The sequence below is a fragment of the Carcharodon carcharias genome, chromosome 13 (genome assembly GCF_017639515.1).
Source record: "Carcharodon carcharias isolate sCarCar2 chromosome 13, sCarCar2.pri, whole genome shotgun sequence".
NCBI classification, from domain to species: domain Eukaryota; kingdom Metazoa; phylum Chordata; class Chondrichthyes; order Lamniformes; family Lamnidae; genus Carcharodon; species Carcharodon carcharias.
Window position 1 is genome coordinate 38,737,007 of NC_054479.1, and position 72,089 is coordinate 38,809,095.

Genomic DNA, 72,089 nt, shown 5'->3' on the forward strand with positions numbered 1-72,089 from the left:
ATGCTATTCGTTCCTCCTTATCCCATTGCGTTCAGCATCATTTTACTTAGTTTTCTCTCCTCCTTATTGAAGGTTAGGGCCAATAGCTAAGGTACTGATAGGTTTCTGACACATTGCCCAATTGGTTAGTTTAAGCTTATGAGGGCTGACAGAGTATTTGACCATGACATCAAAGTGCAGCCCAATCTCACTTAATAGCAACATACTGTTAGTGGGTGCTATTGGTTAATGATCAGGACAGCAGATGCTGTCATCCCAGGGATGCTAAGTTAGTCATAGCAAGCTTCATGGATTAGGCTCCGAAAGTCCTAGTGGACTAAATAATGGAGAAATACTGGATCTTACTGATGCAGGAGGCCCAACAAGACATGTGGGTAAGATGGAGTATGTGAAATAAGTGTGTGCTATTTATAGTACCATGGGGGAAGTCTGGAAAATGGTATGTGACTGAAAAGAATACAAAGAAAATACTATGAACCAGTCGCACACACATGTTTGAAAATAAAGGGAAATGATAATTATTAAGAGGATGTGCAAAACAATGGTGCAGGCATGCAGGGAGGTAATCTGAAGGGTACAGTATGAAAGATGGTATATACATGCCAACCTAGAATACTAGTAAAAGTTGACCAATAAATATTCCAAAAAAACAAGTGTGGCTGATTAGGGTCTAAAAAGGGAATCATCTTGGAGGCAGAGGGCATGGCTGAAGTAATAAATGAGGTATTCAAAGTTATGAGGGATTTTGATGAAGTAGATATGGAACTGGGTGAATAACCAGAGAACAACGATTTAACCTGATTGGCATTGGACCAGAGGTGTTAAGAGGAAGTTTGCTTTTTGACATTGAATTCTTGTGATTTGGAGCACATTACCTGAAAGAATTGTGGAAAGAGGTTTGATAGTAACATTCAAAGTGACATTGGATAAATACTTGAAGAAAAATAGAAGTTGCAGGGCTACAGGCAAAGACCAGGGAAGTGGGATTAATTGGATATCTCTATCAAGGAGCTGACACAGACATGAGATGCCAAATAACGTCCATCTGTTTTTTATCATCCTATAATTCTATGATTCCTTGCTCTTCCACATCGACCATCCTCATCTTGAACTAAAAATGTGAGAAAGTATTTTTGTAGCCAGAGCTAAGATCATCCATGTAGCTGCTGTTGTCTTCTTTTATTGCTCCTTAACTCTCTCTTCCTACTCAAGACTTAACTTTCTTTTCTGAGCTCCACTCAAACAGATCTTCACAATTCTCTGCAATTCCATCTCTCAGCATGTTTATATCACCCTTGTAGCTTACCGTTTGATCACTTGATTCCCTTCCACCCAGGTCTTTGTCATCCAATGTCACCTCCTCAGCTGCATGTTTGATGACACCATCAACCTTCTGACATTGTTCATACTGCCTTCAAAGACACCATTATAACCACATTCCTCAAGAAATCCACTCTCAATCCTTCCATTCTGTCTAACTACTACCATCTCCTATTTCCCTTTCATCTCAAATTCTTGAAACGCCTAACATGTACACTCCAACCTCTTCCTCCACTCCCTGTCTGCTTAACATCAAGATATGATTGATTCAAATTTTCATCCAGCTTATATGTTGGCAAAACGGAAACCATCCTTTTCATATCTTAGCAACGCATATGTGCTTTTGGCCTTGGCTCCATCAACCTTCATGGCTGCCATCTTGGAGTGCACTAGGAAGAACAGAATTTTGCTGTGCTGCTCAAGTATAAACTAGCTTTGACATCCAATCCACTGCCCAAAAAGGCTCAGAGAAGAATTTTAGGGAACAGAGGGAGACCTTCATTCCATGCCCTAGTTTTCCCCCATTAATAATAATGATGAGTGATCAAAGGATTCCAAAAGTATCGAACCAGTAGTTGGCAGTGCCAATGTTATATTATGTGATGTGTTGAAAGCAAAGGAGCACGATCTAATGTTTCACAACATCCCAATAATGCCTTGAATAAATTGTAGCCATTTGTCCCTTGTCACTGAATGCATCATATGAAGTAGGTTGTATGAGCATGGGTGATTGACGTTATTTGAACTCTTATTAAAAAGATGACAAGTAAATATAGTTCTTATACAACTATACATGCAAATTATTGAAAGTGTGTTGCCAACATGGGAAATAATTTAATTAGATAGATGGCTCAAATATAAAAACTTTTCCAGGTTCATAAGTATGGAATGGCAGTCCCCTGGTAGAGACAAAAGCTGGTAAAATAACTGAAGGATCTGACGTTGTTCATATGAACCAATAGATACCTGGTGCTTGATATTCCTCCCCCTCAGCAGAGTACTTTACCGCCCCCTCCCATCCCTGCTGAACAAATTCAATCCCCTCAGCGCAGCTAAACAAACATTGAGGTTAGAGTTCATGTAATCAATGAAAATCTTAAGACTGGAATTGCTGAATCAGCACTGGAACTATCAGTATCCGAGTGAAAGGAGCCACAAAGTTAAACAGAACAAAGTGCTATGCACCTCCCCACCCAGTACCCAGGCAGGTATCAGCCTTCTGCTGCCTCTTGTCTACTCAATTCTTGCCAAAGGAAGATGCCCAGAGATGGGAATAAAATTCAAACTGCAGTCTAAGCAATGATTTGCATTGGTCTAACATTACTTCTTTGCATGTATTCCATATCCTTACTTATAATAGGCATTTATAAAACATCTTGTTTGCTTTTTATTTCAAATCTTTAGCAATTTCTCTCGTGTTGGATCTCGTGGGTCCTCATCGCATGCTTACTGTAAGTGATGGCTGAGTTGGCACTACAGACAGAGTTGATCAGCAGATACCTCTTAGTTGGAACACATTATGTCTATTTACAAAGGTACTCAGCAAATACACTTGTGTGCTTTCACGTCAAACCCTATCTCCATACTACTAACTACAGAGGTAGCCCACACTAATCTTCTATTGGTTATATGATCTTCCTTAACCGCATTCTTCTTAAAGATATATTACACATTAGATAAAACCATAATTACCACACCTCATCTCTTTTAAAAATTTATAGATCTTACTCCTTAAGTCTCTGCTTCTTTACTTTATTCCACTTCTGCTATATTGACTTCACTTGGCCCCACTTCCCCGACCCCGAATCATTGCTCTTAGCCTATCTCCTCATCTCAGCTTTTCACAATTTACAACTCACTCGATGTTCCTAAGTCCACACCCTCACTTTAACAAAGTCCTCCAAAGAAGACTTGACATTTTCTAACTTGCTTTCAAATCCCACCATGGTTTCTCCCCATATTCCGTGAGTAAATTCCTCCAGCCTTGTATTTCCACAAGTTATGTTATGGACGTCCATTATGAATTCTTCAATTCAGAAAAAATAAATGAGGAAGCTGATTGAAAAAAGAGAGGAAACTAATTCCAGCCACAATATTAAAACTGTGATGATCAGTAGTTGTTCATCTACGGACAGGCTAGGATAAATCTGTTAACAAGGCTTCTAACTTTAGACTTGCCTGCTTGCAGCGTGGAGACATGTTTTGACTTCTCTGAAAACTGTCACTCAGAAATCTATGGATCTTTGAGCTTGGAAAATGTTCCTCCACCTAGGATGTTGCAGTCTTTACAGATTGGTCCCACTTTACAACCCTCAGTTGCTGGAAGTTTAACTCTTCAATTTACTTTTCATAGCCGTTCCAATTATTAAGTGATTAATTGAAGTCAACTGTCACATACAAGTGCCATTGTTGGAGGCTTACAACAAACATCTAGTGTGAGCAATGAAATAATTACATGATAGCCAGATCAGCTTGATGTTGCTGAGAGCTCTTATGCTATATATCTGGAGATCATTATGATAATTTCAATCTCTAATCACAGCTTTGTGCAAGTGAGACACCATCAGAAATCACTTCACCTTAAACGGTAATAGTTAGAATTGAAATGTCTACCAGTAATAAATACGTTCACAAGAAAAGAGAACAATTATAAGCAATGTAAGTTCAGTGTTCAATATTGTACCCAGTAAATCTGTACTAATTATATGGTAATTAGCTAATTTAGCAAATATGCAAATATGGTGATTTTTTTTTAAAAAGTCCATTGATTTTTCATTTCAGAGTGGCTTTTTTCAGTTTTGCTAAAACAGTTCCCTGATTTTATCAAATCTGTTGTGAAACAAAAAGTTGACTTCAAGATTAACAGTTTTCAGGCCACAAGTTACATTTTATAAGACGTTGTTACTAATAAGGAACCAAATATTTAATTGTTGTTGGCTTTCTGTTACTTTACCATTTACTTAGCACCTGGTTGTGCTACCATGAATCATAGGGCCTGTTACCACATGGAGATTTGGCCTTCAAAGTTGTTTAGCAAATACCACAGCATTTATCTGGACCTTATGAAAGCTTTGGGTTATTACATTATTTTTGTGTAAAACATGCACAACTCACTGAGTTAATGACTCCTTTCATCATTTCCAAAAGGGGCTGCTTGATGGAACTGGAGCAGAATATTTTTACTTAAGACTCACTGAGCCGTTCTCTGGAATCTTTCCAATTTATATCAGTGCTGTCACAGTTGTTATCTTCTTACCCTGGAGAGAAAGTTGGATTTAGGTTGTACGTGGCTCTGCAATATAACTTGTTAAGACACCAGAATAAGATTTATAAAATGAATGGCAGAAGTAATCAAAGCATTTGATCTGAAATTGAATTTTTGATGGAAACCCACCCGAGGAAAATAATAAAGAACAGAGGATTCGCAAATAGAAAGATTAAGAAGTTATTTTAAAATGTATTTATGTTCTGGCTGCTACATAGTATTTATTGAGGCCAAAGACTGAAGTAGTTGCATTCTTGAAAATCAAGCTTTACCTGACATTCAGAGATTGGACACCGATTTGTAACACTTTTCCTCTATTCTTCATTAAGTCTGAAAAAGGTGCTTGTTGCATTTTTCAATCTAAGATCTGATTGGAATAAAGAACACTTGGATTGGAATAATGTTAACAGGCTGTGCTGTGCACAACACTCGAATTTAAACAACTGAGGGAACACTAAAGCTTTTGAGATATGTAACATAAATTTGGTATAAACACATATTTAATGATCAATTTGCAGTTCTATTTGTTTTAAATGTTAACATTTAAAAATTGCAACTTTAATGTTTCAGGAACTGTCCTGTAGATTGAGACTGTTATTTGCAAGTAACGGTAACCAAACTCTTATCAAAAGCGTTGCAGTTCCTCTCCCCACGTTAGCTACCATTGTTTTAACATTAATAATGCTGTGCGGCAGCACCTCCTCTGCTGTATTGTGTCAGGTATTTTCAAATCAGCCCAGAAGAAAAAAGAATATTAGAAGCACAAGGTGAGAGTCTGAACACCCGCCAACCTGTTTGCACTTCCATAAATCACACGAGAATAAACCATCTATTGTATTGGATTAATTTTGTGTCAAGTGAACAAAACTGCAGCTTTTAAATAATTTAAAACATTACTTAGTTCGGCCTTAAGGCTGCAACATAACAAACTGTTGTTACTTGCCTTTAAGTTTGACCCAGAGTTTGCATGAATTGGAGGCTTTTTTATGCATACACAGTGAAGCACAAATTTTGTTGTATAAAATAGCTTTTGTAGAGCTTTTACATTACATTGTACTAGGAGGAAATTCTGCTTCCACTACAATGCAATATTTTGGACAGAATATTATTAAGTGAACTTTTTACAGTCAAGTTGGTCTTCTGCATTAGCAGTCAGGAGATTTCTCATCTTTGAACCACACCATCTGCATAGTAACATCATCAGCAGCCCAATGCTGCTGCAAATAAGACACCAACATTATATTTATATTGCACTACTCATGCAAGATGTTGCAGTGCTTTACAATCAGGAGAAACAGGATACAGTAGAAATGGAACATGAAAAGGGGATTGGTATAGAGAATTGAAGGCACAGGTGAAGAGGAAGAAGAGAGGAGGAGAGGGGAAATTCTATGAATATTACAGCTTCCGTTAGATGAGACAGTGGATGATCAGTAGGCCTTTCTCTGTCTATAATTTTCAAATGTATGAAAAGCTTTGTTAAGTGTGGTTTATGGTATCTGGTTAGGCTTCCCATCTGTTGCCAAGTCCAGAACTAGATCATCACTTGAGTTCTAATATTTGCTTTACTATTGATCATAAATGAAATGATAATCTTGATAAGTTTAAAAATAAATCCATCCCTGTGATCAGATATATAAGTAAATAACAGCAACTAATAATATAAAGACCAAAGGATAGTGATTCGTCTTGGGTGGTGGCACAAAATGGGCAACATCGGATCAGCCACCATTATACACAATGCCTGATATTTAATTCTATTGACTGCAATGGAACTGAATATCCAGCACTATGTAAAGTGGGTGGCTGATCTGATATTGCCTGCTCTATGCGCTACTGCCAAGATGAATCTCCACCTCCTGTGTCACTTTTTAATTTTAGATGTCTGCTGATATTTCATTCAAAAAACAGTCAGATTATGAACCATAGATAAGAGCAAAATACTGCGGATGCTGGAAATCTGAAATAAAAACAGAAAATGCTGGAAAAACTCAGCAGGTCTGACAGCATCTGTGGAGAGAGAAACAGAGTTAACGTGACCTTTAGCCCTTACCACAACCATTTACACTCCCTTTGTCTTCTTGTCCATGACATCTTTGTCAATCTCTCCTTAGCCCCCACCTATTGTTGGCCTTCTGTCCAGCTTCACCTGCTCCAGCCCCCTTAAACAGCACAAATTTCATCACATTTCTACTCTTTAACTCTGAAGAAGGGTCATATAGACTCGAACATTAACCATGTGTGGCTCCTCCTATATCCAGAAGTATATATAATTGAAGGAATATAAATATGAGCATTATCATTTTTCAGGCTTTAGTTAGTTGACAAAGTTGTTGAAGGATTTTATTTTAACTCTCTTTTTAACAGCATATTTCAGCAAAACATGTGACAGCTAACAATTCTCTTATTAAAGTGGTATTCAAAATTCTGCCCCAACACCATCTATTTTGTTTACCTAGCTAATATCACTGCCTACTACATGAGCTATTCCATTTACCGATGTCATTAGATGAAAGTTAAAGCACAACAACATCAATTTGATAACAAAAGTTAAAGTATACATTCAGGATTTCACAAAAGCACTTTAATCCATAGGTGGGAGAATAGCCACATGCCATATCAGTTGCAATGATGTCACACAGAAGCAACACAGATATTTTCATCATTCAGTTCCATGTGAGTTACATTAATGACAAGTGTTCATAGCAAACACAAGCCTTCTGAACACTTTCATTGAGATCCTTTTCATAAAATAATCTATTATTTCTTAAGGTTTGTCACATTGTATTATGGACTTATTTAAATCAAGCTCTTGGGTGACATTTTAAGCTATCCATGGTCAAAGACATTTATGGCACAAAGGAGGCCATTCAGCCCATCGAGTCCATGCCAGCTCCCTGTAGACCAAACCAGCCTGTCTCATCCCTCAGCTTTATCCCTGTAGTCCTGCAAGTTTATTGCCTTCAAGTACCCATCCACTTTCCTTTTGGAATCATTGATTGTCTGTACTTCTGTCACCCTTGTGGGTAATGAGCTCCAGGTCATTACCACTCACTGCGTAAAGGAAGTTATTCTTAATATTCCCCCTGCATCTCTTGGTGAAAACCTGAAATCTCTGTCTCCTAGTCCTTGTACCAATGGTTAATGGGAACTTCTTCTTCTTAGGCAATTCCTTGGGATCGATTATGAACTTGTTTCCACTCTAATTCAATGGGTTTTGAGATGGCTGGTAAGTCCAAAGTGCAATCTTTAGATTCAGCCATTTACAGGGCAGATGGTACTTGAAGGGTCGGGCGGATGAGGTGTTTGGAAATTTGTAAGATCGCTCCAATGCCTCTGCTTCGCTTCTAAGTGCTCCCATCAAAATCTCACGATGTATTTGCTGCCTTCCAGAATAAACCTTCCTCATTTTGGTTGGTCAAAAGTCAGGGACCCCCATAAGTCAGTAACGATGTTTGAATCTCTTTAGCTGATGACATCCCTAAAGTGTTCCCACCATCCTCCTGAGAATTTTTCCTTATCTACTTTATCCAAACCTGCCATAATCTTGAACACTCCCATCAAATGTTCAAGGAGAACAACCCAAGCTTCTGGAACATAAGCTTATAGCTAAAATCCTCCCATCCCTTGAACCAGTCTGATAAATCTCCATTCCACTCCATGGATTCCCACATCTTTCTTAAAGTGTGGCAACCTGCACTGGACACAATACTCTAGTTGTGGTCTAACTAGAACTCTGTAAAGGTTCAGCATAACTTACCTGCTTTTGTTCTCAATACCTCCACTTATGAAGTCTAAATCCTATTGGGCAGAATTTTACGGCCCCTCCCACTGGTGGGATTTTCCGGTCCCGCCAAAGTCAATGGGCTTTTGAATGGCTCATTGCATTTTATGGCCCCACCCCTTCCACGATGGGACCATAAAATTCCACCCATTGTCTCTGCTTCCACTGCCTTTGTAGGAAGCGAGTCCCAAGTGACTAACACTCGCTGTGTAAAAAAAAGTTCTTCCTCACATCTCCCCTGCATTTCTTGCCCGAAATGTTAAATCTGCATCCTCGAATCCTTGTAACATCAGCCAATGGGAGCAGCTTTTCTTCGTCTACCTTATTTAAAGCTGTCATAATCTTGAACACCTCTATCAAATCTCCCCTCCATTTCTTCTGCTTCAAGGAGAAGAATCCTAGCTTTTTCAACCTAATCTTGTTGCTAAAATCCCTCATCTCTGGAAGTGTTCTGCTAAATCTCCTCTGCACTTTCTCAAGAATCTTCACTTCCTTCGTAAAATGTGGTGATCAGCACTGGACACAATACTCTAGTTATGGCTTAACCATGCTTTATAAACAATCAACAAGACTTCCTAATTTTGTTCTCAATACTTCCGTTTATTGTAAGATTGTAGCGGTCTTGACGTTTCTAATTAAAATCTCTAAGTTCTGAACTTGTAATTTCGAACACGAGCCCTCAGCTGTGCCTGACCTAACAAGGTGGGAATATCTAGTATTTATGAATCAAGTAGAATTTATTCAGCAAGATTTTACACACACTTGACAAGAAACAGTGAAGACAACATAGAAGTTCCTTATCCCTCAAGCTCCTAGGATTCCTTGAGTGTTGCCAGCACAGGCAATGTCTTCCTCTTCATCTATCTCTGAAGTGATGTTGAACTGTGACCACAGAAGCCACGGTAATACTGCGAACAAAGATTCCAATTTTCCAACTTTTATTCCCACTTCTCATTATCCTGGAATCCCTTATTTGGAAATAGTCCAAATTCACCTCTTCCACTGGCTTAGAGTGCGAGTCATCTCGTGTCACCCTCTGTAACTAGAGTCATGTAGGCTAAAGACAAATGTCCATCCCTTTTCTCCTGGGCCCCAAGAGTTTACATTCAATTGCAAACAAATGATGTATCCTTTAGATACAGATTACCAATATATAAACAATGTCACATCCTTTTGTTATTAGTACATCTATCCTAAACATTCACATCAATGTACTCTAAACCATTCCACAAATACTAAGACCATTAAGTACAAATGTTAAAAACACTTCTTACCATAATGTCAGAAAAGAAAGAAAAGTTTCCCTTTAACACAGATGTTTTGCCCCGCAAATACGGTTAATCAATTAAATCAATGAATGGGTTTTGTTTGAAGATAGTGTCATCCTCAGTTCAAACTAATTTCAATTAATTTCTTCCTACATAAAGCTGCTGAATCCAGACTGTCAGGCAACGTAAAGTCATAAAACCATTGAGTGTAGTTTCTCACAAACAACAGCTGCCATCTTGTAAAGTGTCCCAACTGCTTTGACTGCCCATTATCTCACCAACAGAAATTTACAATGAACTATTTAATTTCAAAAGTGGTTAAATAATAAAATTCATAGATCTTACAAACCAACAATGAGCCCTAAAAATTAGTAATATTATCAAAATCTTACATTATGAAACCCTAGATCTAATATGCTTTGTTAAATACTCTCTCAATTTGTCTTGTCATCTTCAAAGATCTATACAGATGAACCTCCCAGGTCCCTCTGTTCTTGTGCGCTCTTTAGTACTGTGCCTATATTGCCTCTCTACCCGTTCTGCCAAAATACACCCACACCTCTCTGTACTAAATTCCAGCTACCACTTGTCTGCCAGTTTTGCTAGCCTATCTATGTCCTCTGGAGTTGATTTATAATACCCTCACTGTTTGCCACACTTCCAAGTTTGGTATCATCGGCAAATTTTGGAATTTTGCTTTGTATTCCAACATCCATGTCGTATATTTGGGAAACACCACCGTCTACAATCCTCCAGTCTAAAAAATAAACATTCACCATGACTCATTATTTTCTGTCATTAATCCAATTTTTTACCCAAGCTGACACTGACCCTCCTATTCTATGACCCTTAATTTTGTTAATTAACCTTTTATGTGATACTTGGTTAAACTCTTTCTTAAAATCCATATAGATAACATGCATTGCATTCACTTCATCAACCCTCTCTGTTACTTTATCAAAACGTTCTATTAGTCAAGCACAATTTGTTTTTTTATAAATCTGTGCTGGCCCTCCTTAATTAACTCAAACCTCTCTGAGTGCCTGTTGAATTTTTTCCCCTGATTATTGTTTCAAAAACCTTACCCATCATTGATATTAAATAAACTGGCCTATAGCTACTAGGACTGACCTTACACCATTTCTTGATTAAGGGACTCACATTTGCAATCTCCAATCCTCTGGCACCTGCCCCGTATCTAGGGAAGAATGGAAGATTATGGCAAGCCCTTCTGCTACCTCCACTCCCACTTGCTTGTGGAGCAGAAATCCAATCAGTGAAAGAACTATTCACTTGTGCCCTTTTATGAATTATTATACACTGGCTCTGGGCTACCAGCTCTTGGCAGGACTATTATTTTCCTCTCTTATTCATGCAAAATTCTTATCCACATTGCCATAAATCATTGATTTACAACCAAAATTGTTCTTGTATCATTTTACAACACAAAATAAAACAAATGCTGCAATTAATTTTCATAAAACACTGATACAGATATATCTTTGTAGACTAGTGAGAGTCTTTAGTGGGCAAACCTCATTTGTTTCTATTAATTAAAATAATTATTACTTGATGTTTGCACTAATTCTTGGAGCTCCAGAGCATGAGTTTTCATTCATTAGTGCACAGAGGGAAATTAAAACCTCTATTCTTAGTACACTAGTTAACACACATGTTCTTGTAGAGTGAATGAGTTATTTATCATGAAGTCAATAGCCTGCCTGTTGTAAGTAAGACAACAAGTACAATACAAGAAGGAACTTGATGGCAGTTTAGTGTGCAAAGCGAGTCAACCCAAGAGATATAGGGCTTGATTCTCAAGTGCTGTGTGTGTATTTCAACATTTTTTAGTGCCCATCTCACAGGGCTAATGGAGCCTCAATTTCACATCTCATCTGAAAGACAGTGCCTCCAACAGTCCAGCACTCCCACAGTAGGGTGCTGGTGTATCAAACTAGATTTTTGGGTTCAAGTCCTAGGGTGGAATTGCCTGGGCCTGCTGGCAGTGGGCGTGCTCGCTGGTGTAACTGGACAATATGGTGAGAAGGTTAAAAGCCGGTTTCACAACGTCATGAAACCAGTTTGTGATCGTCCACTTGACCCATCGATAGCAGGCCGCATATGCCGCCATCGGATGTCTGCATTCTCATTGTACCACAACTGCATTTCATTCTAAGGTCAGCTCGCAGGACCTCCCAGCCACCCCACCCCCGCTGGATCGTCCGTCCATGTCGGCATGATTGTACGCTGGTGGTGAACACATCTTGACAACTGTGATGTGCTGAAGTTGGGACTTACTTGCTCATATCGCAGATATCCAAAGAGCAGAAGGTGCTGGAGCCTGACAGCAACAGCACAATGGAGGATCGTCCATGGCATGCTCGGTGGATTCTCATGGACATGGCTCTGCTGTGAAGCAGCTCATGGAAGGCGGAGAATCATTGCTGAGTGTCTGTTCACAATGGATTATAGTCGATAGGGTAGAGGAGGGTGTTTGGAAGAGGAAGATATACCGGGAGATGAGAGAGGGAGGCCTAGGATTGACTGGGAGAAGAAGACGTCAGGATAGGATGAGGTTGGGACGGGAATGAAGGTGTCAGGATGGGGTGAGGTTGGGAGGGGGGAACAGAAGGTGTTGGGGGAGAGGTAGAGAGGGGTAATAGCGGAGAAGATGGCAACTGGGGAGGTAGGTGTAAGTGAATGGAAGTTGTAAGGGAAGGCATTCGGTGGGTGGAAGTAGTGCGGAGAGGGGAGGTAGTCCGGGGGGGAGGAAGGAGTGCGGAGGGGAGTGGGGAATAAGGCTAGAGGAAGAAGTAAGTGTGGAGGAAGGAGTCAGGAAGGGGGAAGTATCAAAGCTGGAGGAAGGAATCAGGAAGGGGGAGGAAGGAGTAAGGCTGGAGGGGGGAAGGACTAAGGATTTTGGAAGAAGTAAGGGTGTCTGAAGGAGTCAGGAAAGGGGAAGGACCGAGCGGGGGTGGAGACTGGGGGTGGTGGGGGGGGTGCGCGGGGGAAGGACCTAAGGGAGGGGAGTCCAGGGTTGCCGGGGGAAAGGGTTCCAAGGGGGTGAGGGGTCTGGAGGGGGGGAAATGTCTAGGTGAATGTGCAAGGGAGGGTTCTGATGAGCCCATGACTGCCTCCTGGGGAGTGAACTGAGGGTGGGCGTGGAATGAGGGAATGGTGAGAATGACCGAGGGCAGAGAGATGGTGAGGTGGGAGAGTGAGGGTTCGATGGTCGCAGCAGAAGGAACAGTGAGGGTGGTTGGTGGGGATTTGGAGGCAGACATGGACCCTGGGATGGGAAGGAGGAGGTCAGAGAGGTGAATGTGGATGGAGATGGGATTTTCTGGAAGGAAGGGAACGTAGACATTCACCTGGGCATCCCCGAAGGAAAAGAGTTGTGGCTGGTAGGTCACGGAGGGGAGGTGGACGGTGATGCCGGGGGAGCAGCTGTGATGGGGGAAAGGAAATGGGTGACTGGAGGAGGGGAAAAGATGGGGGAGCGCACAAAAAAACAAATCCAGATCATAGTGTCTAAACTGAAAGTGAAATGACAATTGTGGTGGTCGAGATCAGGTGCTGCATGGGAGTGTGGTCAGTGGGTAGATGATGCAGGTCAGCTCAGATGGACAACTGAAAGCGAACCCCAGCAGGAAGCATTGAAAATACTCAGGGCATTGAGGTGAGTGTGATAACTGAAGGATCCATGTGTGTGTGGGAGAGTGCTTGCACAAGGCTCCAAAAGGCCCTGCCCCACGCGCACACAAACACTTCTCCCTCCAGAATCACTCGTGGGCCGGCTGCTCCCTCTGCAATGACAGAGGATGAGGTTGAGGGGCTCACAGGCAAAGGGGACTCGGAGGGAGCAGTCAGACTCTGAGATTCCTGAGTGGATGATGCAGGGATGCTGCTCTTCCTCCCTTTGGGTGCCTGGGAGTCCCGGCCTGACTCCTTGAGGGGAAGGAGCACCTGGAAGGACGTTGAGGTGCCTTGTTGCCCTTTTGTTGCCAATACAGGGACTCACCCATGCCTCCCACGATGGAGTGCAGGTCTGCACACATCTCCACATTCTGCTAGGACCAGGGTCTCCATGGTGTCTGCCAGCCTCCCCATGGAGACCTCCACACATGCACATGTGGGCACCGCTTCATCAGTGAGCAGGAGGACACAGTCCTCCTACTGGTGTGCCACTCTGTTGAGGGTTTCTAACAGCTCTGCGTGATGTTCACACACCTTCTGCTGACTCTCCAGGATGAGTGGAAAGGCCAAATCCAGAGGCTCGCCATCTGACTCTGACCTCACAGATGCCTCTTCCCCAGCAGTCCTCCGAGTGCCAGGGAGCTCAGCCAAACCTACTTCTTCCTGCTGCAGATGTGTCCTTGCGGTGACCACCAGGTTTAGATCCATGTCCCATCCAGGTGTGTCTTTGCACGGTAGAGGGTGTGGGTAAGTGCTGTGATGGGTCTTCCATGCTGCTTATTTCCAGCTCTTCAATGGATGAGTTGTCCCCTTGGCTGGAGGTGAGGACCTGGATGGAACTGAGGGACTGGCTGCCTGTGAGTTTTGGTCAGTTGGCAGAGCTCCCTGTGAACCAAAGTAGAGATAGTTAATGCATGTCAGCAGAGTTAAAAGCAGGAGAGAGAACACTCACAACTGCAGTGAGAGGGGGATGATGTGGTGTAGGATCCTCACGAGGGTGTTCACCGCCGACCTCACCATCATCGCAGATACGGTCCATGTCCTCACCAGTCAGTGCGATGGCACATTCCTCAAAGTGAGTGAGGGGCCTAGTGTGGGCCACTCTACCGATGGCCTGGGACCTCTCCCTGCTGATGTGAGCAGCCTTCTCCTGCATGAAAACAGATGGAGAGAGTGTCAGCAGGATGCAGGGCACTGCATGGAATTTTTGTGGAGTGAGGGGAGCCATGGATAGAATGCGGATGTGAGCTTGAGAGGGTATGAGCTTCATGGAGATGTGAGGGTGTGTTTGAGAGTTAGTGGTGTTGTCCCTTGAGGTGTGAGATCCCTTGGATGTGAGATGGGTTTGTGAGTGTGTGAGTTGAGAGTGATGAGAAAAGTGAGTTACCCTGGCAGAACGGATGAGACCATTCATCATGAAGTGGCACTGGGTGACTGTCCTCTTTTGCAGGGCATTGGCGCTGACCACCGCTTCCACCGCCTCCCATGCTAGATTGGTGATGCAGCTGCCCATCCTGTGGCCACAGCGGGGGTAGAGGGCATCACGGCGGGCTTCCACGGCATCCAAAAGGCGCTTGAGGGACGTGTCACTAAACCGAGGTGCTGCAGTCCTTTTCATGCCTTTTGGGGCCATCCTGTCTTCCATGTGGCAGTCCTGGGCTGGAAGCACCGAGAGGTGTGCATATGGCTACACTTCAAGTGTGGTGCCCGGTGTGATGAAGCGGCGAGGTGATGGCGTGGCATGTGAATGAGAGCCCGCCCACAATCAAAACAGCGTGTTTCCTGGGAATGCATAATTAATGCAGTGGCTTTGGGACAATACAGCATGAAAAGTCGCCATTGCGGCTGGTGGGTAAAACTTTGTTTTACTCGCCCACTACCGCACTTAGTGCAAATCTGGGATGATTCCGCCCCTAGAGTGGGACTTGAACATACAACCTTAAGGCATTCGTTCTGCCAATTGAGTTACAGCTGACTGTTTATATATACCTGCTCAGGACCAAGGGAAACTGTGTCAGCTTGTTCCGTGCAGCAGGGATGCAGTTGTAGACCTTTGACGTCTGCAGCTAAGTTGCAACATTGTGACATCACTGCCAGTGATTAGTTAGGTCACAGATCTTTTATTCTGTGGCTGTTTTCTATATGGTTATTGCAATCCACTATTGGCTAATGTGTTGCTTACACATGTATTAAATGTTTGACTAATGTGTCAGTCAGCATGGGCAGAATGTTGTGCTACTTTCCCTCAATATCATTTCTTGGCTGCCCACTGCATTTCCTGAGGGCATTGATGGTGACATATGCTCATTCTGGGCATGATCATGTTTCTGTTGTAACGAAAGAAAGAAACAGTTCACATTTATATAGCAACTTTACCGTCCTCCCTAGGTCCCAACTAATTACTTCTGAAGTGCAACCACTGTCAATTTGTGGGCAGACACAATAGCTAATCTGCTAAATTAAGGAAGGTTCCATAACCACAATTAAACAAAAAGGCCTATAGTTAATCTATTTTTTGGTGCTGCTGATTGAGGGATAAAATAGCTAGGAAACTAGGAAAACTCCCTTGCTTTTCTTTGAATAGTACTCTATTTTACATCTAAGCAGATAGAAGTGGATTTTGATTTGGGTTAAAAGACGGCATAGCTGACAATACAGCATTTTCTCAGAACTGCACGGAAACAGTCTAGGTTATGTGTTCAAGTCTCAGAAGCAGTGCTTAAATCCACAGCCATCAGACTCGGAGACAGTAGTATAAGGGTTTGGCAAATAAAGGGTTAACGTGGGACTGAGTACAGCACCATCCATGCAAGGATATATGAGAACACATGACCCGCACCTAGGGGTCAGTGTAGTGTTAGACAGAGCCATGTGTAGAAGCAAGCATGGAAACAGCTCCGAGCTCAGAATTTTACTGTAACTATGTATATTCCTTTGAGGAGTTAATAAATACTTTCTGTTGAGCTACCTAAGACTACAAATACCTTAATAAGACCAACCAAATTATGCCCAATACCTTACAACAGAGGCAATTGGACCAGGCTGATAATTTGATGACTTTATGTACATTTCCCTTGGAAGATATGAGCGTGTCAAATTTTTCCATTCTAATTTGTAGCCTAAATACACGTCTGGTTGAAGTATGTGCATGAGTAGTAATAAAAGAGCTGGGAGTTTATGGCATTGGCAAATAGTAAATGGGAATCATTATTTTGTGACATGCAAACAAAGCTCATCTATTTAACACATGTTATGGTTGGGTAGAATTAACTTGCCAGGCCCCTTAAAGCATGTTGTCCTGTCTGGCATTGTTCTCAGGTCCTGTAGGTACACTATACAACAATAAGCCTGGCAGCCATCTCCTGCCAATAATCGTACAGTGCAATCTGTTGGAAGGTCAATGGAAGTAAAAATCAAGAGAGTTGTAAGATGGGCTGCTGATTTGCTGTGATCTATTTTACACCATCGCACACAGTCAAGAACCATCCTATCGAATTGGCTGGGAGTGTGCTACAAGATTTTGATGGCATCCATACGTCTTCAGAACCCAGATATTGTCTATCTGTCTAGCACTCATTCTGTAAAGTAGGATATAAGATCCACAATCTTTTATTTTCTTTTAACTTCATAAGCTTCAGGTTCACAGCTGTTTTCCCACATAGGTTCCATGTAGCAATGTTAACTGTTCCTATTGGGATACTTTCACTCTTATCCGATTCAGATTTTCTCTTCGACTTTTGCACAAATTTTGTGCTCATGATGCTGAAGGTGAATGCAGTCCCTGCAATCATCTCCTCCCCTCAACCCTTGCCCAAGTTCAAACCACTGGTAAGATTAACGATTCCTGTGTGAAGTTTTGTACAGTTTAGGTACAAGATAAAGCACTCAGTACACTCCTCCAACAATGTGCCTTGATTACAAGCATTCCAACCTGAAGAGATTACCTCCTTACTGTACTATTGTCATCTTTTTCTGCTATGGCCTCTCTAATATCATATTGTCATGATAAAATGATGTCACATCTAACCACAAAAACTAGTCTATGCTATTGTTCTCCACTGTCCCTTCCTATTGTAGCTACTGGTAACAGAAACAAATGCCAGTGTACACACAGAAGGCAATGGCTGCAAGTTTCCGGCCCCATTGGTATGGGTGTCATGGTGGGTTGGAGAGAGACAAAATGGCGAGAAGGTCAAAAATCGGTTTTATGATATCGTGAAACCAGTTTGCGATTGTCTGCTCCGCCCATCAATGGTGGGCTGCATTTCCTGTCATCGCAGGTCAGGAACATCACTTTAATACATTTGCATCTAATTATAAGCCCTCACTGGAATCATCCCCCCACGTCAAATTTACCGTCCATATGGCGTGACTTCAGAATGGCATGCTTAAAGACTGCCTTTAAAAGGCGTGCACCTGGCGACCTGAACATCATGGGGAACTCAGAGGTGAGTGCACATAACATTGTGCAGTGCCCATAGCACATGAAGGATTCACTGGGGGCATGGGCAAGTTGTTTCTTCCCTGCTATCTTTCAGTGCAGTGCCGAGGTAAGGGCTCCAATGCAGGGGCGGGGGGAGGGCGGGGGGGGGGGGCGCTGGGGGGTGTTCGTTGGGAGCTAGGCAAAACAGACTGAAAGCCGTGGGGTTGGGGGAAGAGGGGGTGAGGGAAATGGCCATACACTTGGAAAAGCTTGTCCAAAGTGAGCATCTGAAGCTTTCCTGCCCACTCCAGCAACACAAAAACATGAAAATGCCACCAAATTCTGCAGATCTTTTCATCTCTTGGGCGCAGACTGCAAATTAATGTACATTTTAGGGGCCAGCAGAGTAATTGGCCGCCTGGCCAAGTTGTACAATCCCCTTGCAAAAGGTGGCTATGGCGCAGTCACTGGCGGAGGCGCTCACAGCCCCTTGCGATGTCTTTATTAAGTTTTGGACCAGTATCCATCATGGTTCAAGCTAACAGCGCAGCCTTGCAGTGTGGGTTAGGAGAATGCCTGAGCTGAGGGCACAGCAATGCAGTCCAGTGGCTGAAGTTGCTGCCAATTGGTCAAGTGGAATGGGGTGGAGGTGGGTGGGGTTTTGGACAGCCAATGAGTGCACTACACACTGGCCATCCAAGTGGTGGCCAGCACTCTCCTGTACATGCGAAATGGCCTTCAAACTTAATCAAGAGACACCCATGCTAACCCACACATCTCTCTCTTTGATCCTGTAGGAGAACTTCAGGTTCATGGAGCATGGTGATTTAGTGGGATGCTTCATGGATTACAGAAAGCAGAGAAGAAGAAGAAGTGAGTGGTGGAGGTTCATCAAAGGCAGGAGTACATCCCTCAAAATGAAGGGGCAGCAGGGCCTGCGGATAGCTGATAATCCACAGTGAGCTGTTGCTCGAAGGAGTCTCGGTAGGTGACAGAGTAGATCCAGGGTCTATAGATAGTGCCTGTCATTTCTGCAGATGACTAGAACCAGTGTCGCTGAAGACTGCGCATGTCTATGGAACTGATTGGTCACATATGCCACCTGCTGCAGGATTTGGCATCACGGGGACATGGAGGGCATCCACTGCCAGGGGCCATGAAAATGATTGCCGTGCTCTATTTTAATGCTAGTGGCTCTTTTCCAGGGCTCCACAGGTGATCTGTAGGGGATCTCGCAAACCTCCATGCATGTACGTCCAGGAGGTCTCAGATGCCATCTTCAAGAAGGTACAGAACTTTGTGTATTTCGCTTGGGATCAGGAAAGCCAGGAAACAAGAGCACTGGGATTTGCACAGATTTCAGGTTTTCCACAAGTGCAGGGTGCCATCGATGGCACTCACATGGCGCTTAGATCTCCATGGCAACAGATAGTCAACTACGTCAACTGCAAGGGCTTCCACTCACTGAATGTTCAGCTGGTGTGCGACTACCACAAACACATCCTACAAGTCTGCACACAATTCCCAGGGACTGTCCACGTCTCCTACATCCTTAGCAGGTCTCAGATCCACAACCTGGCGCTGCAATGGTGGGAGGACTTGGCTGAGGAGGCGATGCAGGAACTGCACATATCCTCTGATGAGGAGGATGTTGAAATGGATGACAATGATGACGTCCTTGAAGGCAATGATGCTGGTGATGAGGCCATTGAACTGGCCAGATGAGGCTGGGTGCTTGGGAGGCCCTCGTAGCCGCAAGACTCATGGAGGAGGATGATGAGATGCAGTCAGGACAGTTCTGATATCCTCACCTTGCATCTGTGAATGCTTGACTCCTGTGTGGCTGATGGCAGCACACATACCCTCAGTGCTCAGGCTCATGTCACGGAGACGCAATGGAGGCCCTAATAGTCACTAGACTCCAGAAGGATGATGAAGACATGCAGTGAGGACACTCCATAGATCTTCACATTGCCTCTGAGAATGTCTGATTCCTGTCTGGCTGAGGGCAGCTCGCTTGCGCTGTGTGATCAGGGTCATGTCAGAAGCATAGTGTCACTGAAGAGATTGGGGGGCCGGCCCCATGTAATAGGTGCTGATAGCACACAGAGAAAATGACAAAACGCTGTTATGCCTGCCCACGATATTATAGCAGCAATGACAAGCACCATTGAGGTGAAGGCAGCACTAATGTGTCCAGTGAGTGTGAAGCTGGACCATCACTTTGGTCTGAAGGTTACACACTGAATAGGGAAGAGGGCCTGGACTGACACACCTGCCTTTATCTTGTGCAGGAACCGCGGTTTCACATCTGAGTGACAGGAAGACTGCTCATCAGAACAAGGAGCCATAGGCAGGGAGACATTCTTAGGAGTTTATTTAAATAGTGAACATTAAGTACAAGTGATTAACACCTGTGCCCAGACTATGCAACTACATCTTCCCAACTCCCGCCCGATTGTTTGTCCCTCTTCCGCAGCTACGTTCGCAGCCGGATGTCCCTGGAGAGGGAGCACGCGGTGTCTGCTGGCACACTCGAGGCCTTCTGTGCTCGGTGGGCACCACGGGGACTGGGGTGTTTTGTTGACCCCTTTAATCACATTTTGATTTAAAGTTGTAAGGTTCCTTTAAACTTTGTTCTTGGTTTTACAGCTGACCTGAATTAGGGGCTGTGCCGGATTTATCCCAATTTTGTTGATTTGGTTTAATTGTTTTGACTCTATAAGAGCTACATCTTCCCAACTCCTGCCCGATTGTTTGTCCCTCTTCTGCGGCTACGTTCGCGGCCGGATGTTCCTGGAGAGGGAGCACGCGGTGTCTGCTGGCACATTCGAGGCCTTCCGTGCTCGGTGGGCATCGCGGGGACTGGGGTGTTTTGTTGACCCCTTTAATCACATTTTGATTTAAAGTTTGTAAGGTTCCTTTAAACTTTGTTCTTGGTTTTACAGCTGACCTGAATTAGGGGCTGTGCCTGATTTATCCCAATTTTGTTGATTTGGTTTAATTGTTTTGACTCTATATGAGCTACATCTTCCTAACCTTCCTAACCCTGCTGCTGTGCCTTCGAGCTCCCCCGACATCCACAGCGGAGGTGGAGGCAGCCCCCTGACTGTTATGCTCTGTCTGTGATCTTGATGGTGTCCTCAGGAAGACCGAGACCTGGAGGGCCCCTGCCTCCTTTTGGGGTCCTGCTGTGTGGCAGTGGCACCCTCCTCAGCCTGTAGAGGTCACAAGAAGAGGGGGTTTGGATGGGCCGGACACTCCCGGAGTCACCTGGGTGGATAGCCCTGGTGTGTGCATCTGCTGATCCTCCTCCCTATGGGTGCCAAGGGCTCCTTGCTGACTCCTTGAGGAGAACAGGAAATGGAGTGAGAGTGAGCTGGCCTGCTCCCCTCTTGCGTTGACACTGTTGGAGGCCAACTATGCCATCAGTGATGGAGCTTAGCCCGCACAACTGTGCTGGTCCAATGTCCTGGACCAAGGTCTCCATGGCAGCCGTCATCCTACCAGTGTTGACCTTGGTGTGTTGGCATGCCGGCACTCTGACCTCAGACTGAAGGTGGACAGACTCCCCCATCATGCTTTGCAATCCGAGGAGTGCAGTGGACATCCCTTGTCTTTGCAGCTCCAGCAACTGAGGTATGACTGAGACCAGAGGCTCGTCATCTAACTTGGACTCAGCAGATTTCTGGCCTCCAGCATTCCTCTGATTGCCAGAAACCTGGGAAATTCTTCCCTCTAATCAGACAGTGCGATGTGCTCACTAGATTGTAACACTGAGGCTACTCTAGAACTAGGTCACACTGAGGTGTGTGTCGCTGTGCTGGTGGAGGGTGTGGATGAGTGCTGTGATTGGTTTTCAATGGGGTCTAATCAGATTCTTCTTCCGGGGTATCTTCGGGACTTGAGTCGAGGATCTAGGTCGTGGACTCCCTCAGCTGCTTCCCAGATGTGCCTGCAAAAACAAGGAGAGATAATTAGTGCATGGCAGGGGACTGTGGAACAGGGGACTCACTCAGCATGGTTATCTGATAGATTTGCATTGCTGGATCCTCACTTGGTTGAGCACCGCCAACCTTGCCATCACAGGAATAGTCCTACTTTCAAAATCTTTGAGGACCCTGATGTCAGGTATTCCTCCACCAGTCTGCGACCTCTCCGTTTTGTTGTGTGCCAGTTCGTGCTGCATGAATACAGATGGAGAGAATGTAAGCAGGACACTTGCCAGTCCAGATGATAAGGATGCCCTGGCACATGTGGGTGATGAGTGCTGCCACGGACGTAATGAGGACACGAATGTGTGTGCGAGAGAATGAATGGTGATGTCCCTTGAACTGGAAGTGAGTGAGATCCCTGTAGTTGTGTGATGGTTTGTGAGTGTGTGAGTTGAGAGTGATGAGAGAGTGACTTACCCTGGTGGAATGGAGGAGACCATTCATTCTCTTTTGGCACTGGGTGGCTGTCTTCTTTTGCAAGGTGTTGGCGCTGATCACCACTGCCACCGCCTCCCTTACTGGAATTGTCACCTTGCCTGCTGGTCTTCACCCAGAGCGGGGGTAGAGGACTTCGCTGCGGGCCTCCACTGTGTCCAGTAGGCACCTGAGGGTGGTGTCGCTAAGTCTGGGGGCAGCATGTTTCCTCTCTTTGGCAGCCATGACTTTGCAGCAGATTTTGATCCTTTGCAGCATGCTAGCTCTATGCAGGAGTGCCCTTTAAATATGGTGCCTAGATTACTGAAGGCCTGAAGTGACGACAGGGCAGATGAATCAGTGACCGCCCCATCAGCGATTCAGCATGTTTCCTGGGAATGCATTATTAATGAGGCGGGACACACCAGGAATGGGACAATGCAGCGCGAAAACCTGCCATTGTGGCTGACGGGTTAAACGTCCTTCTTCCCGCCCACTACTGTGTTTTGTGTGGAATCATCCCAGATTTGTACAATGTTTAATATATAAGCATACACAAAAAAAACATTGTCATGACTCACTGGGGATAGTGCACTGTAATATCAAGCCCCACTGCTCCTCGAGCTGCGACAAATGTGATAAAGCTTGGTCAACCCACCTAACTGTTTAATTTAGGTTAACAGAATATAAGCACCAGGTTTGTAAACTTAATAAATAAATAACTATTTATTGAACAAATTGTCTTTAACTAGTAGCAAAAGAAAGAAATATGAACTGCTAATTTCTAACTCTATAACCTAAATTCTTACCCCTTCTTAAATCCCGATACACACACAAACATGGATTTTAAGGATGTAATAAAACAGTTCAATAGCACCAATTCTGGAGTACAGGATTTGATGGTTTGAATTTGATTGATGTCTTCCAAATTCCTTTCGGTTCTTTGTTGATGATGCAAGGTAGTCTTCCAGCACTTTCAATCTTTAGTTCACTGCAAAAACAAAAATACCTGGAAAAACTCAACAGGTCTGGCAGCATCTACGGAGAGAAGCACAGTTAACATTTCGAGTCCAAATGACCCTTCAACAGAACTGGGTTAAAATAGAAGAGAGGTGAAATATGAGCTAGCTTAAGTGGGGGTGGGACAAGTAGAGCTGGATAGAGGGCCAGTGATAGGTGGAGATAACTAAAACATGTCACAGACAAAAGGACAAAGAGGTGTTGAAGGTGGTGATATTATCTAAAGGAATGTGCTAATTAAGGGTAGAAAGCAGGACAAGCAAGGTACAGATAGCCCTAGAGGGGGTGAGGTGGGGTGAGGGAATCAAAAAAGGCTAAAAGATAGACATAAAACAATGGATGGAAGTACATTTAAAAAGTAGGTGGGTAAAAAAAAATCTATATAAATTATTGGGAGAAAAAGTGGGAAATCAGAAAGGGGGTGGGGATGAAGGAGAGAGTTCATGATCTAAAATTGTTGAACTCAATATTCAGTCCGGAAGATTCCTTGTTCCAGTCCTACTCCGGCCTCCTCACACAACTCTTTTTCCGGTACATCGATGATTACTTCGGTGCTGCTTCATGATCTTGTCTTGACCTGGGAAAATTTATTAATTTTGCTTCCAATTTCCACTCCTCCATCATTTTCACATGGTCCATCTCTGACACTTCCCTTCCCTTCCTTGACCTCACTGTCTCAATTTCTGGTGGTAGACTTTCCACCAATATCCAATACCGACTCCTACAGCTACCTCGACTACAGCTCCTCACACCTCGCTTTCTGTAAGGACTTCATCCCAATCTCTCAGTCTCTTCACCTCCATCGCATCTGTTCTGATGATACCACTTTCAAAAACAGTTCCTCTGACATGTCCTCCTTCTTCGTTAACCGAGGTTTTCCACCCACGGTGGTTGTCAGGGCCATCTCCCACGCATCCGCTCTCACACCTTTTCCCTCCCAGAAACATGATAGGGTCCCCCTTGACCTCACTTATCACCCCACCAGCCTCCGCATTCAAAGGATCATCCTCCGCCATTTCCGCCTACTCCAGCATGCCACCACCAAACACATCTTCCCTTCACCCCCCTGGCGGCCTTCTGCAGGGATCGTTCCCTCCGGGATATCCTGGTCCACTCCTTCATCACCCCCTACACCTCAACCCCCTCCCATGGCACCTTCCCATGCAACTGCAGAAGATGCAACATCTGCCCCTTTACTTCCTCTCTCCTCACCGTCCAAGGGCCCAAACACTCCTTTCGAGTGAAGTAGCATTTCACTTGCACTTCCCTCAATTTAGTCTACTGCATTCGTTGCTCCCAATGCGATTTCCTCTACATTGGAGAGACCAAACGCAGACTGGGTGACTGCTTTGCAGAACACCTTTGGTCTGTCCGCAAGCATGGCCCAGACCTCCCTGTCGCTTGCCATTTCAACACTTCACCCTGCTGTCATGCCCACATGTCCATCCTTGGCTTGCTGCATTGTTCCAGTGAAGCTCAATGCAAACTGGAGGAACAGCACTTCATCTTCCGACTAGGCACTTTACAGCCTTCCGGACTGAATATTGAGTTCAACAATTTTAGATCATGAACTCTCTCCTCCATCCCCACCCTCTTTCCGATTTCCCCCCTTTTTTTCCCAATAATTTATATAGATTTTTCTTTTCCCACCTATTTCCATTATTTTTAAATGTATTTCCATCTATTGTTTTATCTCTACCTTTTAGCCTTTTTCGATTCCTTCACCGCACCTCACCCCGACTAGGGCTATCTGTACCTTGCTTGTCCTGCTTTCTACCCTTAATTAGCACATTCCTTTAGATAATATCACCACCTTCAACCCTCTTTGTCTCTTTGTCTGTGACATGTTTTGGTTATCTCCACCCATGACTGGCCCTCTATCTAGCTCTACTTGTCCCACCCCTCCCTTAAACTAGCTTATGTTTCACCTCTCTTCTATTTTTACTTAGTTCTGTTGAAGGGTCATTCAGACTCGAAACGTTAACTGTGTTCCTCTCCGTAGATGCTGCCAGACCTGCTTAGTTTTTCCAGGTATTTTTGTTTTTGTTTTAGATTTCCAGCATCTGCAGTTTTTTGCTTTTATTTTAGTTTACTGGTTGCACACTTGCCTTTCAATGTCTTGAACAGTGATTTTCCCCTTTGCCTCCTGGCAGGGGTTTTCAAGGAGAAATAGCAGGTTAGAGAGATATGAGAAGAAAAAGCCTGTTAGCTATTAATGTAGAATTACTGGAATCTTAAACACACAGGAGAGAGGGGTTTTAAGTCTTTTTCCTTTCAGGCTAGGAGTTCTTCTGCTGCATTGCTCTCACATAAACCCTGGTTCACCTGATCAAGAGCCAGGCGGTCCCCCATTTGACCAGGCTCCTCTTCAGCACCAATCTGTCTTTTGTGCCACAGTCTGTTCCAGGACAGCAACGTTGTATTTATCCCTCGCACTGTTCTAGTAGACATGTCCTTCAAACTGCAGCCATTGTAATTTTAACCCACAGTCCAACAGAAATAAAAAGATTTGTTCTTTACAGCATGTACATGAGAAGTTGAAAGAAAAATCAGATCTCCTTATCAATAGTAATAAGCTTTCTCTTGAATACATGTATGCACCTATCAACACTGATCCCAGATTGAAAGGAAGATATAATGAAGGTGCCCATTTGGCCCTTCTCATCCATATTGTAGGATTTTTGTCTCTACTACCCTACCTGGGAGTCCATTCCATATGTTGATTACTTTTTGTCCAAACGACACTCTCAATTCATTCCTAAAATTTGCTCTTTATCTCTTTGAATCTATCTCACATTAATGAAACTCCCAATACTGCAACGTTAGATTTGAATTATGAATCTATCCATTCAAGTCCAGTAGAATCTGGTTACAGACTATTCAAATGTGTTTCACTTAGATGTCTTATGGTTACATATATCTTTATAAATGCTTCTTACGAGCAAAGAAGAATTTTTTATCTCCTCAGTCCAGCCTCAATTAATCCCCCGGGTAAAAAGATTGTATTTAACCTTTGTTTCACCCAGCCCTTGGCAATTATAATTTATATCATTAACGATAATGGTTTCTTAATTATGCATTTTGGTTCTTTCCTGAAGCAAAGCTGAGTTTTGCTGTCAGGACAGGAGGGAGCCAAAACCTGTGGATTGAAACAATTAAAACAAGTAGATAAAAGCAAAAAAAATGCAGATGCTGGAAATCCAAAACAAAAATAAAAATACCTGGAAAAAATCAGCAGGTCTGACAGCATCTGCGGAGAGGAACACAGTTAACGTTTCGAGTCCGTATGACTCTTCAACAGAACTAAGGAAAAATAGAAAAGAGGTGAAATATAAGCTGGTTTAAAAACAAGTAGATAGGAAAGTATCACATGACAGGATGTTGAACTGTCATTTGTTACCAGGTTTTTGGATATCCCATCTTTGTGAGAAAATGTCAACACACAAAATGAGGACATATAAAATGTTTCACATGGAACATTAATATATATTGCAACCTTAACTTACACAGAATTAACTTTCATTTTCCCTCAATATTCACAAAATTGAGTAGTCCAGATATTTAAAGTAACAGAACAAAGAAATAAGGTAAAATACGTGAATATTTATGTATTGAAGCCATATACTCGAGTAAAATTAGATTAAATGCTTTAAGGAAGTAATTCAACAAAGAAATTAGTCCTTGGATTGTCAGGATTCCCCCCAGTTTGTTTCCCCCTTTATCATTTGACACTGGTCCCTTGTCTGCTATTGATACCATTCTGTACTGACATAAAAAAAACTGGTTTTATAAGTTGATTTCTGTCTTATTTTTGAAGTGAGTTGCATACCCTGGACAAACTAAACAAGGCAAAAGGGGAATGTGTTCTAGGTTGTGTTCAAAGCCAGGCATTTTCAGTTGTATCTTTATTGTTAATTAGATCGGTTGGTAAAACATTGGTGCAATTAATTAAACCTATAATACACAAGTGTCTTTTATTCTACAAAACAATTGGTGTCATCAAGTACTATTTTGTAGTATAACTTACCTTCCTATTCACTCCTTTAAATCTTGGTGTCTGATCTGGACTTCAGTTGTTCAAACCCAGGTTTCTCATTTCAAGTCCATTGCTTCCTTGATTTTTGAGACTGAGTTGAAGGTGGTTTGTGGGCAGAGGAGGGGTTGGGGTGAAGTTGCTGGGGGGCTGACAAAGTTGTTATTAGTGACAAAATGTAATCAGGAGGTCTTTCTGGATAAATATCAGCATTCATTAAAGTATGCGCTTCTTTACCTGATTCCCATGTCTGCTACAATTTCACGGATCTTTTTGTAAATGATCCACATCACCTTTTTCCACCTCTGCAACACTGCCCACCTCCACATCATCTCTCTTCTTCTGTCAAAGAAACCCCTCTCCAACTTTTATCTCTTAAGGCTGGACTTCTTCAGTCACCCTTCTGGCTTCAGCTCACCCAAAATGGCATAACCTGTCTCCTCTCCCTTCCCACCATTCCATTTCATCAAAGCTTTATTGCTTTCCTGTGCCCCAGTGTGTTAATTTTAAAATTCCCATCCTTGTTTTCAAACCTTTTCATAGCTTTGTCCCTACCCCACCATATCAATCTCCTTCTGTCTTTAAACCCAGGATCCATGCTTTGCTCTGTGATTTCTTGCTACTTACTTCTCCTGCCAATCAGTTACCATTTATTTAGCCAGTGCATTCTTTCTTTCTGGAATTCACTCCCCTGTTTCCTTTGCCTGACCTACTCACTCCTTGGGCAGAATCTTATTGAGGTATAGGATCTCCAGCTGGAGAGCTGGCGAGAGACCTGCGCTGCCTCTTTTTGGGAAGGCCTGCCAAACCATGAGTCAATTAAGCAGTGGTGAGGCCAGTGGCAGGCCTTCCCCAGGAATCAAGACCTGAGGGGCAGAAACCTCCCCCACTGAGAGCTGCTGGCCACTCAGAAAGCAGCAGCTGTTGTGCTCAGCAGCACCATTAGAGAGACTGCGGCTGCTGCTGGAAGGACAGGCACTGAAGTCCCAGGATCATGGAGCGACCCAGGCCATGAGAGGGGTGGATGATTTGTGGGATGGGAGTCAAGGTGGGAGGGATGCAGATAGGGTCAGCAGTAAGGGTGGGGGGAGGGGGACTTTCAGCAGGCCCCCCCTTCCTGATGTCCAGTCCCTCAATCAGGTACTGAATGCCTTTGATCGAGGGACCCCACCCCCCCGAGTTGACAAAGTTGGCCGCACGGTTTTGCTTGCCATGCATCTTGCATGGCGACAGGCCTGCCTGAAGCTGGGTTAATATCAGCGGTGGTGAGATAAGGCTCTTAAGTGGCTATTAACTGGCCTCTTAAGGGACTCAATTGGCGGTGGGGCAGGAAGGTCGACCGTGGGGGCCTTCCCATGCAGAACTTAATTCTGGCAGAAGTGGGAAGGTGACAGGGATGTGGCATACCACCATCCCACCTAAGTAAATTCCTTTCCCACCACCAAGCTCGCCAACAGTGAGAGCACAAGATTTCAACCCTTGCTTTCAAAAACCTCCTCAGAATCCTCCTCTTCAACTATATCTTTGGATGATGATCCTAATCTCTCCTTTCTCCTCTCATTTTCCTTCTGGGCCCAAGGTATCCTTTATCTTCTGTTATGAAGATACATATTCACTAACTCATAATGTCATCAGCTGGATATACGTATGTGTTGAACCTTTTTGAAAAGAACATTTTTCCTAAGCAAAGGACATAAGCTTACAGCAACAAAAACAGAAAATGCTGGAAAAACTCAGCAGGTCTAGCAGCATCTGTGGAATGAGAAACAGAATTAGCTTTTTGAGTCTGTATGAATCTTCTTCGGTACACTGAAGAAGAGTCATACGGACTCAAAACATTAACTCTGTTTCCCTCTCCGCAGATGCTGCTAAGCCTGCTGAGATTTTCCAGCATTTTATGTTTTTGCTTCAGATTTCCAGCATTTGCAGTATTGTGCTTTTAAGCTTACAGCAGCTTACTATGTTGTATTTACATCTGGAGACAGAGTCTATAGAGCTCCCAAAGAGACCTTATATGATCCAGCACTTGGGTGTTAAAAAAGATACTGGACTTTTTGATAGTTAGAGAGAGACTGATACAGGGACAACAGCCTTACTCCAGCTATTTCTTCTGAAACCTCTCTCACAAAGTTGATTTGAAAAATCCCCCAGAAGACCTCATTGCTGCAAACTGAGAGTTCTTAAAGGAGAATTGGGGAAGTGTGAGGTAGGAAGAATAGAGGCATAGACTATTTTCTAGATAGGGAGACAATTCAGAAATCTGGAGTGCAAAGGGACTTGGGAGTCCTAGTCCAGGATTCCCTTAAGATTAACTTGCAGGTTCAGTTGCTAGTTAGGAAGGCAAATGCAATGTTGGCATTTATTTCGAGAGGACTAGAATATAAAAGCAAGGATCTGCTGCTGAGGCTTTATAAGGCTCTGGTCAGACAACATTTAGAATATTGTGACAATTTTGGGCCCCATCTCTCAGGAAGGATGTGCTGGCCCTGGAGAGGGTCCAGAGAAGGTTCACGAAAATGATCCCAGGAATGAAAGGCTTAACAAATGAGGAACGTTTGAGGACTCTGGGTCTATACTCGATGGAGTTTAGAAGGATGAGGGGGGGATCTGATTGAAACTTACAGAATACTGAAAGGCCTGGATAGAGTGGATGTGGGGAAGATGTTTCCATTAGTAGGAGAGACTAGGACCCGAGGGCACAGCCTCAGAGTAAAGGGAAGACCTTTTAGAACAGAGATGAGGAGAAACTTCTTTAGCCAGAGAGTGGTGAATCAATGGAATTCATTGCTACAAAAGGCTGTGGAGGCCAGGTCATTGAATGTATTTAAGACGGAGATAGATAGGTTCTTGATTTGTAAGGGGATCAAAGGTTATGGGGAAAAGGCGGGAGAATGGGTTGAGAAACTTATCAGCCATGATTGAATGGCGGAGCAGACTCGATGGGCCGAATGGCCTAATTTCTGCTCCTATGTCTTATGGTCTTATGGTCTAATTCCAAATCAACACCACTGTCACTAATGAGAAACCCCAAGAACCAGCTGTTACTGTGGACAAAGACCCTTCATCTGCGAGTAAGCATCTGGACACTCTAAATATTTTTTCCTGACTTTAGTTGTTACTTGGCCGAGTTTTTTAGTTTCTGATACTTTGCAGAGTTTTACAGCTTTTTTCATGCTTGGGGGTTGGGGGGGAGGGACGTTGTATGTGTGTTGCTTTTGCATTAGTTGATATATTTGTACATTTAAACCTTTTGTTAATAATTTCTGCATCTTCTGAGTGAGCTTTAGCAATAAAACTAATTCTTTACTTGTTAACTTATGGAACCTGGCTGGCTTATTTCTTGCAGGGAGCAATACACAGTTAAATACCTTAAGTTGGCAATGTTAACCTTTTTAAATTCAAACTCTATTACAACCAACTCAGGAGTGGAGCAAATAGAGGAGCTAGTTGACCCCTGTCGACCTGGTCGTAACACTTTTTATTGTAAAATGTTCTGAGATATCTTCTGGCACATGAGGAATGTGAGTCATGATTATTTATAGTGGTTTGTGTTTATGGAATTGCACTTTTTAATTGCTGGGGAACTTATCAAAGTGACAAGTTCAACAAATTTAATGAAAATACATTTTGATCAAACAAATTTAATTCATTCTCAAGTGAGAAAAGAACATGATTGGTTGGATAGTAACTCACCACTTTCATGAGTGTTCTTTACTAATGCTCCCAGAAGCTGCCAAGATCATCTTTAATGAAAGAAACACGCAATTACACTTGTTTAGTTACCCGCTAAATTATTTGAAATGAAAATGATGTACAATAAGGTACTGAGACTCAGGAGTAGAAATAAAGACATTTAAATAGGTGTTCATCTCTTTCCAAATTGCCATAGTATCTGCATACATGTTCATAATATAAAATACAGGAAGTAAGTGTAAAAAAAATCAAAAATACCTGGAAAAACTCTGCAGGTCTGGCAGCATCTCTGGAAGGGAGCACAGGTAATGTTTCGAGTCTGCATGACTCTTCAACAGAACTAAGGAAAAATAGAAAAGGGGTGAAATATAAGCTGGTTTTGGCGGGGGGTGGGGGGGTGTTGGCACAAGAGAGCTGGATAGAGGGCCAGTGATAGCTGGAGATAACCAAAAGATGTCACAGACAAAAGGACAAAGGTGATGATAGTATCTAAAGGAATGTGCTAATTAAGGGTAGAAAGCAGGACAAGCAAGATAGCCATAGTGGGGGTGGGGTGGGGTGAAGGAATCGAACAAGGCTAAAAGGTAGAGATGGATGGAAATATATTTAAAAATAATGGAAATAGGTGGGAAAAGAAAAATCTAGAAAATTATTGAGAAAACAAAAAGGAGGGGGAAAAATCAGAAAGGGAGTGGGGATGGAGGAGAGAGTTCATGATCTAAAATTGTTGAACTCAATATTCAGTCCGAAAGGCTGTAAAGTGCTGAGTCGGAATATGAGGTGCTGTTCCTCCAGTTTGCGTTGAGCTTCACTGGAACAATGCAGCAAGCCAAGGATGGACATGTGGGCATGAGAGCAGGGTGGAGTGTTGAAATGGCAAGCGACAGGGAGGTTCAGGTAATGCTTGCGGACAGAACGAAGGTGTTCTGCAAAGCAGTCACCCAGTCTGCATTTGGTCTCTCCAATGTAGAGGAAAACTGCAGTGGGAGCAATGAATGCAGTAGACTAAGTTGAGGGAAGTACAGGTAAAATGCTGCTTCACTTGAAATGAGTGTTTGGGCCCTTGGACGGTGAGGAGAGGGGAAGTAAAGGGGCAGGTGTTGCATCTTCTGCGGTTGCATGGGAAGGTGCCATGGGAGGGGGTTGAGGTGTAGGGGGTGATGGAGGTGTGGACCAGGATGTCATGGAGGGAATGATCCCTACGGAATGCCACCGGGGGTGGGGGGGGGGGGGTCGGGGGGGGAGGGGGGGGGGGGAGCGGTGGGGGGTGGTGGGGGGGTGCGGTGCGGTGGAGGGTGAAGGGAAGATATGTTTGGTGGTGTCATCATGCTGGAGTTGGTGGAAATGGCGGAGGATGATCCTTTGAATGCGGAGGCTGGTGGGGTGATAAGTGAGGACAAGGGGGACCCTATCATGTTTCTGGGAGGGAGGAGAAGGCATGAGGGCGGATGCGTGGGAGATGGGCCGGACATAGTTGAGGGCCCTGTCAACCACCATGGGTGTAAAACCTCGGTTAAGGAAGAAGGAGGACATGTCAGAGGAACCGTTTTTGAAAGTGGCATCATCAGAACAGATGCGATGGAGGTGAAGGAACTGAGAGAATGGGATGGAGTCCTTACAGGAAGCAGGGTGTGAGGAGCTGTAGTGGAGGTAGCTTTGGGAGTCGGTAGGCTTGTAATGGATATTGGTGGACAGTCTATCACCAGAAATTGAGACAGTGAGGTCAAGGAAGGGAAGGGAAGTGTCAGAGATAGACCATGTGAAAATGATGGAGGGGTGGAAATTGGATGCAAAATTAATAAAATTTTCCAGGTCCAGACGCTAGCATGAAGCTGCACCGAAGTAATCATCGATGTACCGGAGAAAGAGTTGTGGGAGGGGGCCGGAGTAGGACTGGAACAAGGAATGTTACACATACCCCATAAAGAGACAGGCATAGCTGGGGCCCATGCGGGTACCCATAGCCACACCTTTTATTTGGAGGAAGTGAGAGGAGTTTAAGGAGAAATTGTTCAGTGTGAGAACGAGTTCAGCCAGATGGAGGAGAGTAGTGGTGGATGGGGATTGTTTAGGCCTCTGTTCGAGGAAGAAATGGAGAGCCATCAGACCATCCAGTGGTGGGGTCATGGTCCAGGGAGAGGTAGGAGGAATTGTCTGTGAGTTGACACTCAGCCTCAGCGAGGTAGAGGTCAGTGCGCCAGACAACAACAGCACCACCCTTGTCAGCGGGTTTGATGACAATGTCAGGGTTGGACCTGAGAGAACGGTGTGCAGCAAGTTCAGAGAAAGACAGGTTAGAATGGGTGAGAGGAGCAGAGAAATTGAGATGACTAATGTAACGCTGACAGCTCTCATGAAAAGATCAAGAGAAGGTAAGAATCCGGAGGGAGGGGTCCAGGTGGAGGGAGAATATTGGTGGTGGATAAAAGGATCTGTTGAACGGAGAGAGGATTCCTGCCCAAAGAAGTGATCACGGAGACGAAGGTGGCAGAAGGAGAGTTCAGCATCATGCTGAGCTCGAAATTCATTGCAATGAGGGTGTAAGGGTATGAAACTAAGTCCTCTGCTGAGCACTGAACGTTCAGCGTCGGAGAGGGGTAGGTCAGGGCGTATGGTGAATACACGGCCGGAGCTGGGATTGGAAGACGGGATGGGGACAGAGGGACAGGCAGGGGTGGAGGGTCCTGGATGGATGTTGGTGTCGATGAATTGTTGCAGCTTGCGATCCTTTGCACCTGAAAGAGAGAGACAAAGTTTCTTGTTGAGGCGTCGGATGAGATGAAGAATAAAATGAAACTGGGGGCACGCGCAGCTTGGAAAAGGGTGCGGCGGTGCTGCTGGAGGGAGAGGTCGAGTGTGTTCATATGGCGGCGCATGGCACTGCGTGTAGATCTCAGAATAAGACGAGAACAGCTGTCCGAGGAGCGTTGTATGTCCCGGAGATACCTGTAATCCTGGATGGGTTCGAACATGAGGGGTGGAATTTCAGTTGAAATCCATGTGGGGTCAGTCGGAGTCAGAGACAGTCACTGAGAAAGGAGATATGGCTGTGAAAGCGGGTTTTAGTAAACACCTTGTCAAACACTAGGAGGGAAATGGAAAGCAATGAAGGTGAACAAGGCAAAAAAGAGATATGAAAATCCTGATGGACAGAAGAGCAAAACTTCTTCAAGGTAGGCATTCCTTGAAGAGAAGTGTCGGTCAATTAAACACTAAGATAAAAGCAAAAAACTGCGGATGCTGGAAATCGAAAACAAAAACAAAAATACCTGGAAAAACTCAGCAGGTCTGGCAGCATCTGTAGAAGGGAGCACAGTTAATGACTCTTCAACAAAACTAAGGAAAAATAGAAAAGGGGTGAAATATAAGCTGGTTTGGGGGGGGGCGAGGTTGGGACAAGAGAGCTGGATAGAGGGCCAGTGATAGGTGGAGATAACCAAAAGATGTCACAGACAAAAGGACAAAGAGGTGTTGAAGGTGGTGATATTATCTGAAGGAATGTGCTAATTAAGGGTAGAAAGCAGGACAAGCAAGGTACAGATAGTCCTAGTGACCGATCGTGTCAGCCTGTTCCTGCCCCACAGAACTCATTTCTCGCAATCTTGACTCTATTCTCTCTCCCCTTGTCCAGTCCCTTCCCACCTACATCCGTGATTCCTCTGACACCCTACATCATATCAACAATTTCCAGTTCCCTGGCCCCAACCGCTTCCTCTTCACCAGGGACGTCCAATCCCTCTACACCTCTATCCCCCACCAGGATGGTCTGAGGGCCCTTAGCTTCTTCCTCGAACAGAGGCCCGAACAATCCCCATCCACCACTACTCTCATCCGTCTGGCTGAACTTGTTCTCACACTGAACAATTTCTCCTTCAACTCCTCTCACTTCCTCCAAATAAAAGGTATGGCTATGGGTACCCGCATGGGCCCCAGCTATGCCTGTCTCTTTATGGGGTATGTGGAATATTCCTTGTTCCAGTCCTACTCCGGTCTCCTCCCACAACTCTTTCTCCGGTACATCGATGATTACTTCGGTGCTGCTTCATGCTCTCGTCTGGACCTGGAAAAATTTTATTAATTTTGCTTCCAATTTCCACCCCTCCATTTTCACATGGTCTATCTCTGACACTTCCCTTCCCTTCCTTGACCTCTCTGTCTCAATCTCTGGTGATAGACTGTTCACCAATATCCAGTACAAGCCTACCGACTCCCACAGCTACCTCCACTACAGCTCCTCACACCCCGCTTCCTGTAAGGACTCCATCCCATTCTCTCAGTTCCTTTGCCTCCGTCACATCTGTTCTGATGATGCCACTTTCAAAAACGGTTCCTCTGACATGTCCTCCTTCTTCCTTAACCGAGGTTTACCACCCACGGTGGTTGAGAGGGCCCTCAACTGTGTCTGGCCCATCTCCCGTGCATCCACCCTCACACCTTCTCCTCCCTCCCAGAAACATGATAGGGTCCCCCTTGTCCTCACTTATCACCCCACCAGCCTCCAAATTCAAAGGATCATCCTCCGCCATTTCCACCAACCGCAGCACGATGACACCACCAACACATCTTCCCTTCACCCCTCCTGGTGGCATTCCGTAGGGATGGTTCCCTCCGTGACACCCTGATCCACTCCTCCATCACCCCCTACACTTCAACCCCCTCCTACGGCACCTTCCCATGCAACCGCAGAAGATGCAATATCTGCCCTTTTACTTCCCCTCTCCTCACCGTCCAAGGGCCCAAACACTCCTTTCAAGTGAAGCAGCATTTCACCTGTACTTCCTTCAACTTAGTCTACTGCATTCGTTGCTCCCAATGCAGTTTCCTCTACATTGGAGAGACCAAACGCAGACTGGGTGACTGCTTTGCAGAACACCTTCGGTCTGTCCACATGCATTACCCAGACCTCCCTGTCGCTTGCCAGTTCAACACTCCACCCTGCTCTCATGCCCACATGTCCGTCCTTCGCCTGCTGCATTGTTCCAGTGAAGCTTATTGCAAACTGGAGGAACAGCACTTCATCTTCTGACTAGGCACTTTATAGCCTTCCAGACTGAATATTGAGTTCAACAATTATAGATCATGAACTCCCTCCTCCATCCCCACCCCCTTTCTGATTTTTCCCCCTCCTTTTTATTTTTTCCAATAATTTATATAGATTTTTCTTTTCCCACCTATTTCCATTATTTTTAAATGTATTTGCATCCATTGTTTTTTCTCCAGCTTTTAGCCTTTTTCGATTCCTTCACCCCACCCTCGCTAGGGCTATCTGTACCTTGCTTGTCCTGCTTTCTACCCTTAATTAGCACATTCCTTTAGATAATATCACCACCGTCAACACCTCTTTGTCCTTTTGTCTGTGACATCTTTTGGTTATCTCCACCTATCACTGGCCCTCTATCCAGCTCTCTTGTGCCAACACCGCCCCCCCCCGCCACCTTAAACCAGCTTATATTTCACCCCTTTTCTATTTTTCCTTAGTTCTGTTGAAGGGTCATTTGGACTCGAAACGTTAACTGTGCTCTCTTCCACAGATGCTGCCAGAACTGCTGAGATTTTCCAGGTATTTTTGTTTTTGTTTTCGATTTCCAGCATCCTGTTTTTTGCTTTTATCTTAGTAAGTGTCTTTTATCTTCATTTAATTCTGTTTTTAAAATGCATTTCTTGAGTTGCTCAGGTGGAATCTCTGTAAAAATAAAAAAACAGTACAGAAAGAAGCATTGGTTCTGTGGCTGAAGACGTTATGTGCATTTTCTTATCACATAGAAAACATGAGGTCTATCAGTGTTGACTTTGTCACTTAGCAGTGGAAGAAAATTTAGATTGGTTTGTTTCTGTTTCTATCTGATTATAGACATTTTAAAACACTTCAACAAAATCAATTACATTGTAAGAGCAACATTTGTGACTTAACAGGATGGTAAAATCAATCAATAGATTACAATTCATCCCAAACACATTCACCTTATACAAGATTTTTCCTTTCAATCAAAGCGAGAAGAGCAACCCAGGATAAAACCCAGCTCAAGAGCTAACCTGTGGAACAGCGATAAGTGTGATCGGGAATAATATAGACGTAATTACAGCTCTAAAGAGTGTGCAGCACAGGGCCAAGGAGAGTAATTATGGGTCCTGGTACTTATCTTGTTCCCGGGCCCCTTATCCCCACTCTTTAACTGCAATGCTTCCCCCCCCCACCCCACCACATCCTTCGGGTGTCTGGAATCAGGTAACAGTCATATTGGGGTCAAACATTTATACAGGTTGAGCAAAACCTTTTGACTTTTTGTACTCTATGTCTCTATTTATAAAGTTCATCAAAATCTCAGGCTTCAGTATGATACCCTTTACAACCACAGCTTTGTCAGACACTTGCACACAACTTGGTTGTTCATGTTATGCAACCTGGCCCTATGCAATATCTGGACAGCAACATCCAAAAGACTTGAACCTCACAAGCACTGCAAACAAAAATCCCATGTACAAATTCAAAGAGCTTGAACCCAAAGTGACATATTCTATTGCTGCATGACTCCTGGTTTCACTTCCAAGTTTAGAAATAGGAAAATCTTCCACTAAATTAACACCAACCAACTGACCTGTGATAATGTGCTATTTCTATCACAAGTGGGCTTTGTTAACAGAAAAGTTACACTTCGCATTGAGTAATAAATATTTTATTACTTTAAATTGAAACTAACTGCATTTACAGATGACCAGCACGGAGCATATAATAGGAGAGCCAAATACAGTAGATGCTGGAAATCTGACAGATAAACAGAAAATGCTGGAAATACTCAGCAGGCCAGGGAGCATCTATGGAGACAGAAACAGAGCAATGCTTTTAGTCCACGATCTGCACTAGTTCTGATGAGGAGTCAGTGGCCTCTGTTTCTCATTGCCAGACATGCTGAGCATTTCTAACACTTCCATTTATATTGGAACAAAAATAACCCCTTTTGCCAGTCCTCCAAAAAGCAATCAGACTCTTGTGAGCCTCTCACTCCCCTTTGGCAAGAAATCCAGCAGCAGCTGCCTGAGATCTGGTTTGGCACTTTAAACATGAATTTAAAAAAAAGTTTAGATATGAAGAAAACATGGAACAACTTACTGAGCAAAAAAAAAAATCTATGTAAAAGCAATAAATTGATAATTTTTAAAAAATGAGTAATGAATAAAAATGGCCATTAAGAAGGAAAAAATGACCAAGCAGCAAATCTAACTAATAAAACCTTTGCTTGCCTTTTCACTTGAGAAGCAGAGCTAGAGAGACAGACTAGGCCCCAAGTCCTGGTCACCAGGGAAGGGGGAGAGGATTGGAGCTGAGCTAAGGAGTTGGATTTAATTAGCACGGCCCTTGTGTTTGCCTCTGGTGGCGTACACTTTGAGCTAGCCTCAGTGGAATTCATACAAAAGCGTGTTCGGATGTGGGTTGCTCACTCGCTTGCTCACTGGCTCACTAACACACTGCCCCTGGGCCCGGAAGGTTTGCAGATTAATGTTGTTGATAAGGAGTTTGGGATGGCTGTGAAGATGGTTAGATGCACTTCCTCTCCATTCTGTCTAACACCTCAGCTGACCCTGGCCTCGCTGTTGCTGCAACTGCAGCTGCTCTTGGCCTCCCTGCTCTGTCATCTTGATATGAGGATGATTCCTGTCATCCATTGATGGGTTGGTGTCTGCATGTGGGGTCAAGATTGTAGCCAAGAGCAGACTACATCACCCAGAATACACCCTCACTTTCAAAACAAATGGCTGCTTGGACTCGGGCTCTTGCTCCAGGACAATGAGATCTCAAGGGCTGGAACTATTTCCCAGTGCGGAGCATCCACTGCACGCTTGTGTGCAAGCACATTGAGGCATGAGTCAGACACTTGAGATGGCGAGGGTTGGTGCTGCCAGTAAAGGCAAAGGCAAATGCTGTGAGCTGAGCCTGGCCCCTCCAAGGGCATGGGCCCTGGAGTTTTGCACCTTGTGCACCCTCCCCTCCCTGGGCCTTGGTGCAGAAACAAAGGGACCTGGGTTCGAGGTGAGGATGAGCCTTTTCATCATTTGGTGTTTTTATAATATTATAAGATTATAAGAAAAAGGAGCAAGAATAGGCCATTCGGCCCATCAAGCCTGCTCTGCCATTCAATAAAATCATGGCCAACCTGATTGTGGTCTCAACTCCATTTTCCTGCCTATCCCTAATAACCCTTGACTCTCTTGTCAATCAAAAATCTGTCCAATGTGTAAGAATTGCAAAGACTAACAACCCTCAGAGAAGAAATTCCTCCTCATCTCTGTCTTAAATGGGAGACCCCTTATCTTTAAACTATGCCCCCTAGTTCTAGACTTCCCCACAAGAGGAAACATCCTCTCAGCATCTACCCTGTCAAGCCCCTCAGCATCATACATGTTTCAGTAAGATCACCTCTCATTCTTCTAAACTCCAATGAGTATTGGCCCAACCTGCTCAACCTTTCCTCATAAAACAACCTCTCCGTCTCAGGAATCAACTTAATGAAATGCTTCCAATGCAAGTATATCGTTTCTTAAGTACTGAGACCAAAACTGTACACAGTACTGCAGGTGAGATCTCATCAATGCCCTGTACATTTGTAGCAAGACTTCCTTATTTTTATACTCCATCTCCTTTGCAATAAAGGCCAACATTCCATTTGCCTTCCTAATTACTTGCTTTACCTGTATGTTACTTTGAGATTCATGTGCAAGGACACCCAGATCCCTCTGTACTGCAGCATTCTGCAGTCTTTCTCCATTTAAATAATATTCTGCTTTTCTATTCTTCCTGCCAAAGTGGGCAACCTCACATTTTTCCACATTGTACTCCATATGCCAATTTTTTGCCCATTCATTTAAACTATCCTTAGCCCTTTTCAACCTCTTTGTATCTCCTTGCAACTTGCCTTCCTACCTATCTTAGCATCATCAGAAAATTTGGCTACAATACTTCATCCAACCCATTGATGTAGATCGTAAATAGTTGAGGCCCCATTACTGATCTCTGTAGCGCTTGACTTGTGCCAATCTGAACATGACCCATTTATCCCAACTCTCTGTTTCCTGTTAGTTAGTCAATCATCTAACCATGCTAATACATCACTCAACACCATGAGCTCTGATCTTCTGCAGTAACTTTTTAAATGCCATTTGGAAATCTAAATACACTACAACTCTTTGTTCCCCTTTATCCACCCAGCTTGCTACATCCTCAAGAACTCTAATAAATTTGCCAAACATGATTTTTTTTTACCAAACCATGTTGATTCTTCCTGATTTTATTATGATATTCTAAATATCCTGTTACTATTTCCTTAATAATGAATTCTAGTATTTTCCCAATGACAGATGTTAGATTAATTGGCCTGTGGCTTCCTGCTTTCTGCTTCCCTCCTTTCTTGAATTACATTTGTGGTTTTCCAATTAGCTTGGACTTTTCCAAAATCTAGGGAATTTTGGAAAATAACAACTAATGCATCCACTATATCTGTAGCCACCAAGACCCTAGAATGCAGGCCATTAGGTCCAGGGGAATTGTCAGCCTTTAAACCCATTAGTTTTCCTAGGACTTTTTCTCTAGTGATCTTGATTGTTTTAAGATCCTCTCTCCCTTTCCCCTCTGCTTTTCTACTACTCTTGGGAGGCTTTCTGTATCTTCTACTGTGAAGACAGATACAAAATATTTTTTCAAAGTCTCTGCCAGGACCTATTTCTCATTAGTAATTGCCTTCCTCACCCTCTAAATGACCGACGCTCACTGTTGCTCCTCTTTCCCTTTTTATATAATTGTAGTACATACTCCTGTCTGTTTTCATATTTCTTGCTAGTTTGGATAAGGTAGGCAATGAAAAGTTGTTCATAATAGCTGATGGTCCAAGGGCTAGGGGTATAGATTTAATATTCTGGGCAAGAGATGCAGGGTGAATGTAAGGAAGAACTTTCTGCACAGTGAGTGGTAATGACCTGGAACTGGCTGCCCATAATGGGTGGAATCAGAGACAATGAATGATTTCAAAAGGAAATTGTATGTTCACTTGAAGGAAAAGTACTTTCAGGGCCTTGGGAATAGATCGGGGAAATGGAGCTGACTGGATTGCTCTGTGGAAAGCTGGCATAGACTCAATTTGCCAAACAACCTCCTTCTGTGCCATCAATGATTATGACTCTACCTAACAACATTACTTTCCACAGCTGATGAATCAGTACTCCTCCATGTTGAACACCACTTGGAGGAAGCACTGAGGTTGGCAAGAGTGGAATGTACTCTGGGTGGGTGACTTCAATGTCCATCACCAAAAGTGGCTTAGGACACAGACCAAGCTGGCCAAGTCCTAAAGGACATAGCTGCTAGATTGGGTCTGTGGCAAGTGGTGAGAAAACCAATAAGGGGAAAAACATAGTTGACCTCATCCTCACCAACCTGCCTGCCACAGATGCATCCGTCCATGACAGTATCGGTAGGAGTGACCACCACAGAGTTCTTTTGGTGGCATCTTCACACCTTCCTGTCTTCACACTGAGGATATCCTCCATCGTGTTGTGTGGCACTACCACCTTGCGAAATAGGGTAGATTTTGAACAGATCTAGCAACTCAAGACTGGGCATCCATGGGGAGTTGTGGGCCATCATCAGCGGCAGAACTGTACTCAACCACAATCTGCAACCTCATGGCCTGGCATATCCCTCACTCTACCATTGCCACCAATCCAGGGGATCAACTCTGGTTCAATGACGAGTGCAGGAGGGCATGCCAAGGAGCAACACCAGGCTTACCTAAAAATGAGGTGTCAACCTGGTGAAGCTACAACACAGGACTATTTGCATGCCAAATAGCATAGGCAGCAAACGATAGATAGAGTTAAACTATTCTACAACCAATGGATCAGACCTAAGTTCTGCAGTCCTGCCACATCCAGTTGTGAATGGTGGTGACAACTAAACAACTCACTGGAGGAGAAGGCTCCATGAATATCCCCATCTTCAATGATGGAGGAGCCCAGCACATCAGAATAAAAGGTAAGGCTGAAGCATTCACAACAATCCTCAACCAGAAGTGCCGAGTGGATGATCCATCTCGGCCTCCTCCGGAGGTGCCCAGCATCATAGATGCCAGTCTTCAGCCAATTCGATTCACTCTACGTGATATCAAGAAATGGCTGAAGGCACTGGATAGTGCAAAGGCTATGGGCCCTGACAATATTCTGGCAATAGTACTGAAGACTTGTATTCCAGAACTTGTTGCACCCCTAGCCAAGCTGTTCCAGTACAGCTACAACACCGGCATCTATCTGGCAATGTGGAAAATTGCCCAGGTATGTCCTGTCCATAAAAAGCAGGACAACTCCAACCCGGCCAGTTACCACCCCATCAGTCCACTTTCGACCATCAGTAAAGTGATGGAAAGAGTCATCAACAGTGCTATGAAATGGCATTTGCTTAGCAATAACCTGCTCACTAATGCTCAGTTTGGGGTTCCGGCAGGGCCTTAGCTCCTGATCTCATTACTGTCTTGGTTCAAACAGGGACAAAAGTGCTAAACTTCAGAGGTGAAGTGAGAGTGACTACCTTTGACATCAAGGCCGCAATTGACCGAGTGTGGATCAAGGAGCCCTGGCAAGACTGGAGCCAATGGGAATCGCGGGAAAACTCTTACAGGTTGAAGCCATACCTAGCACAAAGGAAGATCGTTGTGGTCGTTGGAGGTCAATTAGTTCAGTTCCAGTACATTACTGCAGGAGTCCTCAGGGTAGTGTCCTTGGCAACATTTTCAGCTGCTTCATCAATGACCTTCCTTCCATCATAGGGTCAGAAGTGGGGATGTTTGTTGATGTGTGCACAATATTCAGCACCATTCTCATCTTCACAGATACTGAAGCAGTCCATGTCTAAATGCACCAAGGCCTGGACAATATCCAGGCTTGGGCTGATAAATGACAAGTAACATTCACGCCACACAAGTGTCAGGCAATGACCATCTCCAACAAGAGAGAATCTTACTGTTGCCCCTTGTCATTCAATGGCTTTACCATCACTAAACCCCCCACTATCAACATCCTGGGGGTTACCATTGACCAGGAACTGAACTGGACTAGCCATATAAATACTGTGGCTACAAGAGCAGGTCAGAGGCTAGGAATCCTGCAGCGAGTAACTCACCACCTGACCGTCCAGAGCCTGGCCACCATCTACAAGGCACAAGTCAGGAGTGTGATGGAATACTCCCTACCTGCCTGGATGAGTGCAGCTCCAACAACACTCAAGAAGCTTGACACCATCTAGGACAAAGCAGCCCGCTTGATTGACACCCCTTCCACAAACATTCACTCCCTCCACCAGCAACATACAGTGACAGCAGTGTGTACAGTCTACAAGATGCACAGCAGAAATTCACCAAGGCTCCTTAGACAGCACCTTTCAAACCTACAACTGCTACCATCTAGGAGGACAAGGGCAACAGATAAGGGGAACACCACCATCTGGAAGTTCCCGTCCAAGTCACTCACCATCCTGACTTGGAAATATCTCGACATTCCTTCACTGTCACTGGGTCAAAATCCTGGAATTCCCTCCCTAACAGCACAGTGGGTGTACCAACACCACTGAGACTGCAGTGGTTCAAGAAAGTGGCTCACCACCACCTTCTCAAGGACAATTAGTGGTGAACAATAAATGCTGGCCTAGCCAGTGACACCCACATTACATAAATGAATAAAAAAATACTCAATCAGAGTAGCACCGCATAGGATTTTGCTGTGAGAGATGTTATACAGTATAGTTATGTGGCTGGGGCTGACAGAAATCTGGCCAATTCAAATACAGCCAACAAGCTACTTGATTGGAATAAATAAGTAAAAACTTTGTGAATCCAGAAAAGTGAATAGAATTTTGTAGAAATGGCCAAGCCATAGGTTAGTAATGCACACTGACTGGGAAATGCCTTCGTGGAATATATAATGAAGCACATGGAGGACTTTTCCAGTCAGGCAGCACTGCCCAAAAGTACAGCAGAGGTAAACTGCATAACCATGCATTACAGATCAGGCTGACTCGAGAGTGATTACTATGTGGAGCTGGGAGGCAAGTGAGCAGAAATTCTCGACTTGCAACTGGCCATCAAGTTAAGGGAGAATATTGCTGCAAAGTAACTTTACAGATCAGAGATGGAGTCAAAGTTAAGTGATCAATATAGATATAGGGCAGAAATCTCTACTCGGAGAAATGTTGAAATGAAGGTATCAAAGATTGCAGTGCGATGACAACATCAGGCAAATGTAAAAGGCATTATGCATACAAGAAAGACAAAGGAAATGTACTGCTCTAACAACCTTACACAAACCCTGTGCATGCACAGTCCACATTATATCCTTCACCACTATTTTTCATCCAGCACTAAATTCAAACCATTCCAGTTGCTCTTACATTAGTTACACAGTGACAATGCAGATTCAGAAGTTGCTATTAAATGAACTGTAGATCACATGTGATGTAGGTGATCCATTTATTTGTATATATAACAATTGCCTTCCACTCTTTTTACACCTGAGTGACCAACCCACAATGCTTTTTTCACAACTCAGCTATGCGTATGAAGTGGTCCCCTAGTGGCCTCAGCAAAGCTTGTGGAAGACTTCTATTCCTAATGTGGGGAAGCCCAAGATGCTTTTGGCTAATGACTTCTGGGTGCTTGAACCTTCGAGGGTTTGGCTGCCATCAGCTGCATCTCAGCTGGCATGCTGGCATCAAGGTGGGCGTTGGCGATGGATAGTCTGAGAGAGGCCAGCATGTGCTGCTCCCATTGAACCACAGATACTACCACTGCCATGGGGGGTGGGGTCTCAGCACTTCCATTCATTTGCAGGAGGGGGAACAGACTGCAGAAGATGAATGACCCTTTCAAAGCCCTTGTCCCATTTGCTCCATCAAATTGTCCAAGGTGGACATTTATCTCTCTAAAGCCCCTGTCCATTCTGTGTTTCAAACTCCCCAAGGTGGAGTCCATGCAGAAAATCATTCATGCCTGAGGGCAGTGACTCTCTTTCTGAGCCCTGGAGGTGACCAAACACTTCAGGGTAGACTGCAGGGTGCCAATGCCAGGTGAGATGACACCACAGAGGTTTGGAAAGGATTCCTCCATACTTTGAGCAATGGTGATGAAACTCCTTGGCAGCCCTTCCAATATTTGATACAATTCTTAGGTGAGTCAAGCAGCGTTCTTTTCACACCTGGGTGCATGACATTCTCATCAGCAGAGTTTAGAGGGGATTTGCCTTCCAGTGAGCTCTCTGCTGAGCTGTACCTGTCACCAGTAATTGTTACTGCTCACTTGGTTTTGGTGTTCCACTACGTGGAGATGCCCCCCATCCTGCGCATTATGTCAATGTCTGCACTGTTGCTCAACAAAGATACAGTGCATGGAGGCACATCCCTCAGGAGGATTCAACTTCTCTGAATTCTCCATGTCAGGGATCACTGGCTGCTGAGGAGGGCCCTGGGGGGAAGGGAAAAGAGTTAGGATGGTACAGAAGAACTGGAAATAAGGAAGTTACAGCCTTGAGAAAGCAGATTGGAAATTGTGAAGTTAATTGAGGCGAATGAAGGCCTACCAAAGTAAAATGTGGGCACCCTGCTGAGGTAAGCTTCCAGCCTCTGATGCTGGCTCGTCCAGTTATCTCAAATAGCAAGGAGGCTGGGGGAGGCGTTTCAAATGGTTCAGGTCTCATGGTGGCAATGCTGCAAACGCCTGTTTAATGTCCCAAGCACTGTAGTGCTAGACTTACTAACACCGCCCGAATTAAAATTGAGGCTATAATTTGAATATCAACTGTATATAAGGAGCTTTGAACAAGTCATGCATTAAACATAATATTTAGTTTATTCAATAGTTGGCTGAAAGTGCAATGTGAAATTCAGCCCAGGGACAGCATTAGGTTAATGTTTATCTTCCACTGCATGTGTTCAGCATTTGTTTCCTGTCATGTACTCTGGGCTGTTAACGACCGTCAAATCCACACAGGCAAACTGACGGTGAATTTTAAACAGATTTTATTAATGATGCTGTTACTGTATTTTTTTGAATGAAAAATAAAATTCATAAAATCTCAAGACACCAGCTCATTGAGGGAGCTATTCTGAAACCTTGGCGCAGCCGAGGGAATGTTATTGCTTTCTGCTTTGTGGAAGAGAAGAACACAACCACAACACAGCAATGGATCAGGGAAGCACAGAAAAGTATTTGCTTGGGGGGCTTTCTAAAATGAAAAGAAAGAAAAGAAAACAACTAGGTCATATCTGAAATTATGTTCAGTGACGTATTGGATGGGAGCATAATAGAAAATTAATGGAATTCTAGAGGTTTGATGCAATAGTTAGGTGCAACCAGCAGATCAGAACAGTTCAATACAGTATCTTCTCATTATAGCACTCTCTAATATGCCATGGGTTCTGATACAACACATGGGTCCTGAGCTTAGTCCAGCTCACCCAGCATAGATAGTGGCCTGAAAATGGTGCCAATTTGCATCCCATTCTGTTTATGCTGGCTGGTCAAATATCTGGGAAAAGGTTTTCCTATTCTGCAGATTGGCTGCCCGTTTGTAGTGGGAAACCCTTCTTTAATATGTAAAGCGGAGTTCCATAACATACATAGAAGCCCAATTGTATTGTTAAGTAAAGAATGGGTGCGTTGGCCCATTTGTCCCAGATGATAATTTCAAAAAAGGGCCACAAATTCTTTCTGATTTCATTGTTGTGGAGTCAGTAGGAGTAGGATAGCTGGTCTAAGGCTCTCAAATATACTGTGGGGGTGCTGCTACCCCAGGCTTGCACATCCTCTTCCCCGGCCATGGCGAAGTTCCCCCTCTGGCTTGATGTGCCAACTGGCCAGACAGCTGGGCATCCAAAGCAGCTGGAATTTCAATATGGCCGATTGGCAAGTGGCAGTGAGACATCCATTCAGGACTGGAGCTTGCCAGGCTCATAATAATGAGGCCCGATGCTTCAAAGTGACTACAGCCTAACTGTTGCCGCATTGAACAGCCATCTTACAGGCTTTCCACCGAACAGCCTAATTCTTTTGCTCCTTTCTTCCTATTTGCACATTTTTCCATCTTTGTATTTCTTTTTGTTTCGTTTCTTTGCATTGTTGATCCATGGTTATACATTTTCTTTTATGTTGCAGTTGCTACCAGCACATCCTGATACTGACTGGGGGTTTCTGAATGAATGATATCTTTGTGTCAATGCCATTTTAGAAAATGTAAAATTGCTTCTTTGCTGTGATTTAAATCAGGAGGCTTGTTGCTCTATCTTGATACGTGCAGTGGATTGAACTGCCCAAAATAGTTTAATATGTTTTAAGTGGTGCCTACAAATTTTCTTATAGCACTGGCAAATGGTTAGCCCATTATAGATGGCTGCTGGGTATAAACTTGTACACTGCAAGTGCTGGGCACTGTGTTATCATACTATCATGACCAGTACAGACATGTCATATTTGTAACTTTAAACAGGGACTGTATTGAGTATAGAATTTTCTAGAATTGCATTTTCTTTTTATAAATGGACAACATTTGCTCAGTGCAACTGGGGGGATTGGAACTCGGAGAAACCCAGGAGCAGCATTCTGCTCAGAGTTGGTAGAGAGCTGGAATTGTGTCAGTGATTAGATTCTGGAGTGAGGTCTGGAAATCCCCCCCCCCCAAAAAAGAGACAGAGTTTTAAAGGGTGAACGCACTGTGAACAGCTTTTCTTCAGTCAGTTTGAGGTAGTGGAGAGGATTCCAAGACAGGATCTTCAAAGGTGGATATTGGAAAACCTTATGAAAAAGGCAAAGTTTCAGTGAGACTGGTTGGCTAACGTCTAGGTGAGATCTTGAGAAATCAAAGGATTCTGTCTTGGTTGCATCTGTAATTTGCACTGTAATGTGATGTGTCAGACCACAGTTTGCCTGTTAATTCATGCGTGCCTCATATTAATTCTGAATGTTAGAGCATAAGGTACATATATATATATTGTAGATTGTTTTACTTTTCTAAATTTGAATAGTAAAGTTTATTGTTCAAGTCATGTGGAATCTTGTGGCTTTATTCCAAAACCAGGTGTCTTTACTTTCAACCTTTATCTACTTTAAACAAGACATTACTAGTACCTAATCTGACCTGCCCCCCCATGTCCCAGGGTCTGGCCAAAGATCATAACATAACATGAAATAATTCTGGGTAGTTATTAGAAGTATGGATCATGTGGTCGCCTGTCCAAAATTATCTTCAGATAATGAATTTTCCTTACTATAAACAGCAGGGAGAAACCAGTCAGTCTGCAAACGACACAGCAAAAAGCAGCAGCAGCAAAGGCAGCAATATCTATGCCTTAAAACTGGAGACTGCCAAATCATAAGGTCTCCCAGCCTGTTCCTTTTCAAGTTTACCAGTACAGAAACTTGACCTCCTGGCAAGAAGACTGCAAGTAACTAACTTTGTGACCTGCTGAAAATCCATCTTTTCAAGGGAATCCTACAGTAATCCTGATATATGACTCTGGCAATTGAATCCACCTAGGCTCAGCTTCAAGAGTGAAAATGCCTGCAATGCCTACTTTTTCCTAATACGAGCAAACATGTAAATTATGAACCATCCTTTTGTTTAAGACTTGTAAAGGTACAATATTCTCATTAACTGTATTTTTTTCTTGTGTGTGTGTATATGTGTGTGTATGTGAATGCTGAATGAGTCGTGTAGTACTAGACTTTCAGATTGAATGTGTGAATAAGTAATCCTCTTTATTTAAACTAGTGAAAGACTGCTGCTGGTTATCCAAACTGACGACACACTCAGGGGCTAAGAAACACACACACCTCCTTTTTCAAAAAAATACACTGAATGTGGACAGTAAGGCAAGGGAATTGGGGTTTCAGTCCTCTCTCATCCCTATCTGTGACACATACAATGAAACTCAGAACAGCATTAATATAAAAACAAAAAACTGTGGACGCTGGAAATCCAAGGACTCAAAACACCAACTCTTTTCTTCTCCGCCGATGCTGCCAGACCTGCTGAGTTTTTCCAGGTAATTCTGTTTTTGTCTCAGAAGAGCATTGTTCACTTCAGCAATCTCATAGGTATGCATCCTAATCTCTGGCCAGGATATTCCAGCCCCCGTGTGGTGGATTCGGTGAGCCATTCAAAACTCCATTGACTTCGGCAGGATGAAAAGATCCTGCTGGTGGGAGGGGCCGGAAAATTCCAGCCTCTCTTATTGCTTGCCAACCGTGTTTGATAAACCAGTGCAAAATCTGCCTGTGAACTGAGAAGTCCCACCCTTATTTTTAATCCATTCATGCGATTTGGGTGTCAGTGGAACAGCTGCCATTTATTGCCCACTGCTAATTGAACAATTGAGTAGCTTGCCCAGCCTTTTCAGAGGACACTTAACAGCCAATCACACTGCAGTGGGGCTGGAGAAATATAAAGATCAGATTGCGTAAGGATGGCAGATTTCCTTTTCTAAAGGGCATTAGTGAACCAGATTATTTTTTTAATGACAATCCAATAACTTCATTTTCACCATTATTGAGGCCAGATTTTTAATGCCAGATTTATTTAATTAAATGCCTGAATTTAAATTCCCCGCCTGCCGTGGTGAGACTTGAACTTAGTCTCTAGATCATCAGCCCAGGCCTTTGGATTGCTAGAACAGTAACATAACCACAATACTTGGACCCCCAAATCTGATAAATTAAACTACCTAAGCTGATCGAAGAGTTCTTAACACCTCTAGGAGAAATTATCCAAAATTGTGTCCTCAATGTATTGAAATGTCATAGATAAAGGTGTTCAAAGTCTTCACAATGATTTTTAGGAGTAGGGAAAGGCCATTAAATTTAATTGCCCCATCCAACTTTCAAACGATGCATCCTGCTACCCTTCTTCCCACCTTAACCCTTAAACTCTATTCTTGATAGAAAGGCATTTAAATGGCACTTAACCCAATTTATATAATCTATTTCTATAGCTTTTCCTGGTAGTTTATTCCACAGCTCCATTACATTTTGGGAAGTTTGTTCTGTTTGGCTTCCTTTCTTATTCCTACCTCCCTAATTATTAAATAGTGCTCCCTAAAACTAAGATGAACAATACTGATTATAGTTCATATGTTCATCTGAGAAGATGCATAATGCATTTTCCTCAATTTTGTGTTTTCATTTGTTCTTGTTGTAACCTACACATAATTCCCACCTTGTAAAATGTGAAGAACACAAAGTAGAATTGTAAGACTTTGATGGCCCTTCCAAACTTATTTTCCAAATTTGATATTTTCCAAATTTGATATTTCCCAAGATGTCACTGGGAACAATGTTCAGAAGCTGCAGCATTGATCCAGTAATTAACATTTCTATTACCTTGAACACAGCAGAGGTAGCTTAGAGATGCTGTGCCACAGGATCTGAAATTCAAAACTGATAGATAAGCCCACATACGATTGTCATGCCTCAGTGCTTTCTGACAGATCATTCCCTCCTGATAGTCCAGGGATGCATTTCCAATACTCCAATGCTGATATTGTAATGGTGATTTAACTATCAGATGGACAAATCCACCTCTTATTAATTTTAAAAGCTGTTTGAAATTTTTCACTGTCAGTTTATATCAATGTCAATTACATTCTATTGCTCATAAATCACAATACCCATTCCTTTAGTTTCCAATTTATCTCGATTGCAAGACTTGTTGTCAACAATTCTTGGAATATTAAGCATTTTGCCTGAAATGTGTTGCATTGATAATAACTAATAAATAGAAATTGATCAAAGCAATTAGGTTTCATAAAAACGCCAACAGCAATTGATTCCAGTCAGTGGGGCTGTTCTATCCAATGCTATAGAGAGGGTAGGGCAATGGCAATCTAAAATGACATAACTGGGAAATTGTTGTGGACTATAGGAAGGTCAGGCAGGCCCTGAAAATGAGCAGTGTCCCTCCCCTTGTCTCAGGCTGAGCAATTTCTTTTCTGAGCCGATGACTGTTAGTAATATTCACCAAAACTGACTTAAGTAGAGTGGTTAATGTGCAGCAATAAATCAAAAGAGTGAACTTCACTATACTGAAACTGTTTGTGACAACTCTGATTTCTGATGTCTTTTCACTATGACTAGTGGCACGGGCTTTTAATTGTTCACAGCCAATCAACTAGGGAGGTTCTGGCGCTGTCATTGCGGGGAAATGTAGAGCTATTATGCAAACCCTGAAAGCAGCTGACAGAAATAAGCCAATTTGAAAAACCAGTATACAATGTAAATCACTTTCTAATTGCTCGGTTGATGGAAGTAAGGGGAACTGGCAAACAGGGAAATTAAATTAAATTCTTATACCATAATACTGGTACTTACAAGATTTCCAGGTTTGAGATATACATGAGTTGTACAAAGCTTTCCTTCAATTATTAACTGCTTCAGAATTTCCCGAGTGGTCTCTTCATTTGCCTCACTGGGTAAGCAGTGCCCTGTGGTGTGTGGAAGAAGCAGGAAATACCTGCACGTTGGCTCCAAACATCAGGTGAGACCGCAGTTTGCCAAGGATGCTAGATGGTTTGAGAAAGGAAATATTGCCTGAAGATACACTTGATCAGCTAACAAAATTGTGATAGATTAATACATGGACAAGAGCAATGCTATCACAGCAGAACAAATATTTGAATAATAGCCCCTCTAATTTTCACTTGAGGTTTAAATAACTTTGAGATCTACCATTGACTGCAGCTCCCCCAAAGAAAATTAAGAAACATTGATTCAGTTACATTATTGCAATTATGACAGAGAACTTTTCGATCTCTACGACGACTGGGGTTTGCCAATGATTGCCACACTGATTTGAACAACTGGCTTGACATTTCATTCAAATATTTGCTTTGTAAATTCAGAAATTAGAGTCATAGAGGTCTGCAGCACAAAAAAAGGCCCGTTGGCCTATCGAGTCTGCACTGGTCAAACAAGTATCTCACTATACTAATCCCATTTTCCAGCACTAGGCCCATAGCCTATAGATAAGTAATTAACACTCATTTTAATAATTTCACAAGACGAGTAAATTTTCATTCCCTGACTATGAATCGAACCTGGGCCACAGCAGTGAGAGCACTGAATCCTAACCACTAGACCACCAAGGAATTGTTTAGTTAAATTTCAGGACTAGGAAAAAGCTCACCCATGGCATTGGTATTGTTGCCTTACTTTCTTGGCTGTAAAATTTGACCCCATAATGTTCATAGTTCCAGTGCTACAGGTTCCATTTTTTGTTCTAAAATTTTGCCCTTGCCACCTCTGCACATTTCTGGCACAGGGCACTCCGGATAGCATTTTGGGGATGCCAGAAATGCAGGTGTAGGAGCATCTGCTGAAGTAAACAGAGTTGGCAGATTGTAAGATCAGTCAGTGTTTCATGCTGATCTGAGGCCAGGGCTGCAATTTCTGATCTTGCTGCTGCCACCAACGCCTGTACGTGCGTTCAGCAGCAGGAAGGAGCCCCCATCAGTTTAAAGACGTCATCAAATACTTTCAGGTTAGTTGCTGATTCTTTTTAACTGGCTCTGTCTGAGTTTGTAGAAGTGTCTGGTGATTTCCACAGTTGTTTAAAGTTGGTGAATAGGTGAAGTTGACAGGGAGTGGTACTGCACATGGAAAAGGCCTTGGTTTTGACTTCAAGATTAGTTTACTCCCAGTCATGGGTGCTATTTGCCCAGCATGTAGCGTGAGAGGGAGATGGAGCAGAGGCAGCACATAGTGGACAAATTGCTCACTGAGGGAGGAGGGCTATCAGCAGGAGCCTTATATCCACTTAGGGTCTCCCGGGAACATTTCTCATACCTCAACCTAAGCCAGGAGTAGTGGGTGTGTCAGCTACATTTTGCAAAGGGGGAAATCTTGAACCTTTTCCAGATAGATCTGCATCCACAGAACACAGTGAAGATTGTGCTGCCAGTGGCTGTGAAGGTTACTGTGGACATGAATTACTTTGTGAAACATCCTTCCAGACTGAAGCAGGTGACAAGTGCAACCTCACCCAGTTGACCATCTATGGCTTCATCAGAAAGGTGACAGTGACTGTTATTGTGGGTTGCTCATGGGATTCCTTGGTTTCTTACTCCTGAAGAGATCTTGCTGGAGGCAATGGTCTTTCATTCAAAGTACCTTTATTTACATCACTAACTATTTCCAAGTTTATAGAACGTCAGGACATAGCCACAGCTCTTCTTTAAGGTGCATCTCACTCACCTTCTATCAGTGCGTGACATCAATATGACGTATCTCCTTAACACATGCTCAGTAGCTAGTATTACAGTTAACCCTTTACTCTACAAGATGCTCATGATACTATGAGAGGGGAGTCCATTGTGTTCTCTATGAACAGAGAGAAGCAGGTGGAGTATGTAAGTGGTTTTGCCAAGAGAGTGGGCTTCCCCATGGCACAGGGTGCCATCGCCTGCACACATGGCTTTGTGGGTGCCATGCCTCAATGCTGGGATGTACCACAACTACAAAGATTACCAATCGCTGAATATGCAGTTGGTGTGTAACCATGCTCAGCAAAGCTTGCAGGTGGATGCCTGCTATCCTGGCAGCAGTCATCATGCACTTATTCTGCTCCAGTTCACTGCTCCCTCAGCACTTGAGCTATCACATCAAACCAGATGGTCACTGCTGGGAGACAAGGGCTATTTGCTTAACACCTGACTCCAGTGCTTAACCCACACATATATGGCCAGCTGGCGTATAATGAGAGTCATTCTGATGCAAAATAGAACAGATTATTGAGGGTGCTCAAGCAATGGTTTCACTGCCTGCACCATTTTAAAGGAGGTTTCATTACCTGCCTAAGTATGTTCCCAGATTTCTCTTGGTTTTCTGTGTCCTGCATAACTTTGCCAACATGAAGGTGCAGTCCTTGTTGCCAGAGATACGACGAGCAGTCGAGAAGCAGAAGGAGGCAGCCAACTCATCCCTTTTATGGTTGGACTGTCTTTGATCACCTCAGTTGACTATGCTTCCACTAAGCACAATCCTTAATCCCCATTCTATAACATTCACACACCTGACCTTCACTCATTGACCAAAGAGGTCAGCCTGTGGCTGAAACATGACAGTTGGGAAGCTGTGGACATTTATTGGGGTAAAATGCAGATTGTCTCGCAGGATGCCCTCGAGCAGTTCTGGGCTTCAGACTATTTCATCTAGGCATGGGTGACAGCAGTCTGGGGGCTGGTTGACTGAAAAACACCAGCAAGGCAACTGGTGGAGTGCCAATGGTGGGAGGACGAATACTGTCACCCTGAGAGAACTGCAAGTTCATGATGCTCCACAGTACCATTGGCCAATCCCCCAGGACAGTGCCTCAGCAATCCTTGGAAGGCGTTGGAGGATGGATTGCTGGACTGCTGTGGGACTCTGCATATTCCTTTGAGCATTGCTATCCACAGCTAAAATTGCAGAAGTATGTGCTTGCATGATCTCCATGGTATCCAAGCTCTGCACAACGCCCTGTGCCAGGTTGGTTCTGGATTCCTCCATGCTTCTTGATGGTGACTGTAGGCTTTCTGGTAGGCTTTCCATTGCAGAAAGCATTTCATTGTGGACATCTATCAGCCTCTGCCCCATCAAAGTCCACATCTGAGTCTCCTGCAGCGGAACTCATATGTGACCTCACCCTTCAGGAAGTTCACACCTGTTCTACCCTTTTGGCCTGCCTGGTTGCAGGTTATCCATGCAAGTTCTGCCTCTATACTATCCTGTTATATTTGCACAGAATCTGAACTGGTGATTGTGAGCATGAGATGGAGTGAATTTCACCATCGCTCCTGATCCTCTTGTAATTCACATCCCAGCCCTAGTGTTTGATCAGGTGACAGTTCTTGACATCTGAAAGGAGGAAGGCACAAGGGTAGGGTTGTAGTGAGGGAAGTGCGCGAAAGTTTACAGCAGCAGCAGCTTATATATCAGAAATGATTATTAGATGGGCGAGGGGGGAAGTGGGATGTGACAAGGTGGAGTAAGTGGGAAAATAATGTCATCTTTTATGGTTTTAGCTCTGCCATTGGCCAAGTCCTCAGTCATGGCTGCTTCCATGATGACACCATCTCCTCACTGGGAGCTAGGTTAAGGGCATGCAGCCGTGCCTGACCACTGCTAGTTAGGTGTTGCTGCCTGCAGTTGTGTGCCATCAGTAAGCGTGGTGCAGTGTGTTTGAATGATGTGCCTGTCACAATTGCGTAGCTGAAAGTGTGTTCCAGCTTTAAGATTTGGGTATGAGTCTTGCGGCTGTGCTAAGTGTGTGAGGGTGAGGTGAGGCTGTAAATAAATGTAATATATGAGTTGTTCTTGATCAAGACTGTAGGTAGCTGAGTGGACCTTGGTCTCTGCCCCATTGTGCCATTTTCAATCATCTCTTTCCTCAGAAACTCCTCCACAAGCGGTTCCAGCACCTGCTGCAGCCAGCCTGCACCTTGCCTTTAAGGGATGCAGGCTAGTTTTAAGTTGTGTAGCCTCTCAGCAATGAGTTTAGCACTGGGTGATATGCCACGATAATTTCAATTAGCAGGTAACACGAAGCTAGTGTGCTGCCTATGTTGCAGTGAACGGGCACAGGGTAACCGCATGCCATAATCTCCATGCCTGTTATCGGGTCTTATCCAACTTTTCCTCCCTTCTCTTTCATACCGATACTGATTCCTTTGCAGAACCTTGGCATTCACTGTCAATAACTTGCCCCTCAATTTTGGGACAATTTTATCCTATCCTGATTGGTGGGAAACTTGGATAGGACTGACTTCCCATTTTACATCTGCCTGATTTTACTGTTCACTTATCCCCAAACTGCCTTGTTCTTATAAAAGTTTATTTCTTTGTTAATGGAGTGTGCCATTTAAGACTCTGCTTGTCAACAATGTCAACATTAGAAGCAATATTCCAATTTTGAACATCAGAGCTTAATACACAACTCGCAGTCTGGCAGGATGCCTCCCAAGACAAATCCTGTTCTTTAATCCTTCCACAAAATTCATCCAAGAGAGGGGATGATGCAATTTAAAATCTCTCAGGCAAAATTTCACTTTCATGAAGACTTTTCCATCAAATAAGATCATGTCAAACAATTTTGTATGTTGATTGAACTCTGAGAAATCACCACTGAATGAAAGATTAGTAAGTCATAGAAGCAGTCATCTTTGACATACTGATCCAATAGAGATTTTAATGGAGAGTTCCAGAATGTTGTTCATCATGCTTTTTTTGTTTTGGCAGTTCAGGTTTTTTTAAAAAAATTGTGTTCCAGTGGTTTCCACAAAAGAGTGCACATGTGTGCAGAAAAATAAATTGCATATCTGACACACAGAATAATAGTTTTCAAACTTCTCTGTGTGAGTGACCCTACAAAAGTTGACACTCCTTGGACCACTATCCTAAATTCCCAAAGACCATTTTCAGCTATGCAATATTTTTGCCACGTTGTTGTAAAGAATCTTGTTTGTTTATTAGCATGCAGCTTCCAAAATAACATGTCAATAAGTGCACAGATACAAAAAATGATAGGGCAAATAGAAGCATCATAACTTTCTTGGAATCGCGTGGTAAACCCCCTTGGGTCCCCTTTTGAAAACCTGTGACTCATAGCATTGAGCCTTACAGGTTCTTGCTCCTGTGCAGTTGAGGTTCGAACAAGCACTTTGGGCTAACTTTGGACAACTTCAATTTTGAATGCAGAATAAGAACTAAGAAAGTTACTATTCTTCAGAGCCATAGCGGTTTATAGCATAGTAGGAGGTAATGCAGACCATTGTAACTCTTTCGAGTACAAACACGTTTCCATCTGTTCCTATTCAGATGAAGTTACATTGTTTTATAGTTTGCCATTGTGAGATTTGAACTCTTGATCTTGGGGTTACAAGCCCAGTACCGTAACCACTTGGCTATTTAGGCCAAGCCAATGCAGACCATTGTAACTCTGTTTTCATTAGAGCAATCCAAAGCGAGTTGCACTGCTGTTCCTAATCACCAATTGTTAATACACTTTTCCTTTTAAAAGATGCGGTGGCCACTGCCTTAACCACTTCCAGTGGCAAAAACATTTACTGCTTCAACAGTTCTCCTTGTGATTAAATTTTATCTAACCACTATCCTCACACTCAGTGACAATTTCAAACTGATTACTCCTCATCTCCCCAACTAGAGGAAATAATCTTTCTCTATCCATACCACCTTCATAATTTTAAATATCTCTGTTAAACATCCTCTGAGTTTACTGTGCTCCAGAAGAAATTGCCCCCTATTCACTATCCTTCCTTACCTCTGGTGAATCTAAACTGTATGTCCTCTAGCTTTAATAATTGGCTGAGATTTTGCAGTCAGGGTGAATGAACATTGCTTGCCCCACTTTGCACCTAGACTTGCGCACAAACTTTCTGTGGGCTTTTCCACTGCGATTGGTGGTAATTAGAGAACAAAATAGCATGGTGCACTCTACCTGTGTGAATAGGACAAGTGATGCTGACTCCTTAGCAAAACAGATCGAAGAATGCTTACTGAGGCACACAGGACTAAATTTTCTTGGTCCTGTGGTAGTGGGGACTGGTAAGATAGAGGGGAGCTGCATTGGGACAGTTTCTAGACACTTTCTTGTGGTCAGGAAGTTTCCTTGAGAAATAAGTCACCCACCTCCATCATAGAGGTGGCCAAACAATTTCAATAGTTAAGGCCCAGATGAAGGGTGATTTTGCAACACGTCCAGCATTACGCGCGTGGCTGAACAGCCCCAGCCTTGTGGGGAGACCACCCCTCCATGGAAGCAGCCTCCCCACAGCTGTCTGGAAGCCCATGCAGAGGTTCCATCCCACAAAAAGAGGCCCACAGGCAAGAGAGACAGCTCCGTACTCACAGCAATCCAACTGGAGGAAATCTCTCTCTAATCCTAGGGGCCTGCCGCATTTCTCCCTCTGAAATATTGAATTATTTTTTATGTCTTTGAGGCCTGCTCGTGTTCTCAGGCCTGCCTGAGCAATATCCGCCTTTCCCAGTGGGGCTGCCAATGCTCTAGAGCTGCTTGTGATTGGACGGGCAGCACCAGGAGTCTTTCCACCATCCTTAATAGAACAATGACACGGAAGCGGCCATCTCTGGGATAATTGCTTCATTGGTCTGGCTCCTGACAAGTGCAGGCTCAAGATTTCCATTTGGTCCCGGCTTTTGATTCCTGAAGCCTGTGGAAAAAACCTGCCTCCAGAGCTTAGGACATGCAAGCTGCAATACTCAATTCAATCTAAAATCATGTACATAAAGTGAAATAAAAAGGAAAGGAGGATAAATTAATTGAGTGAGAGATAAAAGAGACTGAAAGAAAAATAAAGATTTCATTTTTAACTTTCCATTTTTTAAATCCCCAACAGTAATTGGAATATGAAGGAATGGAACTCCACATTTGTAAAAGCAAATTTTTAGTATATAAAACTTACCGTGCTGTTAAAAATGTATTTATACTTGAATGGACAAGTCCTCACTTTTTCTCTTGTGTTTTGTGGGTAAGGTGAAGTAAGGTGTAGTGAAGCATATGGATGAGCAGAGCAAATTGGACATCAACTGCCTCTTTCCTGCATTGATTTTTCATGCGCAAACATGGAAGTTGCTGCTCAATTTGCTCCTTTATAATTGTGGTCACTAATAGTATCACTGTTATTCTTAATATAACATTTTTTTCTTTCCATTCATTGGATGTGGGCACCAAAGGTCAGGACAACATCTACTGCCCATTTCTAATTACCCTCAAGAAGGTGGTAATGAGCTGCCTTCTTGAGCCACTGCAGTCCATGTGGTTAGGTACATCCACAGTGCTGCTAGAGAGGGAGTTGCAGAATTTTGACCCCACGACAGTGAAGGAAGAGAGATGTCCTTCCAAGTCAGGATGGAATGTTTCTTGGAGACAAATTTGCAGGTGGTGGTGTCTTTACACTCCTGCTGCCCTTTATTTCTAGGTGGTAGAGGATGAGTGTTTGGAAGTTGATGTCGAAGGAAACCAGACAAGTTGCTGCAGTCTATCAGGTAGATGGCACACACTGCCACCACTTTGTGCTGATGGTACAGAGAATGAATGTTTAAGAGGCTGGATGAGGTGCCAATCAAGTGAGCTGATTTGTCCAGCATGGTGTTTAACTTCTTGAATGATGTTGAAGCTGCCCAATGGAGGGTGTTCCATCACACTCCTGACGTGTGCCTTGTAGATGGTGAACAGGGACTGGGGAATCTGGAGGCGTGTTACTGCAGAATTCCCAACCTCTGATCTGTTCTTGTAGCCACAGCATTTATATAGCACAGTTAAATTTCTGACCTATGGTGACACTCAGGATTTGGATGCTGGGGGTTTCAGCAATGGTAATTCTCTCAAATCTAAAGGGGAGCAGTTCAGATTCTCTCTTGTTGGAGATGGTCATTGCCTGGCATGTGTGTGGTGCAAATGTTACTTTCCACTGATCAACCTAAGCCTGAATGTTGTCCAGGTCTTGCTGCATGCTGACATGGTCTGTTTCATTATCTCAGTTGTGAATGGAATTGAACATTACAGTCATCAGCAAACATCTCTCCCTGACCTTGTGATGGAAGGAAGGTCATTGACGAAGTAGCTGAAGGTTGGGCCTTGGGGAACTAATGCAGTGATGTCCTGGGGCTGAGGTGATTGACCTCCAACAACCACAACCTCTGTTCTGCGTATTACTTTAAGGAGTAGAAAGTTTTCCCATTGACTTCAATTTTGCTAGAGTTCCTTGATGCCATGCTCAGTCGATGCTGTCCTGATGTCAGGGGCAGTCATTCTCACCTTACCTCTGGCATTCGCCTCTTTTGTCCATGTTTTGACCAAGGCTGCAATGAGGTCTTGGGCTGTGGTCCTGGCAGAACCTAAACTGAGCGTCCGTGAGCAGGTTATTGATGAGTAATTACCACTTTATAGCATGTTGATCACACCTTTCATCACTTTGCTGGTGATTGACAGAAGACTGATGGGGAAGTAAATAACCAGATTGAAATTGTCCTGCCTTTTCTACACAGGACACACTTGGGCAATTTTCCACATTGCCAGGTAGATATCTGTGTTGTAGTTGTGCTGGGACAGCTTGACTAAGGGCATGGCCAGTTCTGAAGCACAAGTCTTCAGCATTACAGTTGGGATGTTGTTGCAGCTCATAGTCTTTATTGTATCCAGTGCATTCAGCCATTTCTTGATATCACGTGGAGTGAATCAAATTGGCTGAAGACTGACATCTGTAATGCTGGGGCCTCAGGAAGAAGCTGAAATGGATCATCCACTTGGCACTTCTGGCTGAAGTTGGTTGCAAATGCTTCAATCTTGTCTTTTGCACTGATGTACTGGGCTATGCCATCATTTGGGGGGGATGTTTGTGGAGCCTCCTCCTCCCATTATTTGCTTAATTGCCTACTACTATTCATCACGAGCTATGGCAGTACAGCAAAGTGGTACAAATCTGACGGTTGGTTGTGAGATGCCTTAGCTCTGTCTGTAGCATGCTACTTCTACCGTCTAACATAAATTTAGTCCTGTGATTTGGGTTCCCCAGCTTGGCACATGACTGTTAGGTTTGCCTTGTGCTGCTCCTGGCATGTCCACCTATAGTCCTCATTGAACTAGGGTTGATCCCCTGATTTGTTGGTAATGGTAGAGTGAGGGATATGCTGGGCCACAAGATACAAATTGCGATGGAATACAACCCTGCTGCTGATGTTCCACAACAATAAATGGATACCCAGTTTTGAGCTGCTAGATATGTTTCCACAAGAAATATGCAGTGGTCACACCCATCTATACTCTCATGGACTGATACATCTGTTACTGGTAGGTGGGTGAGGATGAGGTCAAGTAGGCTCTTCCCTTGTGTTAGTTCTCTCCATTACATGCCCCAGGCCCTGTTTGACAGATATGTCCTTCAGTGCTCAACTAACTCAGTGAGTGATGGTACTACCAAGCCACTCTTATTGATGAACATCAGTGGATTACCAGTCCAGTAACGTTACCACTACCTAGCATTCCAAGAACAGTATCTTTTCTATAATTGGGTGTGAAATAGGTTTCTGCGTTGCCACGTAGTTATGAAAGTGTTACCACTGCCTATTGCCATTCTTAGACAGGCTTGTTGAGCAGAATGCCCACTTTTGAGATCAGCTACAGGGTTCTTGACCATACAAGTTGGGCTTCCATACCAGTTATAGGGCTTCAGTGTAAAATTAAGGTAAAAATTTGACACAAGCCCTACCTCATTTTACCAGGTCTCACTGAAGTTGGCACTCCTGGTGTGGAGTGGCACTTACAGGGAGTGCTGGTCAGGAAGCTCCCTTCCCAATTGTTTATTACTGTCTGGTGCAAAAGTAAAACAGGAAAGGTGGCCAAACCATAGCTTACAAGGGAAATTAGAGATAGTATTAGATGCAAGGAAGAGGCATACAAATTGGCCAGAAAAAACAACAGAACTGAGGATTAGGAACAGTTTAGAATACAGCAAAGGAGGACCAAGGGATTTGTTAAGAAAGGAAAAACAGAGTACGAGAGTAAGCTTGCAGGGAACATAAAAATTGACTGTAAAAGTTTCTATGGGTATGTGAAGAGAAAAAGATTGGTAAAGACAAATGTAGGTCCCTTACAGTCAGAAACAGGGGAATTTATAATGGGGTACAAAGAAATAGCTGACCAACTAAATACGTACTTTGGTTCTGTCTTAACAAAGGAGGACACAAATAACATACCAGAAATGTTGGGGAACACAGGGTTTAGTGAGAGCAAGGAACTGAAAGAAATCAGTATTAGTAGGGAAATGGTGTTGGGGAAATTGATGGGATTGAAGGCCGGTAAATCCCCAGGGCCTGATAATCTATATCCCAGAGTACTTAAGGAGGTGGCCATGGAAATAACGGATGCATTGGTGGTCATCTTCTGAGGTTTTATAGTCTCTGGGACAGTTCCTACAGATTGGAGGGTAGCTAATGTAATCCCACTATTTGTTTCCTAAAAAGGGAGGTAGCGAGAAAACAGGGAATTATAGACCAGTCAGCCTGACGTTGGTAGTGGGGAAAATTCTAGAGTCCATTATAAAAGATTTAATAGCTGAGCACATGGAAAACAGTGGCAGAATCAGACAGAGTCAGCCTGGATTTATGAAAAGGAAATCATTCTTGACAAATCTACTGGAATTTTTCGAGGATGTAACTAGTAGAGTTGATGAGGGGGAGCCAGAAGATATGGTTTATTTGGACTTTCAGAAGGCTTTCGACAAAGTCCCACATAAGCGATTGGCGGGTAAAATTAAAGCGCATGGGATTGGGGGTAGTGTATTGAGGTGGATAGAAAACTGGTTGGCAGACAGGAAACAAAGAGTAGGAATAAATGGGTCTTTTTCCGAATGGCAGGCAGTGACTAGTGGGGTACTGCAGGGATCAGTGCTGGGGCCCCAGTTATTCACAATATGTATTAGTAATTTAGATGAGGGAAATAAATGTAATATCTCCAAATTTGCAGTTGACACAAATTTGAGTGGGAAGGTGAGCTGTGAGGAGGATGCAGAGATGCTGCAGTGTGATTTGGACAAACTGAGTGAATGGGCAAATGCATGGCAGATGCAGTATAATGCGGATAAATGTGAGGTTATCCATTTTGGTAGCAAAAATAGGAAGGCAGATTATTATCTGAATGGCTATAAATTGAGAGAGGGGAATGTGCAATGAGACCTGGGTGTCCTTGTACACCAGTCGCTGAAGGTAAGCATGCAAGTGCAGCAGGCGGTAAAGAAGGCAAATGGTATGTTGGCCTTCATAGCCAGAGGATTCGAGTACAGGAACAGGGATGTCTTGCAGCAATTGTACAGGGCCTTGGTGAGACCACACCTGGAATATTGTGTGCAGTTTTGGTCTCCTTATCTGAGGAAGGATGTACTTGCTATAGAGGGAGTGCAGCGAAGGTTTACCCGATTGATTTCTGGGATGGCGGGACTGACATATGAGGAGAGTTTGAGTCGATTAGGATTATATTCGCTGGAGTTCAGAAGAATGAGGGGGGACCTCATAGAAACCTATAAAATTCTAACAAGACAAGACAGAGTAGATGCAGGAAGGATGTTCCCAATGGTGGGGGAGTCCAGAACCAGGGTCACAGTCTGAGGATATGGGTAGACCATATAGGACTGAGATGAGGAGAAATTTCTTCACCCAGAGAGTAGTGAGACTGTGGAATTCATTATCACAGAAAGTAGTGAGGCCAAAACATTGTATGTTTTCAAGAAAGAGTTAGATATAGCTCTTGTGGCGAAAGGGATCAAACGGTATGGGGAGAAAGCGGGAGCAGGCTATTGAGTTGGATGATCAGCCATGATCATAATGAGTGGTGGAGCAGGCTTGAAGGGCTACTCCTGCTCCTAGTTTCTATGTTTCTCCCAATAACCGACTATACAATAAGTTCTTTGAGTCTAAGGACGGGATCGTCCAAAATTTGCCCAGAAGTGCGGTAATGGGAGAGAAAATAGCCATTTTACCTGTCGGCCCATATTGTCCCATTCCCGACATGTCCCACCTCATTAGTAATGCAAGCACAGGAAAAACTCCAGATTGCTGGTGGGGCGGCCTCTGATTCGCCTGCCCCATCGTAACCTCAGGCTTCAGTAATCCAGGCGCTATATTTAAATAGCGTCCCCACACAGAGCTAGCTCTCTAAGGCATCAGAAGCTGCTGGAAAGCCGTGGCTGCCAAAGGGGGGGAAACTTGCTGCCCCCAAATTTAGTGACAACTCACTCGGTTGCCTAGTGGGGACAGTGGAGACCTGCCATGAAGTCCTCTACCCCCACTCTGGGCGAAGACCAGCAAGAAAAGTCACCAATCCAGCATGGGAGGCAGTGACAGCAGTGGACAGCGCCAATGCCCTGCAAAAAAGGACAGCCACCCAGTGCCGAAAGAGGATGAATGATCTCCTCTATTCCGCCAGGTTCAAGGGACATCACCATTCACTCTCTCACACAGACTTTCACCTGCCCTGTGGATCATGTCCTCATCCTGTCCATGGCACTACTCACCACCCACACACATGCCAGGCATCCTTCTCATTTGGCCTGGCAGGCATCCTGCTTACACTCTCTCTATTTGTCTTATTGCAGGACAAGCTGGCACACAACAAAAGGAAGAGGTTACAGACAGGTGGAGGAATGCTCGACATCAAGGTCCTCACAGACTTTGAGAATATAGAATCATCCAGCTGGTTGGCAACATCTGGACTGTTCCTGTGCTGACGATGAGGTCAGCGGTACTTAACCAAGTGAAGATTCAGCGGTGCAACATCCATCAGACAGCCATGCCATGAGTGATGTGTCCTGTTTCACAGGCCACTGCTATGCACTAATTATCTCCCCTTGATTTCACAGGCACATCTGGGGAGCAGCCAAGGGGGTCCACGAGCCAGGTCCTTGGTTCAAGCTCCCAAAGATACCTTGGAAGAAGAATCTGATGATACCCAAATTGAAGATCCATTACAGTGTTCACCCACACCCTCCACCAGCACAAAGACACACACCTTGGTGGGACCTAGTTCTAGAGTAGCCTCAGGATCACAGTCTGCTGAACACATCGTACTGTCTGATCCACAGCTGGCAGAGGGAAGGATTTGCCAGGTTTCTGGAAGCCAGAAATCTGCTGAGTCCAAGTCAGATGAGGAGCCCCTGGATTGGGTCATGCCTCAGCTGCTGGACCTGCAAAGGCAAGCTCAGAAACATCAGGAAGGGATGTCCGCTGCATTCCTCAGATTGCAAGGGACAATGGAAGAGTATGGCCGCCTTCTGTCTGAGATGATAGCACCGGCATGCCACTGCACTGAGGTCAACACTGGTAGGATGGCAGCCACCATAGAGACCTTGGTCCAGAACATTGGTCCTGCACTGCAGCACGGGCTGAACTCCATCACTGATGCCATAGTTGGCCTCCAGCAGTGTCAACATGAGAGGGATGCGAGGCAGCTCGATCTCACTCCAGCTTCCCCTTCTCCTCAAGGAGTCAGCCAGAGGCCACCTACCCACGGGACTCTGGGACTGTCCAGCCGATTCAAATCCTCTCTTCCTGTGACACTCTGTGGCAGCGTACAGAAGTCGGATCCGGGGGACGAAATGCGTCCTGAACCCGATTGCTCGCAGAGTTCCGAATAAATATTCGCCACCCACCCCGTCAAATGCCTTCTCCTGGTTAAGAGGCAGGAAGGCGCTCGACAGACCAGTCACCTGGGAAATGTGGATGACATCCCGGATCAGATGGATATTATCAAAGATGGTACAACTCTGGACCGTGAAGGATTGGTCAGGGTGGGTCATGTGGTCCTGCACAGTGCCAAGACATGTCCCTGGCAGAGATCTTGCAATCCGCGCTGAGGAGGGAGGTTGGATTTTAAGTAATGACCGCCCTGCACCATGAGAGGGGCATCTCCCCGGTAGTGATACCCTCCCTCGGGACCCCTGAATAGTCATTCCCCAGGATGTCCCAGAACACTCTAAAGAACTCCACGGTCAGCCTGTCCAGCCCTGGGGACTTGCCCATGGAGAGGCTGTCGAGGGCCCTGGTCAGCTCTCACAGACTTATAGGGGAGTCAAACTTTCTGGCGCCCTCCGGGCCGACCCGCGGCAGGTCCTCCCCAAAACTCTGCGAGCATCCTCGCTGGACAGATCCGGAGAGAACCGGGCTGTGTAGTCGTTTTTACAATGGCCCTGATGCCCTCCGGATCCGAGACAAGGGGTCTTTCGTCCACCAGCAGCATAAGGAGCTGCTGACGGACCCCGTGCCTTTTTTCCAGTGAGTAGAAGAAGGGGGAGCTGCAGTCCAGGTCCTGCAGGAACTGGATCCGTGACCTCACTTACGCACTGTGGGACTCAACGAGTTGCAGATCCCGCAGTGCGCCCTTCTCTTCGAACACCAGCCGCAGAGCCGGGTCCGCATCGGGCTGATGGACACATGCCCCCAGGTCAAGCACCTACTTCTCCAACTTCTCGACTCTGGATTTCCGACCCTTTGTCGACCCCCTCGCGTACTCCTGACAGAAAACGCGGACGTGAGCCATAGCCTCAAGGAGGGGAAGCCTCCCAGCTTCCTTATCCAGCCGGCCCAGAAATGATGGAATGAACCCAGGATCTGCTAGTTGTCCAGCGGCAGGTTGTTAAAGTGCCAGTATGCGGACCCCATCCGAGTGCAGAACAGAATGAGTTCTGCCAACACCAGACGGTGGTCTGTGCATGGCACCTACCACACAGAAGGCAACGGAATGCAGGACACGAACCCATTAAAGGTGTTCGAGTCTGGACACTCCAACTCCAGGTGACACAAAAGTGAAAACGCTGGAGTCAGGATGAAGATGTCGCCAGACATCCACCAACTCGAAGGACCCAACCAGGTCCCTCAGCTTACTCTCACACTGAGTGAGCGGTGTTGTTCACTGTGACGGTTCCTGGTCCCGAGGATATAGTTGAAATCCCCCTTGAGGAAGATGCACTCGCCCACATCAATGGAGCCGAGATGAGTGGACACTGCCTCAAAGAAGCTCGCTTGCTGCTGCGCGCCCAGGGGAGCGCACACATTCACAAAGTGAAGCACCGAGCCCTCTAGGCACACAGTACAGTGCAGCAACTAGCCTGGCACTGGCTTCTTGACCCCTAAGATCTTCGGGTGAAAACATGGGGCCAACAAGGTAGCCACCCCACCAGAATTGAAGGGTAGGTGACTCATGTAGACCCCTCCCCCTTCGTCACTCCAGGAGACACGTAGCTTTATCTCCCGGAATGGTTTGGGTTTCCTGCAGGAAGCATACCGCATACTTCCCATCCCTGAGGGCTATAAGTTCTGGAACCTGCTCTGTGCGTCCCTCCTGCTGTGGATGTTGAGGCTGGCTATGGTAGTCTTCATTGTCAGAAGTACGTGTTACCATCACCTCATGCAAAGTGTAAGAAGGAGAGGACTATTTTAATCCTTCCCCTCCTTCAGGAGCCCAATGAGAAATGTGTGGGCCTCATGGGCAGACCAGAACACAAGAGGAAAAGAGTGCCACTAGTCCAGGGCCGACTGGACCCTGTACCAGTGGCCGCGATTACTAGCTAAAAAATCCTGGAGCTCCCATAAAGGGATGAGGGGAGAATTGGTGGGGGGGCACCAGGGTATCTTCCTCTGTGCCTTCTTACGGCACAGGGCCTCTCCCCCCACCTTGCCGGCAGCTGCCGGTGGCATCTCCCCTTGTTGGTAGGAAGTTGGAGCGGTGGCAGGGGGAGGAGCAGCGGTGCCAGCTGCGGCCGCCTGGATGGTATTGGTGGCCTTGGAGGCAGGGCAGTCTTGCTCTCATGCCCCGCCCCCTTGCAGGCATGGCACCACGTGCCATCCACCAATCAAACAGTGCGATAGGCAGCCCCCTCAAAGACGATATCAAAACCCCCCTCGGTGCATTCATCCTGGGCCAGGCCTACAAAAACCTGGCACTGGAAGGAGTACACATGATGGAGGCTGGCCTCCTTCAGGCCGAGAGGGATCGGCGCCACCCCCAACGTCACCCACCCAGATGGCAGGGTTGGGGGAGGAGGAGCCCACTGGGGACGAAGGGCAGGACGTTAGATAATATGACCCTCTGGTTGATGGCCTCCAGAAGGTCCACCACCAGGAATGCCCCGCCCACTGTAAGCCTCTTTTCAAGGGTGAGGTGCACCGCCCACTCAGCTTTTAGAAAGAAAATGGTCTTCCCGTACATTTTTGAGGCTGAGACTATGGCCGAAGGGCCGACCACCCTGGCCAGAGCCTTTACACAGGCCCCGATGGTCATTGTGGGTTGGGTGTCACACTTCACCCCAAGTTGACGTGTCAGCAATTTAAATGGTGTGAGAGGCCAAGAGCCCACTGCCCCGGCACGGGTGGTCTGGGTGGGCCCCATCATCGGCGAAGATGGCGCTTGCCATCGGGGACTGCTACACCCACCCCGGTACAGGTAAGGCAGAAGATTCTGGAGAAAAAGGGAGTGGGAGTAGGGGACAGGGAGAGGGAGAGGGAAAGAGGACGGAAAGGCAAACGCCTCGATGTTTCAGGAGGGTGGAAGAATGGGGGATGGTGGTGGTGTATTCTGATCTTCTGCTGCAGGGGTAGAGTCTTCTCCTGGGCAGCTTGCACTGTTCAGGTACAGTTCGGATCAGATTTGAAAGTTCTTGGATGCAGCAGGCTCTGGGCAGCACTAGCTAACCCAGGAAAGGCAAGGGAGGGCAGAATGCGGTATAGGTTTCTTTTCCCCTTAATGTGCAGTCTCTCGCAGCCCTCCCTCCTTAGATCTTCCTTCCTCCCACTGCAGACAACCAAGCAGTAGAATTAGAGTCTTTATTTTCCCCCAGGCAACCACCTTCAGCACAGGAGCAGTCCACCCCTCTGGCTGTGGTGGAGTTCTCTCCCCTCAGCTCTTCTTGAATTCCCATTCCCAGGCTCTTCAGGCCCTGCTAGGCCTTACAAGGCCTCACACTGCAATGGCAGGATGTAATAGCAGCAACAGCAGCAGCCTTGTTGGCAGCAGTCTTCTTGCTCCAGTTGAGGACTAGAAGGAAATCCCACAGTAGCGGGAATGGCCACAGGAAATCTCACAGCAGCAGGAACAGCCACAGGAAATCTCACAGCAGCAGGAACAGCCACTGGAATACAGCAGCAGGAACAGCCACAGGAAATCCCACAGCAGCAGGAACAGCCACTGGAATACAGCAGCAGGAACAGCCACAGGAAATCCCACAGCAGCAGGAACAGCCACTGGAATACAGCAGCAGGAACAGCCACAGGAAATCCCACAGCAGCAGGAACAGCCACTGGAATACAGCAGCAGGAACAGCCACAGGAAATCCCACAGCAGCAGGAACAGCCACTGGAATACAGCAGCAGGAACAGCCACAGGAAATCCCACAGCAGCAGGAACAGCCACAGGAAATCCACAGCAGCAGGAACAGCCACAGGAAATCCCACAGCAGCAGGAACAGCCACAGGAAATCTCACAGCAGCAGGAATGGCCACAGGAAATCCACAGCAGCAGGAACAGCCACTGGAATACAGCAGCAGGAACAGCCACAGGAATACAACAGCAGGAACAGCCACAGGAAATCCCACAGCAGCGGGAACAGCTACAGGAAATCCCACAGCAGCAGCTACAGCCACAGCCAGCACGAAGCTCAACCATAGCAACAGCACACAGTTCTCCAGAAACAAGCTGCATTGGAGACCAATCAGGAAGCACAGCCTGAGCACGGGTGTTACTCACTTGTACGTAATGTTCACTATTATAACTAAACTCCCAAGAATGTCTCCTTGGCTATGGCTCCATGTTCTGATGATTAGTGTTCATGTCACTCAGATGTGAAACCTTGGCTCCTACACAAGAAAACGCAGGTGTCTTCTGTTGGTAGCACTTGTTCCTGAGGAGCCAACCCTGAAGCCTCTCTGGATCCTGGAAGATGTCAGGGATCTGAGACCTGCTGAGGATGTAGGAGTTGTAGACACTACCTAGGATTCATGCGTAGACCTATAGAATGTGTTTGTGGAGGTCACACACCAGCTGAACATTCAGTGAGTGAAAGCCCTTGTGGTTGATGCAGTTGACTGCTTGTTGCCATGGAGATCTGGGCGCTATGCACTCCCTGTGCAGGTGGGGGTGGGGGGGTGGGGGGGGATTCCCACAGCCAGGAGTGCACTCTTTCACACAAGCGCGCAAAAGAGCGCACAGATCTCCCTGAGGCTAAGTGCAGCCTCAGGGAGATCAGCTCCGATTTAAAACTTTTATTAAACATGTTTAAAAATTTTCCCTGCCATGTCCCCTCATGTGACACTGTCACATGAGTTGTGACATGACTGTAAGTTTTATTGAAGCCTTTCTTGAAAATTTAAATACCCTCATAAAACCTCATCCTGCCCGTGGATGAGATTTCATGCTTTTTCCGAAGCCCGCCAGGGCTCCCGCCCTGCCCATCAATCTTAAGGTTGGACGGGCAGGTCCATTAATGATTTTAATTTGTTTTTCAATGGCCTCAATAGGCCGTTGTCAGGTCGGTGGGCGCGCAGCTGACTCGGCTGCGCCTCTGCCGACCTGAAAGTGGAAATGATGCGGGGTGATGTCAGGAGTTCCACCCAACGTCATCGCGCATCATTTTACGCATCAGTGAGTGGGCTCTGCCCCCACTCGCCAACCAGAAGATCCTGCCTCAGAGATCTGTGCAAATCCCAGCATTCTTGTTTGCTGGCTTTACTGATCCTGGTCGAAATGCGTAAAGTTCTGTGCCTTCGAGAATATGGCGTCCGTGATTTCCTGGGTACTCTTGTGCATGGAGGCTTGCGAGATCCCATACAGGTCACCTGTGGAGCCCTGGAGGGAGCCATTGGCATAAAAATTGAGCACTGTGGTCACTTTCACAACATGGATGCCCTCAATGTCCCCCAGTGCCAAATCCTGCAGAAGGTGACATATGTGACCAACCAGGTCCCTGGACATGCTCAGTCTTCAACTGGTCCTCAGTCATCTGTAGGAATGACAAGCACCATCTATAGTCCCTGGGTCTAGCGCAGTGCGGTGTCTTGCTATGGATCTTCAGCTGCATGCGTAGCAAGCACTGCAACACCCTCATTTTGAGGAAGGTGCTCCTCCATTTGCCAAGCCAGGTGCCTCCGCTGCTCTGTTCTTCTTCTTCTCTGCTCTATGTAAACCATAAGGCATACCACTAAATCACCAGGCTCCATGATTCTGATGTTTTTCTCCTGCAGGATCAAAGAGCGAGACGCATGGGTTAGCAGATGTGTCCTAAGAACCTCTCTTGGTTAAGTCTGTAGGCCCCTTCACACATGCAGGAGAGTTCTGGCCACCGCTCTTTGGCTGTCTGAAACCCATGAACCTCTGCCCGACTCCACTTGACCGAATGGTGGCAGCTTTGGCCACTGGACTGCTTGCCACGCTCTCAGCTCAGACACAAGCATTCTTCTAACCCACACTGCAAGGCTGCCCTGTTAGCTTGAACCATGAGGATACTGCTCTAAACATTAATAAAGACATTGCAAGGGGCTGTGAGCACCTCCACCAGTGACTGTGCCATGGTCAACTTTCGCAAAGGGGTTGTACAATTTGGCCAGGTGACCAATTACTCTGCTGCCCCCTAAAATGCACATTAATTTGCAGTCTGCAACCAAGGGGTGAAAAGTTCTGGAGAATTTGGTGGCACTTTCATGCTCTTATGTTGCTTGAGTGGGCAGAAAAGCTTCAGAGGCCCAACTCCAAGTATGTCAATGGAGCTGCAGCTGAACGGTCTCAGCTGCGGAAGAATGCTCACTTTTGACAAGATTTTCCAAGTGCTTGGCCACTTCCCTCACTGCCCCCTTCCCCGCCCCCCACCATGTGCTTGAGTACTTTCCTCAGTCTGTTGTGCCTTGCACCCCAATCCCACCCCAAGCCTGACCCCCACTGTAGCCCTTGCTCCCGCACCACCCTGAAAGCCAGCTGGGAAAGAGTGACTTCCCTGTGCCCCACACAAATGCATGTCACCTATTCCTTAATGTCCTACGGGCAATGCTTGCAAAGGCTGAGCAAGGTTGTGGGCTCTCACCTTCGAGTTCCCCTTGAAGGTCAGATTGCCAGGTGCACGCCTTTTAAAGGCGGTCATGGTTCACGCCATTTTGAAGTCACACCAACATTGGCGGTGATTTTAACGTGGGGGGTAAGTTTGACGTGGGGGGATGATTCCGGTGAGCAGTGCTTATAATGAGATGTTAAAATATTGAAACTAGGTTCCCAGAGTGCAGCGTAGGCAGGCATGGCCTGCCATTGATGGGTAGAGCGGACGGTCACAAGCTGGTTTCATGACAATTTGAACTGGATTTTTGGCCTTCTCGCCATATTTCCCCATGCCACGCCCCCCACCCCCCCACCCCCCCCCCCCCCCCCCCCCCACCCCTCCAATGCAATGACGCTCGACGTCAATGGGGCTGGACGATTCCGCCCAAAGTCTAGTGCGAACCAGCTTATGGATTTGCCATGTGCGCACCACCACTTTAGTCATGGTTAAACCTGCTGCCCTCTTTGCAGCAATTCTGTATTTCAGAAGCAGCAATTTCAATGTATTTAAGAGATGGAGAGATT